This window comes from Rhamphochromis longiceps, linkage group LG20 (assembly GCF_057381845.1).
Source record: "Rhamphochromis longiceps isolate RC_006_pf linkage group LG20, R_longiceps_female_GT1.1, whole genome shotgun sequence".
NCBI classification, from domain to species: Eukaryota; Metazoa; Chordata; class Actinopteri; order Cichliformes; family Cichlidae; genus Rhamphochromis; species Rhamphochromis longiceps.
The window spans coordinates 2501-57500 of NC_140576.1; the positions used below are offsets into that span (position 1 = coordinate 2501).

The 55000-nt window shown below is 41.9% G+C and overlaps 2 protein-coding genes and 1 long non-coding RNA gene across 3 annotated transcripts; 1 reads left to right on the forward strand and 2 right to left on the reverse strand.

Annotated features, from left to right (window-relative positions):
• Nucleotides 1-19335: 19335 nt before the first annotated feature.
• Nucleotides 19336-20034, forward strand: LOC146644499 (general transcription factor II-I repeat domain-containing protein 2A-like). Its single transcript, XM_085394205.1, has one exon. The coding sequence runs from the start codon at nt 19336-19338 to the stop codon at nt 20032-20034; it is 699 nt and encodes a 232-aa protein (XP_085250331.1).
• Nucleotides 20035-22643: 2609 nt separating this feature from the next.
• On the reverse strand, nt 22644-23900 carry LOC146644500 (uncharacterized). The gene is made up of 6 exons (XM_085394207.1): nt 23777-23900; nt 23515-23592; nt 23133-23296; nt 22922-23041; nt 22795-22847; nt 22644-22719 (listed from the first exon to the last, which is right to left on the reverse strand). The coding sequence occupies exons 1-6, from the start codon at nt 23898-23900 to the stop codon at nt 22644-22646; spliced, it is 615 nt and encodes a 204-aa protein (XP_085250333.1).
• Nucleotides 23901-29388: 5488 nt separating this feature from the next.
• On the reverse strand, nt 29389-29956 carry LOC146644501 (uncharacterized). Its single transcript, XR_014909166.1, has 3 exons — nt 29870-29956; nt 29644-29754; nt 29389-29514 (listed from the first exon to the last, which is right to left on the reverse strand). It is a non-coding gene; the product is annotated as an uncharacterized LOC146644501 (long non-coding RNA).
• Between the last annotated feature and the right edge of the window lie 25044 nt (nt 29957-55000).

A 55000-nucleotide genomic window follows, 5' to 3' on the forward strand; every position in this document is an offset into this window, starting at 1 on the left:
AAGGACGGTACTTACCTCAATTCGGACCTGGGGACTGCCGGATACGGTAGATGGGGTGGCGACAACGTAACGGGTCTCGGGAAGGGTCATGGTGCGGAGCGTGCACATACTCCTGCCCTCTTAAACGAGGGAGGAGTTTCAATTTCCCCTAACCTTACCCGCCAGGTCCTGCCATGGACCCGCTGGGTTTCCCAGATTGACTGGGGCCCGTTGCCGAAGCCATTTCCATTCCTTATCCGGTTACCCCTTACCTCTATTCTGCATCTCGCTCAGGATGCCTAATTGAATTCCTCTGACCCCCAATTTGGACCCCAAATTTGATCCCCAATGCCGAGTTGGCCTAGTCTATCCCCATCCCACATCCTTACCCTAACCTTAACCAAGCCCCATGACTAATGCCCTATCTTTAGTCCCATCCCCAGCCTAAGCCCTGACCTTAACCCCAACCCCAATGCTGACCCCTTTGTGCAGGTACCCCAATTCCATCCCCAGTTGCGGATGATGATACCCCAAGAGAGGGAAAATAGAAACCCAAGAGAGGGAAAATTAGAAAACATCCCCAGTTGCGGATGATAATACCCCAAGGGAGGGAAAATTATAGATGGGCCACAGAGTCACAGAAATAAAGCCAAAGCAAAGACAAATATAGGCCAGAAAACAGGGACTGTCAAGGGAAAGTCAATGGAGGGGAGAAGAGTAAGGAGGGACTTTAAGGCAAAAGGAAGGGATTCAGGGATTAGGAGACAAAGGGAAGAAGGCAAAGAAAAGGTAGGAAAGGAGAGAAGGAAAGAATTAAGTAAAAGCAAGCAGCAAGAAAAAAGAAAAAGGAAAAATCAGAAAAAGAAAAAGAGAAAAACACAAAAACAGAAAAAAGCAAAGTGACGTACATCCGGTACTTTCAGCGGCTGCTGGAGGGAGGAGCCACAGCACATATAAAAGGAGGGGCAGAGAAGAGTCTCTTCATTTTAGAAAAAAAGAAAAACACAGCCTGAAGAAGGCACAATCCAGCCGAAACGTAGCTACAGCCATGCGTCAGCACTAAAAAGTGTTTTTGTTTGTTGTTTTAGTTTGTTATTTTAGTTTGTTATTTTCGGGGGGGATTTCTTTTGATGTTTTTTCATTTAAATATTGATTTACTGGCCTACAAATTGAATCCTAAAAATTGGAACATCCTAAATTTATAACCTAAACATTGGATAATTTATGGATAAAAGAAGTTTAAAAACCTAAAAATTGGAAATAAAAACGACACAGAGACTAAATTCATTGAGCAAAGACAAATTTTATTAAAAAACAGTTAAAAACCTAAATAACAGGACAAATAAAACACAAATTTGGCAAAATTAAATATAATTTGGTACTTACCTGAACCTAAAAAAGAAAAGGACGGTACTTACCTCAATTCGGACCTGGGGACTGCCGGATACGGTAGATGGGGTGGCGACAACGTAACGGGTCTCGGGAAGGGTCATGGTGCGGAGCGTGCACATACTCCTGCCCTCTTAAACGAGGGAGGAGTTTCAATTTCCCCTAACCTAACCCTACCCCCATTAAAACAATAAAAACAAAGAAAGCTAAAGTGCTAAGCTAATGCTAACAAGAAAGCCATGGTGCTAAGCTAATGCTAACAATTGTATGACAGTGACACATGATAAAGTACAATTTGTACATGGGACTAGTCAACTTTATATTGAGTTTCATGGATGCTAATATGGAAGCTAACATTATGCTATGGCTAAAGCTAATGATGGCAGTTCAAGGACACAACAGTGGTTGCCCTGGAGATCGATCAAGTGCATGATGGGAACCAGGAAGTCAGACCAGGCAGAGCACATGGAGCACAGGGAGCAGGTGGCAGACAGACCAGGGAGGAGGCCTCATTCGAAGGACAAGGTGCAGGTATGTGAGAATACATAATAACAAATATAGGAAACGACTGAAGGAGAAGCATTTATGAGATGATATTAATACTCTAAACTAAAGCTAATAATTGTGAGTTAGGCAGGACATATGGATCATGCAATCAATCGGAGACCTCCGCGTCTCCGTGGCTGGGGTAGTCGCAGGCGGCCTTCGGGCACTGCCTTCGTCCCCCCAAGTGCAGACATGCAATCAATCGGAGACCTCCACGTCTCCGCGGCTGGGGCATTCGCAGGCGACCTTTGGACACTGCCTTCGTCCCCCCAAGCGCAGACCGCCCGGGGTGGCTCTTGAGTGAAATTCTCAAAGTCACGGACATACGTTAGATTGCCATGAACCCAAATAGGGCCTAATTAACTCTCTAAAAGGCGATTGAACCTGACAGGGCCCGATTGGCCTCTTGGAAACTTTAAAAATTAAAGCCCAGAAAGGCATTATTTAATTACTATTAGGAAACTTTAAAAATTAAAGCCCAGAAAGGCATTAATTAATTACTATTATCTTATTTAATTGATGACACACTCCAAGGCGTGATCAACCTTGGGAGGGCCTTCCTTGGAAGAGGATGTCTAGTGTTAATGGCCGAAACATCCGATGATTCCAGGGTCCACTACTGATGATGTGTCCTTAAATATTACCTTAAAAATAATTAAAATATACAATAATGTCAATTTAATGAGACAATAATAGGATAATACAATAAAATAAGGATTATAATAAAGAGGAAAAACCCTGGGGGACCTTGCCGCCCGGGATGGGGGCAGGTATGGACAGTGCATTGGAGCCCGGCCCCCTTCGGGGACCGGTCTCCCAACTTTATCTTCCCCTAACCAGCCAGTGCCGCCTGACCACCCGCCTGGGTAGTGTGGGGTTCCCTGGGGGCTTCCTTCACTGGGCTGGGGGTGTCCCGACCCCCTCCCAATCCTAAACCTAACCACTTGAGAAAGACAAATGCTGGAAAGGAAATATGATGAGGGGGTGCCATTAAAACAATAAAAACAAAGAAAACCAAAAAAGGAATGTGAGATGGGGGTGCCATTAAAACAACAAAAACAATAAAAACAAAGAAAGCTAGAGTGCTAAGCCATTGCTAACAAGAAAGCCAAGGTGCTTAGCTGATGCTGGAAAGGAAATATGATGAGGGGGTGCCATTAAAACAATAAAAACAAAGAAAACCAAAAAAGGAATGTGAGATGGGGGTGCCATTAAAACAACAAAAACAATAAAAACAAAGAAAGCTAGAGTGCTAAGCCAGTGCTAACAAGAAAGCCAAGGTGCTTAGCTGATGCTGGAAAGGAAATATGATGAGGGGGTGCCATTAAAACAATAAAAACAAAGAAAACCAAAAAAGGAATGTGAGATGGGGGTGCCATTAAAACAATAAAAACAAAGAAAGCTAGAGTGCTAAGCCATTGCTAACAAGAAAGCCAAGGTGCTTAGCTGATGCTGGAAAGGAAATATGATGAGGGGGTGCCATCAAAACAATAAAAACAAAGAAAACCAAAAAAGGAATGTGAGAAGGGGGTGCCATTAAAACAATAAAAACAAAGAAAGCTAAAGTGCTAAGCTAATGCTAACAAGAAAGCCATGGTGCTAAGCTAATGCTAACAATTGTATGACAGTGACACATGATAAAGTACAATTTGTACATGGGACTAGTCAACTTTATATTGAGTTTCATGGATGCTAATATGGAAGCTAACATTATGCTATGGCTAAAGCTAATGATGGCAGTTCAAGGACACAACAGTGGTTGCCCTGGAGATCGATCAAGTGCATGATGGGAACCAGGAAGTCAGACCAGGCAGAGCACATGGAGCACAGGGAGCAGGTGGCAGACAGACCAGGGAGGAGGCCTCATTCGAAGGACAAGGTGCAGGTATGTGAGAATACATAATAACAAATATAGGAAACGACTGAAGGAGAAGCATTTATGAGATGATATTAATACTCTAAACTAAAGCTAATAATTGTGAGTTAGGCAGGACATATGGATCATGCAATCAATCGGAGACCTCCGCGTCTCCGTGGCTGGGGTAGTCGCAGGCGGCCTTCGGGCACTGCCTTCGTCCCCCCAAGTGCAGACATGCAATCAATCGGAGACCTCCACGTCTCCGCGGCTGGGGCATTCGCAGGCGACCTTTGGACACTGCCTTCGTCCCCCCAAGCGCAGACCGCCCGGGGTGGCTCTTGAGTGAAATTCTCAAAGTCACGGACATACGTTAGATTGCCATGAACCCAAATAGGGCCTAATTAACTCTCTAAAAGGCGATTGAACCTGACAGGGCCCGATTGGCCTCTTGGAAACTTTAAAAATTAAAGCCCAGAAAGGCATTATTTAATTACTATTAGGAAACTTTAAAAATTAAAGCCCAGAAAGGCATTAATTAATTACTATTATCTTATTTAATTGATGACACACTCCAAGGCGTGATCAACCTTGGGAGGGCCTTCCTTGGAAGAGGATGTCTAGTGTTAATGGCCGAAACATCCGATGATTCCAGGGTCCACTACTGATGATGTGTCCTTAAATATTACCTTAAAAATAATTAAAATATACAATAATGTCAATTTAATGAGACAATAATAGGATAATACAATAAAATAAGGATTATAATAAAGAGGAAAAACCCTGGGGGACCTTGCCGCCCGGGATGGGGGCAGGTATGGACAGTGCATTGGAGCCCGGCCCCCTTCGGGGACCGGTCTCCCAACTTTATCTTCCCCTAACCAGCCAGTGCCGCCTGACCACCCGCCTGGGTAGTGTGGGGTTCCCTGGGGGCTTCCTTCACTGGGCTGGGGGTGTCCCGACCCCCTCCCAATCCTAAACCTAACCACTTGAGAAAGACAAATGCTGGAAAGGAAATATGATGAGGGGGTGCCATTAAAACAATAAAAACAAAGAAAACCAAAAAAGGAATGTGAGATGGGGGTGCCATTAAAACAACAAAAACAATAAAAACAAAGAAAGCTAGAGTGCTAAGCCATTGCTAACAAGAAAGCCAAGGTGCTTAGCTGATGCTGGAAAGGAAATATGATGAGGGGGTGCCATTAAAACAATAAAAACAAAGAAAACCAAAAAAGGAATGTGAGATGGGGGTGCCATTAAAACAACAAAAACAATAAAAACAAAGAAAGCTAGAGTGCTAAGCCAGTGCTAACAAGAAAGCCAAGGTGCTTAGCTGATGCTGGAAAGGAAATATGATGAGGGGGTGCCATTAAAACAATAAAAACAAAGAAAACCAAAAAAGGAATGTGAGATGGGGGTGCCATTAAAACAATAAAAACAAAGAAAGCTAGAGTGCTAAGCCATTGCTAACAAGAAAGCCAAGGTGCTTAGCTGATGCTGGAAAGGAAATATGATGAGGGGGTGCCATCAAAACAATAAAAACAAAGAAAACCAAAAAAGGAATGTGAGAAGGGGGTGCCATTAAAACAATAAAAACAAAGAAAGCTAAAGTGCTAAGCTAATGCTAACAAGAAAGCCATGGTGCTAAGCTAATGCTAACAATTGTATGACAGTGACACATGATAAAGTACAATTTGTACATGGGACTAGTCAACTTTATATTGAGTTTCATGGATGCTAATATGGAAGCTAACATTATGCTATGGCTAAAGCTAATGATGGCAGTTCAAGGACACAACAGTGGTTGCCCTGGAGATCGATCAAGTGCATGATGGGAACCAGGAAGTCAGACCAGGCAGAGCACATGGAGCACAGGGAGCAGGTGGCAGACAGACCAGGGAGGAGGCCTCATTCGAAGGACAAGGTGCAGGTATGTGAGAATACATAATAACAAATATAGGAAACGACTGAAGGAGAAGCATTTATGAGATGATATTAATACTCTAAACTAAAGCTAATAATTGTGAGTTAGGCAGGACATATGGATCATGCAATCAATCGGAGACCTCCGCGTCTCCGTGGCTGGGGTAGTCGCAGGCGGCCTTCGGGCACTGCCTTCGTCCCCCCAAGTGCAGACATGCAATCAATCGGAGACCTCCACGTCTCCGCGGCTGGGGCATTCGCAGGCGACCTTTGGACACTGCCTTCGTCCCCCCAAGCGCAGACCGCCCGGGGTGGCTCTTGAGTGAAATTCTCAAAGTCACGGACATACGTTAGATTGCCATGAACCCAAATAGGGCCTAATTAACTCTCTAAAAGGCGATTGAACCTGACAGGGCCCGATTGGCCTCTTGGAAACTTTAAAAATTAAAGCCCAGAAAGGCATTATTTAATTACTATTAGGAAACTTTAAAAATTAAAGCCCAGAAAGGCATTAATTAATTACTATTATCTTATTTAATTGATGACACACTCCAAGGCGTGATCAACCTTGGGAGGGCCTTCCTTGGAAGAGGATGTCTAGTGTTAATGGCCGAAACATCCGATGATTCCAGGGTCCACTACTGATGATGTGTCCTTAAATATTACCTTAAAAATAATTAAAATATACAATAATGTCAATTTAATGAGACAATAATAGGATAATACAATAAAATAAGGATTATAATAAAGAGGAAAAACCCTGGGGGACCTTGCCGCCCGGGATGGGGGCAGGTATGGACAGTGCATTGGAGCCCGGCCCCCTTCGGGGACCGGTCTCCCAACTTTATCTTCCCCTAACCAGCCAGTGCCGCCTGACCACCCGCCTGGGTAGTGTGGGGTTCCCTGGGGGCTTCCTTCACTGGGCTGGGGGTGTCCCGACCCCCTCCCAATCCTAAACCTAACCACTTGAGAAAGACAAATGCTGGAAAGGAAATATGATGAGGGGGTGCCATTAAAACAATAAAAACAAAGAAAACCAAAAAAGGAATGTGAGATGGGGGTGCCATTAAAACAACAAAAACAATAAAAACAAAGAAAGCTAGAGTGCTAAGCCATTGCTAACAAGAAAGCCAAGGTGCTTAGCTGATGCTGGAAAGGAAATATGATGAGGGGGTGCCATTAAAACAATAAAAACAAAGAAAACCAAAAAAGGAATGTGAGATGGGGGTGCCATTAAAACAACAAAAACAATAAAAACAAAGAAAGCTAGAGTGCTAAGCCAGTGCTAACAAGAAAGCCAAGGTGCTTAGCTGATGCTGGAAAGGAAATATGATGAGGGGGTGCCATTAAAACAATAAAAACAAAGAAAACCAAAAAAGGAATGTGAGATGGGGGTGCCATTAAAACAATAAAAACAAAGAAAGCTAGAGTGCTAAGCCATTGCTAACAAGAAAGCCAAGGTGCTTAGCTGATGCTGGAAAGGAAATATGATGAGGGGGTGCCATCAAAACAATAAAAACAAAGAAAACCAAAAAAGGAATGTGAGAAGGGGGTGCCATTAAAACAATAAAAACAAAGAAAGCTAAAGTGCTAAGCTAATGCTAACAAGAAAGCCATGGTGCTAAGCTAATGCTAACAATTGTATGACAGTGACACATGATAAAGTACAATTTGTACATGGGACTAGTCAACTTTATATTGAGTTTCATGGATGCTAATATGGAAGCTAACATTATGCTATGGCTAAAGCTAATGATGGCAGTTCAAGGACACAACAGTGGTTGCCCTGGAGATCGATCAAGTGCATGATGGGAACCAGGAAGTCAGACCAGGCAGAGCACATGGAGCACAGGGAGCAGGTGGCAGACAGACCAGGGAGGAGGCCTCATTCGAAGGACAAGGTGCAGGTATGTGAGAATACATAATAACAAATATAGGAAACGACTGAAGGAGAAGCATTTATGAGATGATATTAATACTCTAAACTAAAGCTAATAATTGTGAGTTAGGCAGGACATATGGATCATGCAATCAATCGGAGACCTCCGCGTCTCCGTGGCTGGGGTAGTCGCAGGCGGCCTTCGGGCACTGCCTTCGTCCCCCCAAGTGCAGACATGCAATCAATCGGAGACCTCCACGTCTCCGCGGCTGGGGCATTCGCAGGCGACCTTTGGACACTGCCTTCGTCCCCCCAAGCGCAGACCGCCCGGGGTGGCTCTTGAGTGAAATTCTCAAAGTCACGGACATACGTTAGATTGCCATGAACCCAAATAGGGCCTAATTAACTCTCTAAAAGGCGATTGAACCTGACAGGGCCCGATTGGCCTCTTGGAAACTTTAAAAATTAAAGCCCAGAAAGGCATTATTTAATTACTATTAGGAAACTTTAAAAATTAAAGCCCAGAAAGGCATTAATTAATTACTATTATCTTATTTAATTGATGACACACTCCAAGGCGTGATCAACCTTGGGAGGGCCTTCCTTGGAAGAGGATGTCTAGTGTTAATGGCCGAAACATCCGATGATTCCAGGGTCCACTACTGATGATGTGTCCTTAAATATTACCTTAAAAATAATTAAAATATACAATAATGTCAATTTAATGAGACAATAATAGGATAATACAATAAAATAAGGATTATAATAAAGAGGAAAAACCCTGGGGGACCTTGCCGCCCGGGATGGGGGCAGGTATGGACAGTGCATTGGAGCCCGGCCCCCTTCGGGGACCGGTCTCCCAACTTTATCTTCCCCTAACCAGCCAGTGCCGCCTGACCACCCGCCTGGGTAGTGTGGGGTTCCCTGGGGGCTTCCTTCACTGGGCTGGGGGTGTCCCGACCCCCTCCCAATCCTAAACCTAACCACTTGAGAAAGACAAATGCTGGAAAGGAAATATGATGAGGGGGTGCCATTAAAACAATAAAAACAAAGAAAACCAAAAAAGGAATGTGAGATGGGGGTGCCATTAAAACAACAAAAACAATAAAAACAAAGAAAGCTAGAGTGCTAAGCCATTGCTAACAAGAAAGCCAAGGTGCTTAGCTGATGCTGGAAAGGAAATATGATGAGGGGGTGCCATTAAAACAATAAAAACAAAGAAAACCAAAAAAGGAATGTGAGATGGGGGTGCCATTAAAACAACAAAAACAATAAAAACAAAGAAAGCTAGAGTGCTAAGCCAGTGCTAACAAGAAAGCCAAGGTGCTTAGCTGATGCTGGAAAGGAAATATGATGAGGGGGTGCCATTAAAACAATAAAAACAAAGAAAACCAAAAAAGGAATGTGAGATGGGGGTGCCATTAAAACAATAAAAACAAAGAAAGCTAGAGTGCTAAGCCATTGCTAACAAGAAAGCCAAGGTGCTTAGCTGATGCTGGAAAGGAAATATGATGAGGGGGTGCCATCAAAACAATAAAAACAAAGAAAACCAAAAAAGGAATGTGAGAAGGGGGTGCCATTAAAACAATAAAAACAAAGAAAGCTAAAGTGCTAAGCTAATGCTAACAAGAAAGCCATGGTGCTAAGCTAATGCTAACAATTGTATGACAGTGACACATGATAAAGTACAATTTGTACATGGGACTAGTCAACTTTATATTGAGTTTCATGGATGCTAATATGGAAGCTAACATTATGCTATGGCTAAAGCTAATGATGGCAGTTCAAGGACACAACAGTGGTTGCCCTGGAGATCGATCAAGTGCATGATGGGAACCAGGAAGTCAGACCAGGCAGAGCACATGGAGCACAGGGAGCAGGTGGCAGACAGACCAGGGAGGAGGCCTCATTCGAAGGACAAGGTGCAGGTATGTGAGAATACATAATAACAAATATAGGAAACGACTGAAGGAGAAGCATTTATGAGATGATATTAATACTCTAAACTAAAGCTAATAATTGTGAGTTAGGCAGGACATATGGATCATGCAATCAATCGGAGACCTCCGCGTCTCCGTGGCTGGGGTAGTCGCAGGCGGCCTTCGGGCACTGCCTTCGTCCCCCCAAGTGCAGACATGCAATCAATCGGAGACCTCCACGTCTCCGCGGCTGGGGCATTCGCAGGCGACCTTTGGACACTGCCTTCGTCCCCCCAAGCGCAGACCGCCCGGGGTGGCTCTTGAGTGAAATTCTCAAAGTCACGGACATACGTTAGATTGCCATGAACCCAAATAGGGCCTAATTAACTCTCTAAAAGGCGATTGAACCTGACAGGGCCCGATTGGCCTCTTGGAAACTTTAAAAATTAAAGCCCAGAAAGGCATTATTTAATTACTATTAGGAAACTTTAAAAATTAAAGCCCAGAAAGGCATTAATTAATTACTATTATCTTATTTAATTGATGACACACTCCAAGGCGTGATCAACCTTGGGAGGGCCTTCCTTGGAAGAGGATGTCTAGTGTTAATGGCCGAAACATCCGATGATTCCAGGGTCCACTACTGATGATGTGTCCTTAAATATTACCTTAAAAATAATTAAAATATACAATAATGTCAATTTAATGAGACAATAATAGGATAATACAATAAAATAAGGATTATAATAAAGAGGAAAAACCCTGGGGGACCTTGCCGCCCGGGATGGGGGCAGGTATGGACAGTGCATTGGAGCCCGGCCCCCTTCGGGGACCGGTCTCCCAACTTTATCTTCCCCTAACCAGCCAGTGCCGCCTGACCACCCGCCTGGGTAGTGTGGGGTTCCCTGGGGGCTTCCTTCACTGGGCTGGGGGTGTCCCGACCCCCTCCCAATCCTAAACCTAACCACTTGAGAAAGACAAATGCTGGAAAGGAAATATGATGAGGGGGTGCCATTAAAACAATAAAAACAAAGAAAACCAAAAAAGGAATGTGAGATGGGGGTGCCATTAAAACAACAAAAACAATAAAAACAAAGAAAGCTAGAGTGCTAAGCCATTGCTAACAAGAAAGCCAAGGTGCTTAGCTGATGCTGGAAAGGAAATATGATGAGGGGGTGCCATTAAAACAATAAAAACAAAGAAAACCAAAAAAGGAATGTGAGATGGGGGTGCCATTAAAACAACAAAAACAATAAAAACAAAGAAAGCTAGAGTGCTAAGCCAGTGCTAACAAGAAAGCCAAGGTGCTTAGCTGATGCTGGAAAGGAAATATGATGAGGGGGTGCCATTAAAACAATAAAAACAAAGAAAACCAAAAAAGGAATGTGAGATGGGGGTGCCATTAAAACAATAAAAACAAAGAAAGCTAGAGTGCTAAGCCATTGCTAACAAGAAAGCCAAGGTGCTTAGCTGATGCTGGAAAGGAAATATGATGAGGGGGTGCCATCAAAACAATAAAAACAAAGAAAACCAAAAAAGGAATGTGAGAAGGGGGTGCCATTAAAACAATAAAAACAAAGAAAGCTAAAGTGCTAAGCTAATGCTAACAAGAAAGCCATGGTGCTAAGCTAATGCTAACAATTGTATGACAGTGACACATGATAAAGTACAATTTGTACATGGGACTAGTCAACTTTATATTGAGTTTCATGGATGCTAATATGGAAGCTAACATTATGCTATGGCTAAAGCTAATGATGGCAGTTCAAGGACACAACAGTGGTTGCCCTGGAGATCGATCAAGTGCATGATGGGAACCAGGAAGTCAGACCAGGCAGAGCACATGGAGCACAGGGAGCAGGTGGCAGACAGACCAGGGAGGAGGCCTCATTCGAAGGACAAGGTGCAGGTATGTGAGAATACATAATAACAAATATAGGAAACGACTGAAGGAGAAGCATTTATGAGATGATATTAATACTCTAAACTAAAGCTAATAATTGTGAGTTAGGCAGGACATATGGATCATGCAATCAATCGGAGACCTCCGCGTCTCCGTGGCTGGGGTAGTCGCAGGCGGCCTTCGGGCACTGCCTTCGTCCCCCCAAGTGCAGACATGCAATCAATCGGAGACCTCCACGTCTCCGCGGCTGGGGCATTCGCAGGCGACCTTTGGACACTGCCTTCGTCCCCCCAAGCGCAGACCGCCCGGGGTGGCTCTTGAGTGAAATTCTCAAAGTCACGGACATACGTTAGATTGCCATGAACCCAAATAGGGCCTAATTAACTCTCTAAAAGGCGATTGAACCTGACAGGGCCCGATTGGCCTCTTGGAAACTTTAAAAATTAAAGCCCAGAAAGGCATTATTTAATTACTATTAGGAAACTTTAAAAATTAAAGCCCAGAAAGGCATTAATTAATTACTATTATCTTATTTAATTGATGACACACTCCAAGGCGTGATCAACCTTGGGAGGGCCTTCCTTGGAAGAGGATGTCTAGTGTTAATGGCCGAAACATCCGATGATTCCAGGGTCCACTACTGATGATGTGTCCTTAAATATTACCTTAAAAATAATTAAAATATACAATAATGTCAATTTAATGAGACAATAATAGGATAATACAATAAAATAAGGATTATAATAAAGAGGAAAAACCCTGGGGGACCTTGCCGCCCGGGATGGGGGCAGGTATGGACAGTGCATTGGAGCCCGGCCCCCTTCGGGGACCGGTCTCCCAACTTTATCTTCCCCTAACCAGCCAGTGCCGCCTGACCACCCGCCTGGGTAGTGTGGGGTTCCCTGGGGGCTTCCTTCACTGGGCTGGGGGTGTCCCGACCCCCTCCCAATCCTAAACCTAACCACTTGAGAAAGACAAATGCTGGAAAGGAAATATGATGAGGGGGTGCCATTAAAACAATAAAAACAAAGAAAACCAAAAAAGGAATGTGAGATGGGGGTGCCATTAAAACAACAAAAACAATAAAAACAAAGAAAGCTAGAGTGCTAAGCCATTGCTAACAAGAAAGCCAAGGTGCTTAGCTGATGCTGGAAAGGAAATATGATGAGGGGGTGCCATTAAAACAATAAAAACAAAGAAAACCAAAAAAGGAATGTGAGATGGGGGTGCCATTAAAACAACAAAAACAATAAAAACAAAGAAAGCTAGAGTGCTAAGCCAGTGCTAACAAGAAAGCCAAGGTGCTTAGCTGATGCTGGAAAGGAAATATGATGAGGGGGTGCCATTAAAACAATAAAAACAAAGAAAACCAAAAAAGGAATGTGAGATGGGGGTGCCATTAAAACAATAAAAACAAAGAAAGCTAGAGTGCTAAGCCATTGCTAACAAGAAAGCCAAGGTGCTTAGCTGATGCTGGAAAGGAAATATGATGAGGGGGTGCCATCAAAACAATAAAAACAAAGAAAACCAAAAAAGGAATGTGAGAAGGGGGTGCCATTAAAACAATAAAAACAAAGAAAGCTAAAGTGCTAAGCTAATGCTAACAAGAAAGCCATGGTGCTAAGCTAATGCTAACAATTGTATGACAGTGACACATGATAAAGTACAATTTGTACATGGGACTAGTCAACTTTATATTGAGTTTCATGGATGCTAATATGGAAGCTAACATTATGCTATGGCTAAAGCTAATGATGGCAGTTCAAGGACACAACAGTGGTTGCCCTGGAGATCGATCAAGTGCATGATGGGAACCAGGAAGTCAGACCAGGCAGAGCACATGGAGCACAGGGAGCAGGTGGCAGACAGACCAGGGAGGAGGCCTCATTCGAAGGACAAGGTGCAGGTATGTGAGAATACATAATAACAAATATAGGAAACGACTGAAGGAGAAGCATTTATGAGATGATATTAATACTCTAAACTAAAGCTAATAATTGTGAGTTAGGCAGGACATATGGATCATGCAATCAATCGGAGACCTCCGCGTCTCCGTGGCTGGGGTAGTCGCAGGCGGCCTTCGGGCACTGCCTTCGTCCCCCCAAGTGCAGACATGCAATCAATCGGAGACCTCCACGTCTCCGCGGCTGGGGCATTCGCAGGCGACCTTTGGACACTGCCTTCGTCCCCCCAAGCGCAGACCGCCCGGGGTGGCTCTTGAGTGAAATTCTCAAAGTCACGGACATACGTTAGATTGCCATGAACCCAAATAGGGCCTAATTAACTCTCTAAAAGGCGATTGAACCTGACAGGGCCCGATTGGCCTCTTGGAAACTTTAAAAATTAAAGCCCAGAAAGGCATTATTTAATTACTATTAGGAAACTTTAAAAATTAAAGCCCAGAAAGGCATTAATTAATTACTATTATCTTATTTAATTGATGACACACTCCAAGGCGTGATCAACCTTGGGAGGGCCTTCCTTGGAAGAGGATGTCTAGTGTTAATGGCCGAAACATCCGATGATTCCAGGGTCCACTACTGATGATGTGTCCTTAAATATTACCTTAAAAATAATTAAAATATACAATAATGTCAATTTAATGAGACAATAATAGGATAATACAATAAAATAAGGATTATAATAAAGAGGAAAAACCCTGGGGGACCTTGCCGCCCGGGATGGGGGCAGGTATGGACAGTGCATTGGAGCCCGGCCCCCTTCGGGGACCGGTCTCCCAACTTTATCTTCCCCTAACCCCCCTAACCCCTAACCCTAACCCCTAACCCCCCTAACCCTAACCCCCTAACCCCTAACCCTAACCCTAACCCCTAACCCCTAACCCTAACCCTAACCCCTAACCCTAACCCTAACCCTAACCCCCCCTAACCCTAAACAAATAAGAAGAAAAACAAGTAAGAGAAACAGAAAAACAAATAAGAAGAAAAACAAATAAGAGAAGCAGAAAAACAAATAACAGAAACAGAAAAACAAGTAAGAGAAAGAGAGAAACAGAAAAACAAGTGAGAAACTAAGAAAGAAAGTTTGAAAGAAACACAAACAGAAAACCTAAAAGTGGGAGGAGACAACACAAGTATAAAAGCCAAGAGAGGCACACAGAGAACAAACAGACAGAAACATATTGGGCCAGCCTGAGGAAGGCGAAAATACGCCGAAACGTCGCGAAGGCCCAATAAAGTGCACTAAACCCAAGATATGGGTAATTTTTTGAACCAGGGCAGGGACACCACCACCCAGCCCCATCGATGGCCCGTGCACGCCAGGCTACCAGCTTGCTGGTGGCCTGTTCTTTACTCAACACCTAACCCTAACCCCAACGATATTCGTATCGATATCGAACCGTTCGATACAGTGCTTTCGGTTCGGTACGCATATGTATCGAACAATACAATTTTTAAAAAAAAAAAAAAATTTTTTTTTTTTTTTTTTTTGTCCCGTTTGGATCTATAGCCATCAGAATTGTTGTCTTGAGGCCAAGAAAGATGCCAAGCAGATTTATTTTACCAAGTGGATCATCATATTGGTCCATTTGATTGACCTTTATTATAATTATGAATTTATTTTATTTTCAGTTGCAAACGGGACAGACATGACTGTGGGATAGGACAGGGGGAAAGAATGAAAGAAAGAGGGGAGAGAAAGAAAGAAAACCAAAGGGGAGAAAAAAAAAGAACAATACAAAATTTGTAATTTTTTTTATCAACTTTCCTTCTGACGATGCTGTCTGTGTTGAGCGCTCAGTGAATCTGCGTTCAACTACTCCGCCTAGGCTGCACTGTCCAGCGCAGATCCACTGAGCGCTCAACACAGACAGCATCATCAGAAGGAAGAGCGCAGGGCAAGCTAGCGAGACAGAAAGTTAAGCTGTGTTAAATAACCAGGGATGCACATAAGTGGAGCACATTCGCTGTCAAAATAAAAAACACGTACAAGGGTTAGGGTTAAATTTAAAAACTGTACTTTTGAGTTAAAATATATATTTATAATTTTAATAAATGACAAATTAAAAAGGCATGAACATTTTTTTTGTATCGAAAAAATATCGAACCGTGACACCAAAGTATCGAACCGAACCGAACCGTGAATTTTGTGTATCGTTGCACCCCTAATATATATACACATACATATACATATATATAGATCATGATAATCTGACAATACATATGTTATTGGCCATTACCACATTTACATTACCACAGTGAGATGATTTTAGTCTCATGAACAACATTAGCTAATTGTTATTTACTAACTAATCTTAAAATGACTGTTCAGTACAGAAATGAAGCCCAACTATCATGTTTTACAGTCCTCTGGTCTCAGCCTCAGATACTCAACTAATCAAAGTGATGTCATGACAAAAATAAATGACCAACAAAACATTTTTTCTCCTTCATTTCTGTCAAACAAAGCTGTATGAAACGTTTCTCGCGGTTAGTATCATGGTTGCTAGGCAACCTGAACAGCACGACGAAAGCTAGACCGTCCCATTTCACAAGCCTCTCACTTCCGCACTTCTCATACTACGTACACACCGTACGTAGTACTCGTAGTGCGTGTACTTCAAGCGTGCAGACCCTAAATTGGGCAGTGTTGGGCAAGTTACTTTGAAAAAGTAATTAATTATAGTTACTAGTTACTTCTTCAAAAAAGTAACTGAGTTAGTAACTGAGTTACAATATTCTAAAAGTAATTAATTACTTGGAAAAGTAACTATTGCATTACTTTAAAACAAAACTAAAAACTAAAAAAAACCTAAACGTTTAACCCTCTGGGGTCCAGGGTATATTCGGCCATTTTTAACTACTTTTGATTTTCCTTCCACATTTTACCTTTAAAAACTATTTACTTTGCCTTGTTTGGTGTCATTGTTTTCAGCACAACCTCACGTGTCAGAATTTACAGTCATGTTTTCATTTTGACATACTGTATTAACACAATTGATCTAAAACCAGACAAAAAACATAAAATCAGAGTAGAAAAAGTTATATTTTTTTACTGTAACAACCACAAACATTTTTAATGAATCATATGATTCATTTGCATTTAAAGTTATGAAATAAATATTTCATAACTTTAAATGGAAATATAAATTGACAATTTTAAAATCCTATGCGCAAGTTTTGCAAACAACAAAGTTATTTGCATCCATTTACCTTTTACCTTGATTTTTAAAATAACCATTTCAAACTATTTACAGAACAATCAGCTGTTCTTCAATAAGATGCCACACAAATTATTTGTGCCACTCCAAAAAAAAATACTTTCTGTCCACTATAAAGGAGAACATCACAGCCTGATACCTGCAGGTCTGACAGCAGTAAGTGTATCACTCCGTTTTCTAACAGGAGACAGCAGTCACCTCATTGTTCTGACACACAACACAAAACTATCCACAACACTACACACTAACTACACAAGACAACACATTAACTACACACTCCAAACACGCTAAACTTCACAAATCTCTCACATCTCAAAACTCGCTCTCTCTCTTTTTCTACTGTCTCTCTCTCTCTCCGTCACTCCTGAAACTTGCCCTGTTTTTATTTTTTGCTCGTCTCGCTGAGCTGTCCTTAGACATTAAACGTGATGAAACTATTGAGGAAAAAACGCCGCGTATATCTTGTTTATCGTGACTCTGGTTTTACGTGGCCTATCAACACAATTTAAAAACTGGTATATATCACCTTGTTGCTTTGTCTTTAAGTGGTCATGTGATTTCCTTACCACGACTACTTTATTCTTCCTCAGTCAAACAGCAGCACTCATGTGATTGTTTTGCCCCCTTAGCTCCAGGTGTTGTGCTAGACAGTGACTGTGATTACCGTCCGCGGGAGCGCGCAGCTGCTTAAAGCTCAGAATCAGCGCAAAACAGACGTAAACACAGAACGGACCCGACAGCTCCGACAGTGTGTCCGTGTTCGGGCTGTCGGGTGAGAAAGCCGAGAAAGACAAAGCTGATTCTGATGCGTGGGGTCCGCTCTGTGATACGTCTTTGTGTGGAATCCGTTAATGAATTGATATCGCTTTATTCAAGCTACTCACCTCTCTCTTCCACCAGCATTTTCAACCGGACCACGGCCAATCAGAGAGGTCCCGCCCCTGACTATCTCTGATTGGTTTAGTCCACGATAGGGGCATAATGTGTGTCTGTTGTTGACCACATGGAGAATTGCAGAGATTTTTTTTTGTTACCAGAATAGTTGGTTGCACGACCAAATATTTATTTTTAGTCTCACCACTGAAAAATTTGGTCACATTTGCGACCAAATTGGTTGCACTCTAGAGCCCTGCATTCAGATCACAAGTCTGATTGCAATATACCTGCCAGACAGGACAGGGTTAAAAAAACAAACAAACAAAAACAAAGAAACCCCTGACAAGGTACCTGTTTATATTCATGTAACTTTTGAAAGTTAGCTTCATACCTGAGAGCTGGTACCTTCAAATTCGTCATCCATGGTGCTTCGAAACTTTCAGTAGAAAAATCCGCTGCCTTACTCATGATCACATGACATAGATGATTATGATTGGCTGCTCAAATGCTCATTAGGGGCGGAGCATTTTCATAACATTAGTTACCATAGGGCTTTGGAGCGTGATGTCACGGGGGTGGGCGTGGAAAGGATTTTGGCCTGATGCGCCATTTTCGTGGTCAAAATAAAGCGCAAGCGAAAAGGAGCGAAGGCATTAGTGTATGGAATGCCAGGACTGCCATAATGAATTAATTAAATACACCATTAAATAATTAATTAAATGTGGCAATAATTAATGAAAATTGGAATTAATTAATTAAATAAATAGTTATGACACATGTAATTAATTAATTATTGACACATTTAATTAATTATTTATGTATTTCACATTTTAATTAATTATTGACACATTTAATTAATTATTTAATGATATATTTATTTATTTCATTTTGGCAGTCCTGGCGCCTGGCTCTCATCTTGAAATAATTTTATCTGTCAGCCTCACCCATCAAACTCAGGGGGCGGGGTTAACGTTGCCCATGCAGCTTCTCTAACATTTGATTGGTTGCCGTGCAAAGTAAGTCAAAACAGGTCGATCCTAGATAATCGATTGCTTGTGTAGACTTGGGGCAGCCAGGTATCCCAGAATGCAGATCAAATCACAGGCAGCAATGGTGGTGGTGTAGTTTTAAACTGAGGGTAAACAAAAAGAAGAGCTTTGTGACAAAATAAAGCAAATACCTATGTCAGCATCAACAGCCACAAAGAGAAGTGAAATATTAGCTCAGGATGTGCTATCCCAGCTGGAAGAAGCTATTCATAAGACACCATGTGTAGGCTTGGCTGTAGATGAGTCCACTGATGTGTCTGACAATGCTCAGCTGTTAGTTTATGTAAGGTTCTTCAACAATGATAAAGAGTTCTGTGAAGACCTGCTAGGTGTAACTTCCCTTCACAGCACTACAAGAGGAGAGGATATTTACCTGGCCATTAAGGAAATGTTAACAAAGCGAGGAATAGAGCCAAACCAAGTGGTTTCAATAACCACAGATGGAGCCCCTGCTATGATGGGGAGAGAGAAAGGAGCTGTAGCAAGAATGAAAGAAGACAATCCAGAGCTAATCTCTTACCATTGCATTATTCATCAGTCTGTCTTATGCTCCACCCTCTCAGATGAGTATGCTGAGGTGATGAAAATAATGATGAAAATGATAAATTTTCTCAGGGCATCTTCTTCTTGTCAGCATCGCATGCTCAGGGAATTTCTCAGAGAAGTTGATGCACACGCTGATGACCTTCTGCTTCACAACAATGTGAGATGGCTTAGCAAAGGCAGGGCATTGGAGCGATTTTGGTCCATCAGAAGTGAAGTAGCAGCTTTCTTGGAAGAGCTGGAAAGTCAAAAAGCAACAAACTTTTCTCTCTTTTTAAATGATGGGAAAAACATGGATATTGTGGCCTTTTTGGTTGATATCACTTCACACCTGAATGAACTGAATTTGAAGCTGCAGGGGAAGGACAATTCAATTTGTGAACTGATGACAGCTGTCCGCTGCTTTCAGAGGAAACTTGAAGTGTTCAAAGAAGACCTGCAAGGAGACTATGCACACTTAGTGAAGGAACAGGTTCAGGGACAGAGAGATGTGTCCTCTTTTGTTGACTTTGTTGATAAGCTGATTGAAAACTTCAGCAAACGTTTTGATAGCTTCAGCTTTGGACAGCAGCTCACCATGTTCATAAAGAACCCATTTGCCATCACTGATGTCAGAGGGTTCTCAAAGGAAGTCACACAGCACTTCAAGTGGGCAAATGCTGGGCCTCTTCAAATGCTACTGATTGATCTCCAAGCAGATGTGGCCCTGAAAGAGCAGTTTGGAAGAACTGAACCTGCCACTTTCTGGCCCCAAATGGTCTCTGAGACAGCTTTCCCAAATCTGAGGAAAGTAGCCCTGTACATCTTGACCATGTTTGGCTCCACATACAGCTGTCAGGCAGCTTTCTCCACAATGAACATAATAAAAACTAAATATCGTTCCAGGCTCACCAATGAGCACCTACACATGTGTATGAGAATGGCCCTGACACCATTCCAGTCCAGATTTAAAATCCTAGTAGAGCAAACTAAAGCTCAATTCTCTCACTGAACAACAGAAAGTGGGGAAGTGGAATATAAGGGGGTGAAAGAAAGAGAAACTGTAAAATTGTTAAAATGTTTTGATGTTATCTGTTGAAAATGTATTGAGACTGTTAAGTCGAGATGTAAAATGTAAAGAAAAAGGGAAACTTTTTTCTCTGAAATTAAACACTTTGTTTTAAGATGCACAATTTGGCCATTTTATTTATTTTCTCTAATTCATTTTAAACAGCAGCCCTATATCTAATGTAGGCCTACTGTGTGTTTCAGTGTTAACAATAAATTTTGTTGAAATGTTTTTAACTTGTATTTTCATTGATTTGACAGTCTATTGTTCATACGTTCAGATATAAATAAAAAAAAAAAAAAGGTTGCTTCTCTATCACAATCATAACGTAAGTTAGACATTATGATGTCCCGGACCTCTTCCAGCTGGGTTAGCACATCCTGAGCTAATATTTCACTTCTCTTTGTGGCTGTTGATGCTGACATAGGTATTTGCTTTATTTTGTCACAAAGCTCTTCTTTTTGTTTACCCTCAAGTAATGTTTCTGCTACTGCACTCATGCACTCTTTGACAACACCTGCATCTGCAAAGGGCTTTTTCTGTTGACCTAAAATCCAAGCAACTCTGAGGGAACATTCATGAGCACGTTGTTGGGCGGTGAAAGAACTGGTTAAGATCCTTGTGGATTGATCATATTGGGCTCTGAGACTGCTAATTTTCTGGGACCTGAGTTCAGACTTGGGTGGGTATGATTGTTCAAAAGCTTTGTGCTTTGTCTCATAGTGGCGTTTGACATTGCCACTTTTAATCAGTGCCACGGTTTCTGAACATATGAGACACACTGGTTTGCTGCTTGCGGCCGGAAGAATGAACATATATGTGTCGGTCCATTCAGTCTTGAAAGTTCTATTTTCGGTGTCTACTTTTCTCTTTTTTGAAAGCGCCATAGTTGTTTTACCTCTTGTGACTCCCACTCACGTCTTGTCTCACTGTATCGTTAATCGTCTCGCTTGTCATTCGCCTCTCACCATCTCTTTCCTCTGTCTGTCTGTGTCTGCACTCAGCGTTGCGATCGCCTTGAATGCGCAGATGTGATTGGCTAAGTAGTGTCACGTGGGTGGCTTAACTCGCACACAATTGGTTTGTATGTTCCCTGGTCTAATACAATGTAACGTTACCGCTTAAAATTGAATCGCCCGTCAAAATTAAATATAAGAGACACGTATGTGAGAATGCTGTTTGTAGATTACAACTCAGCATTCAATACCATCGTTCCCTCGAAGCTGGACAGGAAACTGCAGGATCTAGGACTGAGCAGCTCCCTCTGCAGCTGGATCCTTAGCTTCCTGTCTGACAGACGCCAAGTGGTCAGACTGGGCAGCATCACCTCATCCCCCATCACACTGAACACTGGTGCTCCACAGGGGTGTGTACTGAGCCCTCTCCTGTACTCACTCTACACCTACGACTGCACAGCCACTAACAACTCCAACATCATTGTGAAGTTTGCGGACGACACTACAGTGGTGGGTCTTATCACCAATGGTGATGAGACGGCTTACAGGGAGGAGGTCAGCGCCCTGACCCACTGGTGTCAAGACAACCATCTCACCCTCAACGTCGCAAAGACAAAGGAGTTGATAGTGGACTTCCGGAGGTGCAGAGAAGTACACACCCCCATCACCATCAACGGCGCTGCTGTGGAGAGAGTGAGCAGCTTCCGGTTCCTTGGTGTACATCTGGCTGAGGATCTTACGTGGTCAGTACACACAAACAAAACAGTGAAGAAGGCGCAGCAGCGCCTCTTCTTTCTCAGGAGACTGAAAAGATTCGGCATGAGCCCCCGCATCCTCAGGACCTTCTATCACTGTGCCATTGAGAGCATCCTCACTGGATGCATCACCACCTGGTATGGCAACAGCACCGCCTACAACTGCAAAGCTCTCCAGCGAGTAGTGCGGTGCTCTGAACGGATAATTGGAGGTGAGCTTCCCTCCCTCCAAGACATCTACAGGAAGCGCTGCCTGAGGAAAGCGGGGAGGATCATCAAGGACTCCAGTCACCCCAGCCATAAACTGTTCAGACTGCTTCCATCAGGAAGGAGGTTCTGCAGCATCCGGTCCCGTACCAGCAGACTGAGAGACAGCTTCTTCCATCAGGCCATCAGACTGCTGAACACTTCATAGACACCTCAGCTTCACTACTGGAACTTCAACATTATGCACTACATACTGTACAGTAATGCCACTGTTTTGCACATATTCAACTCTGTATATTTTTATATTTTATTTTATTATTTTTTACTATTTAATTTGTAAAAATGTGTATACACACACACACACACACACACACACACACACACACACACACGTAGGAAAACATTTAGTATACACATCCAGAAATGCATACACTATTATATATTGTACATATATTTATTAGTTTCAGGTTGGCCATTCTTGTATTTTGCTCGTTTGTGTCGTTGTGTTTTGCACATCTCTGTTGCTTGTGGGGCTCGCACACAAGAATTTCACTCGCATGTGCTGTGCCAGTGTGCCTGCACATGTGATGTGACAATAAAAGTGATTTGATTTGATAATTTAATATTTTGTTAACTATAGGTCCGGGTCCATGTAGGATGGCGACTGGGTCCGGACTCGGATCCCGGTCCGCCTGTTAGTGACCCCTGCCCTAGAATGTAAAAACAACACATTTAAAACAACAACTCTTTAAATTAAAGCTTGACAATCATCATCTACAACATACAGTACCTTTGACTGAACAATTTTAGTGATAAGCTCAAAACAGCCATTTCCAATCTGAAACAGAAAAAATCATGATAACAATGAATGTACACTTTATTATTTCATATTCGTAGAAACAAAATACTTACAGTCGATTCCATTTGTTTGTTTAAACCCAGTGTCCAAAAATCTGCCCGCGTGAGGCATCCAGAAGACGTTTCAACAATCAGCTCATCTTTGGGTCTGCTGATGTCCAGAACATAGTTGAGCTAAAAAAACAGAGTTGTCATAGACTATGGATGACAAAATCAGAAAAGCACTAAAAGTTGCACTTTGCGACATCTGAAAACTTTAACATACAAGCTGTTGTTGGCCAGGGTGCGGTACAAAACACCACGATGAACGGCTGGCCAAAATGTTCTCAGGCTTTGTCAGAGCTTCGCACGGTGGTCCACCCAGGTCAGGAAAAGTTGCATCTGTTGACCTTCTATTGGCTTTCTTATTGTCAACTCTTTCCTGAGGTCCTATAGGGCTTTTAACAGGTTTCAGACAAAACATTACATAGAATGCATATTAAATGCATACAAATGCAAGAAAAATGAGCACTATTTATAGAAGGAAATTCATTTGAAACAGCATGTAACAAATTCGTTTATGAGCCCTCAACTACAACAAGATAATGAATGCAAGATTATTATTTCACCTATATATGACAATCACTATTCAAAATAAGAAATTTTACCAGTGTCACCAGACATTGAAGGTGCTGGGTTCAACAGTGTTTCTGTGGTTTCTCTGGGTTTATTGCACACCTTTGGGGCTAGGTACACAAAGAAAAGAATATACACACACAGATAGGAACAAATCTATGGGCTCAAAATGTGGTCATAAATATTTTGTACTTGTAAATCAGTTTTGTATGTGTAAAAAGAATTTGTGTGTGTGTAAAAAAGATTTGTATTTGTGTGGTAGCGTTCTGGTCATAAGACAATGCATATACTTACCTACAACAGCTTGACCCAGTGCTGACAATGAGATATTGATCTTTCCAAGTCGACCATGTCGTAGCTGCCTCTCCAGAAGTTTCTTGTTGGTGACAGTGTTATAATGATGAGTTATATTTCTCATCAAAAACACATGTGTGGATGGACTCATATTACTTAAAAAGTAATTGCTTTTCCTCATGTTTGCAAAGAACTGTTCAACAACTTGACTGTTCAGCCAGCCTTTCAGCTCTGGGACAAGTTGAATTCTGCGGCATTGTCCTCAAAGGAAGAACTCTCCTGAGTCATCTGTGATGGGGTGCCTGATGATAGTGGTACAGTTGATTTGAAGATGTCTCTCTGTGTCTGGAAAAGATGCCATTTAGCTATGTTTTTATGAGGACATGATATTCATGGCTTTGCACAAGCACAATGCCAGGTGTTCCTCAGAGCACTGTAAGTCACAAATATTCTGCCAAGACGGCAGAAACTGTGTATTTCCGGCTCAAATACAGACAAACAGATCTGTGTTGAGGATCCACCAAAATCCACCCTCACACAAAGTGGAGCATATGCCATCTGGGCAGCTTTCTGTCTCTTTATGCATGTAGCAGCTTTGGCCTCTCCAAAAAATTTAAGGTCCACCATTTCCATCACGATGTGCTCTTGAAGAAAAACCTCCTTTACAGTTTCTCGACAGTAATCTAGTGAGCGAAGGCGCTCGCATGAAGCCTAGTCCGCTCCGCTGGGCCAGCAACTGGTATTGCTGACATTCCTCCAGCTCACATCTGATATTGTGAGACATCCCCCATGTTTTCCTCTGAACGTGAACTGGCACAGAGAACCCATGGCCAGTTCTCTGCACAGCAAATAACCCTGTAGTTTCATCTACACAAACACACTGCTCCGGCTCACTGAGCTGCAGCGGCGCTGGCTCCTCAGCTGGTGGCTCGCTGAGCTGCTCCGGCTTGCTGAGCCGCTCCTGCTCCGGCTCGCTGAGCTGCGCAGCTGGCGGCGCGGGCTTCTCCCGCTCTCCGAGCTCCTGCCCACTGAGCTCCAGCTCCGGCTCCTGCTCGATGAGGTGCTCCTGCTCCTCGGCTGCCTCGTGGGCTCCTCCGGCTCCCCGAGCTCCTGCTCGCGCAGGGCAGGTCCGGGTGGCGACATAGCAGCCGGTGAAGAAGATGGCAGAAGGGTGACTGCAGGCGGATGAGGTGACGGTGGCGCTACAGCTACAGATGGTGAAGCAGCGAGTGATGTGGAGAAAAACCCATGTGAAATAAATAAATAATTAATTAAATGTGTCAATAATTAATTAATTACATGTGTCGTAAATATTTATGTAATTAATTATTTCTGATTTTAATTAATTATTGCCATATTTAATTAATTATTTAATGGTGTATTTAATTAATTCATTATGGCAGTCCTGGCGTTCCATAGACGCATCTTTGTTCCCTACAAGTGAGGAAACACTACACAATGTGTTACTCTTCTATCACTCCCAGTTTCAACATTTTGCCCATTTTCTTCTGAACAATTTGCCTGTTGTGCTCGAGTCAGGCTATGAGTGCATTATCACCCCAGGCTGTGTTTCAAAATAGCGCTCTATAAGCAAAGTAAGTTTCTGGGGTGGCTGTAGCTCAGGTGGCAGAGCAGGTCAACCACTAATCAGAAGGTCGGTGGTTCGATCCCAGGCTGCCTCCTGGCTGCATGCCAAATATCCTTGGGCAAGATACTAACCCCATGTTTGCCTACTGGTGGTGGTCAGAGGGCCCGGTGGCGCCTGTGGCCGGCAGCCTCGCTTCTGTCAGTGCGCCCCAGGGCAGCTGTGGCTACAATGTAGCTTGCTATCGCCAGTGTGTGAATGGGTGAATGACTGAATGTAGTGTAAAGCACTTTGGGGTCCTTAAGGACTAGAAAAGCGCTATACAAATGCAGGCCATTTACCATTTAAAGTCGGGCAGGGGGGAGAACAAATCTGCAAACCGCTGCAAAATTGAGGTCACTTTTTCTTTTATTAGATTAACAAGTTCAATGCGGCTCCCTATGTGGATGAGAGCAAGTGGTTCCAAAAATGTGGTAGATTGTGGTGCTTGGTCTTTCCCCCAGTGGTAGGACCTCTATGTACATTCTGATTAAGTTATGAAGTTTATGTGAACTTATTAGCCTTATGATTTTACAACTGAAACTTGTGTAGATATAGGACCAAATGGCATCAAATGGTTTGACTGTATAGTACAACATACCCCAAAACTTCAACATTTACATACTGACATTATATCTTAAGCTTTGACTTTTACTTCTTCAAGAAGCATGTCTCCTTTCTTAATTTGACTGATCTCACATATGGTGGAATTATATAATGTCAAGTCTGAGAGCACTAGGGCTGCCACAAACGATTATTTTGATAGTCGACTAGTCACCGATTATTTTTGCGATTAGTCGACTAATCAGATCATCATCCATTGGACGTAAAACGTACAGCTTATTGCACCAGCAGCATCTGCTCTTATATAACTATCATTAGCTTACAGCTTTAAGTGTGTAAGGTCTGTGCTAACTAAAAATAAAGACAAGATGATAGTTTGTTAAATTTTAATGAAATTTGCAGATTGTTTCGGTGGAGTTTAATAAACTCCTTGCTATCTAAAATATAACAGGACACCGGAGTATATTCTCGAGCATCTCACACTTCTGATAATCAGCTGTCTGCTTGACGTTTTTTCAGCTGTGTAAAAACTTTAACTTTAATCTCAGCCAAACCGATTTACTCAGGAACAACTAAAATACTGAAAAAAGCCAAACAATAACATTTTTAAGTTATCTAAGTGACTTATATATCACGTTTAACCTGAGGAGCGAAAGACGGCGGTGGTTTGAAAACGATTTGCCGGGAGTCCGGTGTTCTCACGGCTCTAGTGAGCCTAGCCCCCGGCTAGCTAACGAGCTAGTGGGTAACAGACGTCTCTGAAAATGTCGGAGCGCTTTTGAAAATATGTGGTGTCTTGATAAACTGAGCAGATATTTGAGGTTTACACAGCTACATTCTCGCCTGAAAATATGTTAAACGTTTGTTTTGTGACCCAGAAAGAATAATAAGAGTAACATTAAAACTAACTAGCTGCCGCCATTGTTGGAAACTGAGCTGGGCTGCACTATGAATTCTGGGACACAGCTTCTTCTTCTTCGGGGTTTAACGGCAGCTGGCCTCCTTGTACATGCAGTGCTGCCATCTTCTGTTTCAGTCCGTTATTACACTCTTAAATCCTACTACTTATTCCTGCGTCTTTTGGGATCTTACAAAGCTTCAAACGATGCGTCGACTATTAAATCAGTCGTCGACGATTTTGATAGTCGACGTAATCGTGACTAGTCGACTAATCGTGGCAGCCCTAGAGAGCACCAGTGATTCCAGAAAATAAACGTGACAGTAACTCATTGGACACAGTATTAGATGATCACTTTTTATTAACAACTCTTTTATGTAATAAAAAAGTGGGATCTTCAAAAACAAATACAATGCAAAAGCCCTCAAATAAGGCATTTCTTGGGCTTACTGGGAGCAATGGAATAAATTGCACCTTATTTTCAGAGTCCTTTTTCCCCCTTCACTCTTCATCATCTCCAGAGGCTCCTGCTGTACTTTTTCTTTTCTCTCTCTTACTTTGGCTTCACTCTTCATCTTCTCCAGAGGCTCCTGCTGTACTTTTTCTTTTCTCTCTCTTACTTTGGCTTCACTCTTCATCTTCTCCAGAGGTTCCTGCTGCACTTTTTCTTTTCTCTTTCCTACTTTGGCTTCACTCTTCATCTTCTCCAGAAGCTCTGCCTGTATCTTTTCTTCCTTCCTTTGCCTTTTGCTCCTCATCTTCTCCAGAGGCTCCTGTTGTACTTTTTCTTTTCTCTTTCCTACTTTGTCTTCACTCTTCATCTTCTCCAGAGGCTCTGCCTGTATCTTTTCTTCCTTCCTTTTCCTTTTGCCGCTCATCTTCTCCAGAGGCTCTGCCTGTATCTTTTCTTCCTTCCTTTTCCTTTTGCTGCTCATCTTCTCCAGAGGCTCTGCCTGTATCTTTTCTTCCTTCCTTTTCTTTTTGCCGCTCATCTTCTCCAGAGGCTCCTGCTGTACTTTTTCTTTTCTCTCTCCTACTTTGTCTTCACTCTTCATCTTCTCCAGAGACTCTTCTTGTCTCTCTTTCTCCTCCAGTTGTTCTTTATTTTAAGAAAATAATCATTTACTTACTGATTAACTTAACATTGTTCATATTGTGCAATATAATGTTAATATTTACCTGAGGTTATTATTGCTGCAGATGACATTTCACTTTGGTCTTTCTTGTTGTTATCTAAGACCATATGAGAAATAAATAAATACCACTTCACCTTAAAGTTCTTTGAACTTGTGTATTTTTACTACAGCTGCTGGTTTCCAGTTACCAGATCTTGGTATCGTGTCTTCAAAGAGAGTTGACTGATGAAAAGTGAGCCTCTTCAAGCATCTGGTTTGGTGAATCACCCTTTTTTCTGAACTCTTATTCACAGTCATTGCTTTGTCTTGGCTTACATAGGCCTGCTGCATCTGAAAAATGATGATTGACAAAGAAAAACAAGGTTACTTTAGCTCATCTAGATGTAATGTTCAGATTTGTTATGTAACAACTGGAATTTGGTGTTGTAATCGTAATGAGCTCATCGCCGTTTCCCTGTCCTGTACATATAACACACAGAAATGCAAGAAGAAGAAAAAAAATTATAAACCAGTTTCATGTTGGTATTTATGGTTTTAGAAACAAATCAAACTGCAAGGAATGAACTTTAGCCCCCTATTTGTGAGTAAAAGCATTTTGTAATAGTGCACCACTATAAATGCCTGTGCTGATTTGTTAGCAAATAGTTTTTGGACCGTCCAAGTCCTCAGAACTCACTGCTGGTATTATACATACACCAGCACGATCATTAGATTTACTGCAGCTTTCTACTCCTCCTCATGACCTCACTAAAAATGGACTGGAGCTAACTCACCTCTTCCTCAAACACATCTTTTCTGAATTGTCTTTGAATTTATCTGGTGGAGGTTTCCCATCATGTTCCATCCTCTTCGAATAAGCTGAGTTCTTTTTCTTCTTCTGGCTCCTCCCTTTAGAGGTCACTACAGTGGATCATCTGCCTCCATCTTATTCTATCCATAGCCGCCTCCTCGTTCATACCAACCCTATCTATATCCTCCATCACTATATCCTTGAACTTCTTCTAAGGGCTTGCTCTTTCTCTCCTGCCTGGCAGCTCCATATGGAACAATATATTCACTATGCCTCTTCTACATATGTCCAAATCATGTCAGCTTTGCCTCTCTAACTTTGTCTCCAAACCGCTCAACATGAGCTGTCTCTCTGATGCACTCATTTCTAATCTTCTCCATTCTGGTCACTCCCAAACAAAATCTTAGCATCTTGAGCCCTGCCATCCCCTGCCTGGCCTTTTGCACTGCTTGTTGCTTTGGATGCTTGACTCCAGGTATTTAAACTCATGTACCTTCAATACCTTTACTCCTTGCATATTTCATATGAGCTGACCATCTGACGTCAAAGAATACAAAGACATATTTTGTTGAATGCATTGAAACAGAGGACAATTTTGACCTTTTCCGTGGCCACTTTGTGAATCATTTGTCCCAAATGTTCTGCTTCATCCTTTGAATCATCTTTAGATTCATCCTGTGTGGGTCTGCTATCATGTGTCCCATCCTCTTCAGATGCTGCCACCATCTGTTTTAAGAGAAGACAACAATATGTTTGGCTCATTTTTGATAGATAGATTGTGGAAGCAGTGAAACTGAGGATGAATTTCACATCTCTTTGTGGCACAGGACACCCAGTTTTGTTTTTCATGGCTACCTTAGGAATCCTTTTACGTTCTTGTTCTTCCTCCTCTTCTGAATAGCCTTCAGATTCATCCTGTGTGGGTTTCCAGTCATCTGTCCCATCATCTTCAGATGAGCTCACAGACTGTTATTAGAGCAGAAACATATTTATTTCGCTCAACTTCCATGGATGTGTGAAAACAACATATTTACATCGTTAACTACAGGAGAAGAAACTTAGCTGGATTTTTCTTGCCCACCTTAGGAACCCATTCTCTTGCTTCACTCTCCTCCACACCTGTCCTATCGCTTTTAGAAAAGATCACCATCTGTTTTTAGAAAAGTAACAAAACAAAACATAGAAAATAAAATAATTTCCAACAGTGCATTTTGAGGTCTAAGCATCCCAGAAACTGCACAGACATATGTCAGACATAACTGAAAACCACCAGTATAGGTTTATAAAGGCCCCGAGGGGAAAAACTACGTTTCCCACGAAATATTATGTTACTTCCGGTTTTGGCAGGTAATGGCAGACATGCATCCTTTTTTTTTTTTTTCAATTTTGTTTTTAAAATTTTGGTCGCCAACGGAGAGTGTTTGGTAGCGCTGTCCTCAGAAAACACCGTTTGTACTGTTTCGAATCATAACTCTGGTTTTACGTGGCCTATTAACACAATTAAGAAAATATCATTTGAAGTCCGTACTTTCAACACAAGTTGAAATGGAGACTGGGGATGTGTCCCAATTCAGAGACCGCATGCTTGAAGTACGCATTTTGAGTGCGATTACGTCACCGCCACGTGACGACTGTCCCAACTCGAAGTGTACTTCAAATGCGCCGTCGATTTCCCCAAATATCAAGCGTGGTCCGGTGCACGCTTCGTGGTCCCATATATCCCACAATTCATAGCGCGGCGGTGGGTGTGGATAATTTTGCCGCAAAATACGGCAGAAGGCAGCAGCCGAAGAGTAAACTGTCAAAAGTAAGTACTGAATATTATGTCACTTATTTATGTGCGAATGTTTAATAATGAAGAACATTAAAACATTACTGTTGGCCACATGTCGGCAAAGTTGTGTGACATTAGTGATGTTTGTACTTTCAGTGTTAACTTGGTTTTAAAGCCTCTACTTCTAAATATATATAGTTGACCTTAATCTTACAGGGAATGTGATGATTTGATAGATAATTAAAATCAGTCGTATATCCACAAACACAACAAGCTGAAAGTCAGTGATGCTGCTCGGTTTGCAGTCCTGAATATCACGGCACAAGCAGGATTCACTGCACTGTTAATGTTAGCTATGTTATATTGCTGCCTCTGTTCGGTGGTGTCGAGCCAAACGGACTTTAACGTGTGTTTGAACGAGCTGACGGTTCACTCGTTAAGCTGAAAGAAAGATGCTTTAATCACAGGAGTCACACATGTGTCCACTGTACCATCTGGGAACTCTTCTTGTTCAGCACTCGTAATAACACAAACACTAAATCCTCCTTCTCTGGTGCTGTTTTGTAGCAGTGTATACACCTGAGACTGTCACCTGTCTGTCTGTCCTGCACTCTCTCTCTCTGATTGTGTAATAAAAGTCTGAACATGTATTTTTAAGTTACACTTGTAGAGGAGGAGGAGGAAGAGCCAGCAGCAGCTGACAGATGGAGAGAATAGACAGCCTGTTCCCTGTTTGTGGTTGACTGCTAGAAAAGTTTACAATAACTAACCGTCTGTCCTGAATCAGTCTTATTAGTAATGTTTAAATAATTTTATAATAATTTGTGGGAGAAAGTACTCAGGGCCTTCAAGTTAAACACTATGAAAGGCAGCAACACGTTTAATATTCAGAAACCTAAAGTATGTATCAGCAGCAGAATGGACCTAAAAATAGATGTTTGTTTCAGTTCTATGAAGCTTTGAGTATTTTGGATTAGTAGTGTTTGTTGCATCATTTTGCTGTAATTGTTTATATGCTTTATATATTCTGAGGTAAGTTGATCTATAGTGTTACATCATATCCTTTAAGGATGTTCTGTGTTTGTATACTTTCTGCCCAGTTTGACCCATTTAGCAGAAGTCAGCCTGTTTAAGGCTCTGATATCTATTCTGTATGACTTAAAGCAGTTATGACATGGTCTGAGTTTCTCACCCAATAAAGGAATATTTCATATATCAGTCTACTCTTCATTCTATCAGAAACAGTTATCACAGCTCGTACATTTTCTTTTTACACATAAAAGTAAGCATTGAGCCAAATGTAATAATGCCAACATATTAAACGAACAATATTTGTCTCTTATGTATAATACTGTCAAAGATACTTGTCTTTGAGTGAAGATTTAAGGTGATAGGAAATATAAATAACTGCAACTTGAATCTTTGACCCAGAGTTCAAGCTCACTGCTGTAATATGTATATAAATATATATATCATAATAATCTGACAATACATATATTATTGGCCATATTATATTTACATTACCACAGTGAGATGATTTTAGTCTCGTGAACAACATTAGCTAATTGTTATTTACTAACTAATCTTAAAATGACTGTTCAGTACAGAAATGAAGCCCAACAATCATGTTTTACAGTCCTCTGGTCTCAGCCTCAGATACTCAACTAATCAAAGTGATGTCATGACAAAAATAAATGACCAACAAAACATTTTTTCTCCTTCATTTCTGTCAAACAAAGCTGTATGAAACGTTTCTCGCGGTTAGTATCATGGTTGTTAGGCAACCTGAACAGCACGACGAAGGCTAGACCGTCCCATTTCACAAGCCTCTCACTTCCGCACTTCTCGTACTTATAGTACGCACCGTACTCAAGCGTGCAGACCCTGAATTGGGACACAGCCTGGTATGGCGTTATTTTTGTGCCACTATTCTGAGCGCACGTAAAAATTGAGAGCACATAAAAAAAAGTTTGCAGGTACAAGTGTTGCATTTTGAGGAGAAATTTATTTTGAGCGAAGAAAAGCTGAATTTTAGTGAACAAAATTCATTCATGCGTGCAAAACATGTATTTCAGTGTTTGCTATTTTCCATACAAACACACACACAACAGCAGCTCCTCTCGCTCGGTTTTTGCATTTGCCCTCGCTAACAACGTGTTGCTGGCGCTCTCAATATTTCTGCCCGTGCGCGCTCAACTCTTTCTCTACACCGTTACATTTGTGCCACAAAAACAGCCAGACAGGACAGGGTTAAAAAAAAAACCATACCAAAAACACAAAAACAAACAAACGAAAAAAAAACCCGACAAGATACCTGTTTGTATTCATCTAACTTTTGAAAGTTTGATTTGATATATTTGATTTGATTTGATATACCTTTATTAGTCCCACAAGGGGAAATTTCATAAGGCTGCCGACCTATTGCACGCAATGGCGGCGCCATCTTACCCTCCGACCATACATACATTACACAAAACATCACATGGGGAAGACAGGTCAGAGAGGTATAACAATGGAAAATGCACCACATGAGGAAAGATAAGGAGAAAAAAAATAACTCCCCCCAGGCTGAGCTCCAACAGGGAGATCAGTTTGAGAACAGAAAAAAAACACCTCTGCACATAGCAAATGCACATTAATGTCCACATCACAACATCAGAGCACGTGACAAGCCACAGGGGATGGATAGGGTGGTGGTGGGGCAATCCGAAGGAACACAGCAGTCGTCCTGCACCATGCTATCATTTCAGCGCGGCACACAGACCTGCTGTCTTCCCCCGCAGGAACAAAGCATCGAAGGCGTTTGGAAGGGAGGGGGATGAGTGCGTGCTTATCAGTGTAAATGTATGTGTGTGCGTGTCCAGAGTTCAGCTGAGACAGTGTCCTTCGGCCTATCAGGCTAAGTAAACAGTCCTCCAGCCGATCCAGGTGTCCTTCATGGGATGGGGAGAACAGTCATCACACAGTCGTTATCAGGGAGTTGTTTTGGTAGGCTCCAGCCTTGGGCCTGAGCAGCTGGCGCCATGGTGTCCAAATGTAGAATATTGTTGATTTCTCCTTTAGCGAGCAGCGAATTTAGCACTCTGACACTGGGGCCTCGATTTCCCGTTGGATCGTTGCGAGCCTCCCCATGATGGTATCAAACTTCTGTTCCGTGGTGTTGTCATTCTTTTGATTCTGAGACCTCACAGCTGCAGTGAGCCGTTCTGCGATGTTATCCAACTTTCGCTCAAGGGTGTTATTGTGAGCAGGCCCCTCTCTGATGTATCCCATCATACGCTCAATGGTGTTAGTTTGAGTCTTCACGGCAGCTGTAAGCGTCTCCAAGGTGTTGACCATGCTGCGTTCGGTGTGGGAGGCCGCGCCTCGTCCCATCGCTTCAATTCCAGCGGTCAGCTTAGGGGGGGTTTGAACAGCTGGTTCCGCTCTCTTATTTCTCCGATAAGTCAGGGCCAAGCCAGCTCCGATCAGCAAGAACCCTGTTATCATGGTTCTGAATAGGTAAAAGTTAGCTTCATACCTGAGAGATGGTACCTTCAAATTCGTCCTCCATGGTGCTTCTATCACTAAAACAATCCGCTGCTGTACTCATGATCACATGACTTAGATGATTCTGATTGGCTGCTCAAATGCTCATTAGGGGTGGAGCATTTTTATAACATTAGTTACCATAGGGCTTTGGAGCGTGATGTCACGGGGTGGGCGTGGAAAGGATTTTGGCCTGATGCGCCATTTTCGGGGTCAAAATATATGGCGTTATTTTTGTGCCACTATTCTGAGCGCACGTAAAAAAAATTTTGAACCGTCTGAGCTAGTGATGGCCAAATGAAGCTTTCTGAAGCACTGAAGCTTCTATTGAAAAACGGTTCACTACTCGAAGCTTTTCAACACAGTCCTCTCTGGTGACATCTGGTGGCCAAAAATATGAAGAGCAGCTTGAATCCACAAAATAAAACCAACCGCTTCATTATGATTGCCCACACTACAGAGTGGAATCCTGTCTGATATTGGGCCTCCGTTGTGTTGCTTTGAACGTGTATTTTTTGGTGGTTAAAATGTGTTTTATTCGTTTAATAAATAGTTTTGACCAGTAAACTCTCCTTGTTTAAACATGCACCATGGTGTGGTCTTTCTTTGCTTGTGACTTCTTGATGTTGGTAAATACAATAATTGAAAAATACCGCGTTACATATATATACATATAATAATGTAAAACACATTATGGAGTATGCTTCTGCTGTGAGGTCTTGCCTCCATGCAGGTATGCAATTAATCGCCGGAGGGGTGTATTTATAAATAATATTATATTAAGGAAATTTTCCCAGACATATTTTTGACCTGGGGGTAGAATTGATTGTGAAATGGAAAAGGAAAATGCTTATGAACTTGCAAATTAAAAACATGATGCATTGACGGTAACCCTTTTTCATTTTTATTTAAAAAGAGAATTTGTTCTAGTGTGCGATGGCCGAACCTGTTCCTTTTCGTGGAGATAATTTCTCCTGCCTTAAGGAACATCCCTTCACATGGAACAGAAGACGCTGGAGTGCAGAGAAACTGGTAGAGATGCAGTTATACAGTCTACCTGGGCCTCACAAACTATCAGCTAAAGAGAATAAAGAAATTCAATTGCTGCACATTTGGCAGACTAACATTTTCAGATTAATTAAACAATAAAATATATATTTTTACAACATTACATGTAAAGAGTCAAGTGGAAGTTTTTCTAAAGTTATTTAATGATATTTATATTATGGAAGCAGATTTTTGACATTTTACCTTTTTCCCGTTTTCAGATATAATAAACACGCACAAAACAAAAGCAAACGGCCAGAACACAAAGCTGGAAAACCCACCCGATTGACAAAAATCAACTCAAAATACTCCCACACAACAGAACCTCCTCTATTCCTCGCTGGCTCCAAATCTCTCAGTAGAAATATCAGTGGTTCGCTATCTGTCACCATCAAAACACTCCACAAATCCCGCGAATGATTCGCTTCCTTATAAACCATTGAATCAGACACCGAAGCAGTTCGGTTCTAAATGAAGCTTCGGACATCGCTGATCACGTGACTCTGGCCAAACGAATCAAGCTTCGACACAGTGCTTCCGAAGCAGTGTGTTGATTTTTTTGACACATGCACCGGAGCTTCAGCTTCAAGCGGACCATCACTAGTCTGAGCGCAGGTACGAGTCCTGGGCCCTGTTTCAGGAAGCCGGTTTAGAAAACTCAGAGTGAAAAACGATACGCAGGGTTGAGTAACCCCGAACTGTCCAACTCGGAATATTCGGTTTCAGAAAGGCTGATAACAAGTAGTTCAATCAACGCGGAGTTGCTTTAACCCCAAGTGAAGCGCGCGGACGAGGATACATAAAGCCCTGATAAGCGGAGCACAGATTAAGCGAGTCACCATGGAGACGGAGGGAAAGAAGGCGCGGTCAATGTATTTTACAGCGCTTGAGGCCGAAATCCTGATGGCAGCATATGCTGAAAACATGCAAATTCCGTGGAAAAAAGTAACACAGCCTCAGCTGCAAAAGACAGGGAGCATGCATGGCAAAACATAGCCGACAGAGTCAATGCGTGAGTGTTAATATAAACATTGATCTAGGGATTTCCACCCATTTAACACGTTATTTTATCATATGTTATTTTATCATATGTTATTTTATTTGTTATTTTATACATTTTATTTTGTGATGTGATGTGAGCGCAGGTGCAACCCAACAGGCCCCAAACGTTCCTGGCAGCAAGTAAAAATGAAATATAAAAATATAGTCCAAACAGGTAAGGTGTAATTGTATTATGAGCCATAGTGCTTGGTCTGTTTGTCCCATGTAAATCAATTGCAGTTAGAGGCTACATTAATTTTCTTTCTGTAAGCACTTATTGAAATTATCTGAGCACATTACAAGTACATATTTGCTTACTCTGTATGCTCAAATGTGACCCGTTATAGCCAACAGAAAAAAAGCAGAGGTCCGAAAAACAGGTGGGGGTCCTCCACCACCACCACTCACAGAGGCTGAGCAGTTGGCCCTCAGCCAAAACAGTGGGCGCCCTGTGGCCGAAGGCATCTCTGCGGGGACATCCTCTGAGCCAATAACCCCGCAAGACACAAGTGCCTACATAGGGGGTAAATTCAAAATAATACATGATGCGCATACATCCTTTCTTCACAGTCACCTTTGCAGTGCTGCTCATTCATTTGATAAACTCTTTACCATAATGGATTATTTTGTAGTGAAGTTATTTTCCTACTGATTTTGCCTTCCCTCAGTCTTGGTTGTCTTTGAGAGCATAATGACAATGAAGTGTAAGGTGATTGGTATGTTTGTTAATTGCCATTTGGTCCCTTGTAAGTTATGAGTGACCTGTATAAACCTCATATTCTATCAGTTGATGGTGGTGGTGTACTGCATCTGGTGCAGCCTCCTGTTGAGCCAGACCAACATGCAGTTGTGAGTAATACTCCACAGATTATATGAGTTTACAGTAGAACAGCAATGTTGTTTATTTCTTTACTACAGGAAAATAATGAAGAAACATTGACAGCTGTTACAGAGGAGGAAGCAACAGAGACACTTTATGAGGTTTACATCTTTTAATACTTTGTGTACAGGAAATACAGGCGACCAATAAAGCCAGTTGAACAAAAAATCTGTTTATTCTTCTTTCAACATGTTGAGGTGATGGGTCAAAAGAAATGATTGTGACATATGGTGTCTCTGACTGCGCTTCCATCTTGTATGTCTGTGGGAGGGTCAGGATGTTCATGGTTTGGATCACTGCTGATGTTTGGTTCAGAAGGACAGTGTTCTCCTCTAATTGTGGCAATGTTGTGTAGAATCACACATGCCACAATAATGTCACATGCCCTTTCTGGGGTGACCCTGAGTCTTTGCAGGCACTGGAACCGGGCCTTAAGCATTCCGATAGTCATTTCAATTCTGGCTCTTGTCCTGCAATTAGCCAGATTATATCGCTGCTGTGGGCCCGGGTCAGGGTCAGAGTAAGGGGTAAGCAAATAGGGTAAACATGGATACTCCCTATCACCAAGCAAGTAGCCAGTGAACTCTCCTAAGACAGAAGGATACACTTCAGTTCAAATGTCCCTGAAGCAATTGGTCTTTATATATTTTAAAGTATTCTCAACTCACCATGTCCAAATTTTGTGCTCAGTGTACATTCACGGAATATTTGTGAGTCATGGACAGAGCCTGGCCACTTGGCTTCCACATTTGTGATAATGTTGGCAGCATCACATATGATCTTCACAGTGCAGAGAACACAAATTAGCATCCATTACTATAATGAAATGATTTGTTAGTTTGAAATGCTACAGGGAACTATGTACCTGTACATTAATGCTGTGGAAAGACTTCCTGTTCACATAGTCTCCTTCATTTACTGAAGGAGCAATGATTGGAATGTGAGTGCCATCTGTACAGCCAATCACGCCTGGGAACCCTGAAAATAAATGTAAAATTTAAGTAGTAGTCCAAGTATCACCACATCATAAATTAAGTTTTGGTCATCCTGATACCTGCAATTTTGTGGCATCCCTCTTTGATGAATCTTGTGGGTCTGTGACCGGGGAACACCACAGACGAGTACAGGAGACGTTTCAGTGCAACTGTAACATTCCTGACTGCCCGACAGACGGTAGCCTTGGAAACGTGCTCAGCGTCACCAATATTATACAGAAAGCTCCCGTTTGCAAAAAACCGAAGTGCAATACAAATAATATGTACAGAACTGAGAGGATGTCCGCGATGTGTCACATGCGTAATATATGGCCTGAGGATGTTATCCAAATAACTTATAGATTGTGCTGAGAAACGGTAACGTTCGCACAGGAAATCATCAGGAAATGATAAAATGTCCAAACGCGCTCTGATCACTCTCTCCCGGCGGAGAGCTCTGCGGAGAATTTGGGCTTCACGATCTACTGGCTCTTCAAGGAAGAGGCACGCCATGTCTGACACTTCCTACTGTCAGGTTTCCGACAAAGGGGCGGAGACAGTCAGGGTTAGTTGTAGTAAACCTGCTAGGGGGCAGGTTAGCTTCACGGAGTGTGTCGTCATAGTGACTCACTCAGGCTTCATCTGAACTCGCTTTGTGAAACCGAAAACCCAGAGTTTTCGTTAACTCAGGGTATACTTACTCAGTTTTTCCACTAAACCGGCTTCCTGAAACAGGGCCCTGGTTGGGACAAAGGCTGTGTTACATTATCAAAAGATAAACACCACTTTTAATTTAGTTAATGTAGATAACATTAATTTTTGTCAGGGCTCTGTGTGCAGGCACACGGAGAGGAGGATCCAAGCGCAGGACTGGAACACAGAATTGTAAATCAAAACCTCAGCTGTATTGCTCACATGAAAACCAAACGTGAAGTGAATACAGAAACCAAAAACACACAAGCATAATCTGAGGGTACGGCGCAACACTGAGCACGGAAAACACAGGGCTTATATACACAGGGTGGTAATCAGGGAATGGGCAACAGGAGGGAGATACAGCTGGGAGAGATCAGGGCTAACGAGACGGGGGAGCTAAGCTGCACACACCAACACAAGGCAAAGACTTTCAAAATAAGACAGGAAACAAGAAACCACTAAACAAAGATGCAGACACGACACAGATACAGACTAGACACTGAACAGAAACTGCAATACACATGAGAACCCAAAACCTAAGAACTGATACCTCACCAAGAATAACTGAAACAGATCTGTAATGATAATAATAATAATAATAATAATATTAAACAAAGCACCAGAACATCAGAAAATAATCCCTAATGCAAAAATAAACCAAAATATAAGAAACTCAAAATGCTGGGTCAACACTGACCCAAACCGTGACAATTTTTCACTTTGCTTTTTCTTATTATTTGATTATCATTCTATTTATATCATAGTGTTTTGGCCTGTGGAGTATTATGTACCTATACTGTGTTAAGGAATATCTTTTATTTATATTTATGTATTATTCACATTATTTTATTGTACAATGCTTTGGTGCCACGGGCTTTTTAGCATGCCTCAATGTCTCACACATTCATGTTGCTAACGGAAGGTATCTCAGGAAGCTGGAAGCAGGCATTCACACGGGAAAAGTTCATCTTTTGTCTTCTCCACTGTAAGAGGAAGCAAGGGAGTGTGAACTTTTCTCTGGGGGAAGACCAAAGGTGTGAAAACAGCTGTGTACTGCCTTTTGGTTCTGTAGGAGGTGTAGGAGGTGTTTATATATATATATGTATGTATGTATATATATACATATATATATATATACACAAAATTCACGGTTCGGTTCGGTTCGATACTTTGGTGTCACGGTTCGATATTTTTTCGATACAAAAAAAATGTTCATGCCTTTTTAATTTGTCATTTATTAAAATTATAAATATATATTTGGCAAAAAAGTACAGTTTTTAAATTTAACCCTAACCCTTGTACGTGTTTTTTATTTTGACAGCGAATGTGCTCCACTTATGTGCACCCCTGGTTATTTAACACAGCTTAACTTTCTGTCTCGCTAGCTTGCCCTGCGCTCTTCCTTCTGATGATGCTGTCTGTGTTGAGCGCTCAGTGGATCTGCGCTGGACAGTGCAGCCTAGGCGGAGTAGTTGAACGCAGATTCACTGAGCGCTCAACACAGACAGCATCGTCAGAAGGAAAGTTGATAAAAAAAATTACAAATTTTGTATTGTTCTTTTTTTTTCTCCCCTTTGGTTTTCTTTCTTTCTCTCCCCTCTTTCTTTCATTCTTTCCCCCTGTCCTATCCCACAGTCATGTCTGTCCCGTTTGCAACTGAAAATAAAATAAATTCATAATTATAATAAAGGTCAATCAAATGGACCAATATGATGATCCACTTGGTAAAATAAATCCGCTTGGCATCTTTCTTGGCCTCAAGACAACAATTCTGATGGCTATAGATCCAAACGGGACAACAAAAGAAATAAATAAATAAATAAATTTTTTAAATTGTATTGTTCGATACATATGCGTACCGAACCGAAAGCACTGTATCGAACGGTTCGATATCGATACGAATATCGTTGCACCCCTAATATATATATAACACACACATATCTAGCAGTGGGGTTAAAGAACATTTTGTGAGAAATTTAGAGGCTATTGTTCTGCAATCTTTACCCCTTTGGAATAGAATAGTCTTTATGCATTTTAGACAAATCTGTCATTGTAATATTATTTATTACTTTGTCTATGAGTTTAATCATGCCATACCATCCCCAATTCAAGAAAGTCTCAAAACTACATGTCACTTACAAATAAACATATTAAATTTTTAATCTGGGAAAATTTGATAATTTTTAAGAAAAATATTAGCTCATCTTGAATTTGATGAACTGGCCTGCCAGCTCTCCAGACCTCTGACCACCCCCATAACATTTGAATGACATTACATTCTTCTCCCAAACGTCGAGCAACAGAGGCCTATACTATGAAGCGAGTTCAACATACCCAGGGTATCTTTCCCTTATCTGGATTAACACTGGTGATCAGGATATGCACTCACACAAAGTTGGTTATGAACTCGTTAACTTAACCTAGGATTTCCCCGGCTTGTTTCCATAAAAAGGGTGGTGTTAGCTAGGGCTGGGCGATATATCGAGTTCTTTAAAAATATCGATATATTTTCATACGAGATATAAGATGTGACAATATCGTTTATATCGATAAAGTCTATGTTACGTTATAATTATACTTGTGGAGCCGCAGGTTTGCCTCTCTTTCGTCCACTTTTGTCTCTACGCAACGTTACTCGGCCTCGCCTCTCCTTCACTGAACCCAACTCCCCCTCCCCCATAGCTTCACCTGCAGGCAATGACAAGATGAAAGCGGAAAATCTCCGTTAGCGAGTTACCGCGGATTGCCCCGTGCGTGGGGCTGGACGGCGTCAACGTGTTAGCGAGCTAACCGCGCTAACGACATGCATGGCCTAAAATCCTTTCATTTTCTCAAAAATCGACAGTGCGCCGCCTTATGTATGAATTCTGGTTGTGCTTACTGACCGCGAACCGATTTTATGTGGTACACAGCGCTCAGCAATCTGTCAAAAATGTTTTAATATGACTTTGCTAAGCTACGGAGCTGCACCGCTTGATGGATTGTCGGAGGATTACGGCTACCGGGGAGGAGCCTCGTGGAGTGATATGTACTGTGCTTCAACGTAATATTACCGTACTGTGTGTGTATAAGGACCACAAATGGCACCTGTTCAGAGACGTGGTGCAGCTGTGAAATCTGTCTCTTTGTTATTACGCTCAGCGTCTATTAGTTTACATTTTGACTGCACAATTGTGAGCTTTTTGTTATGCACAAAAACAACATTGTTTTCTTTTATTTATGGACCATGATTATTTAATAAATGCTGATAATTTATTTTAGAGTAATTTCTTCATGTACATCTACGCTGTATGTAAATAAAAGTGCCCGTGTGACATCTGGGACACAGTGTGACTAAGAACTCTCTTTTTGTTCTTAACTTATGGCTTTAAAAAAATATCGAGATATATATCCTTTATCGCCATCCAGCTAAAAAATATCGAGATATGAATTTTGGGTCATATCGCCCAGCTCTAGTGTTAGCAATATCTAACCAATCTAAAGGAGCGTTTCACGGGTCATATGACTCTTCTTCCATGAAATAATCCCTACAAGTGTACTCTAGGGACATTATCAGATAGGGATTAACAATCTATAAAGAAGACTAAAATATAACAGTAAAAAACACCCATGCTGTTTAGGGACTAGTGATGAATGGTGCAGCAAATGTTGAATCTGATGTTTTAATAAACAGAGCAGTAAAATAAACATTGTAGTTCCAGTAAATTATTTGCTTAAAGTGCTGTTGTTTATTTGTAAGGTGATATCAGAACATTAGGGTCTGACAATTTAATCTGGGCTCACTTGAACACTAAAGGTTACCATCACGCAGCCTGATAAAGGAAACATGGAAATCACATTAGCTTGTCTCCATATCAAAGTGAAATCAATGTCACTGAACAGATATTTAAGGTGAATTACAAATTTAACTGGTTAGTTCAGCTGCAGTTTAAGGAGAATAAAAATGACTCAGCAGCAGATTAGAATCAAGTACAAAAACATTTACAAATGTTTCTAACTCACCAAATTTCTATGTTTATTTGTAAGTAAAAGATGGTTTTGAAATGCAAATCACTGCATTTTGGTTTTAGTTACACTTTACACAATATCCAAACTTTCTTCAATTGGGCTTGTATAAATATATCTTGTCATACCTGGGTTGCAGGTGCCATGATGGTCTTAATGTTTCTCCCTTGCACTCCACCCTTCTTGGCATATATCTTCATAAAATTTGCCGAATAACTATCCAGCTGGGAGAAGAACTTAGACTGCAAATGGATTGTTGTAATCCTCTTGAATTCTGCACTCACCTGCAAAAGGCAGAATAATAATCCAACAGACAAAACTAATAATAAGAATACATTTATAACTGAGATTTACACAGCACCTTTAAAAAAAACCCCAGGATACTTAACAAAGGCAAATACAACCACAAATAATTAACAGAGGATTGTGTTGTCATTATTCAGTCCACTTAAAAGTGAGTCAAGTCTGTTCAATACATGTGAATGCATAATCCATTAATTTCTTGTATATTAGGTTCCTGCATTCATATTTGTAGCTGAGCTAACACAGGCTGCTTTAGCTGATCTTCAGTAAATCCCATGTGGTCACAAGTTACTTTTATATAATAATCCAATGGAAGCAAAATATTGCTGTTGTTTTAAACCCATTCAATTACCTCATACACATGGAAGAGAGCTGGCCACCTCATTTTGAAATCAGCAATCATCGGTGCTTCACGTACTACCTCTTGCCTTCTGAGAGCAAAGGTCTTCTCCATCATTGCAGCCACCCTGTGGTCATTGTTTTTTTTCTTAACTTCTGACAGGAGGTCCACTCTGATTTCTTCCAGTGTCTCTGCAGTTTCACCAGCTGGATAAGTGGGGCAGTAATTCACTTCAGCTTTTTTTGGCTTCTTCACGCCATACGCAGGAGTACATTTGCCATCAGGTTTATGTTTTAAGGAATTCACAGTAACTTCAGGGCAACCAAGCCGTCTAAGCTTAGTTCGGTAGTTAGCAAGTTTATACTTCAAGCTTGTTTTCCATCCGCCATATCCAGTGACTGAACCAGGCTCTTTCAAACATGGATGGGTTGTTACAAGAGCTTCTGCGACCTCATCAAACTCCCTGTCAGAGAGGTAGACCTTGTACTGAACAATTGTTTCAGCTAAACCATCAAGAATGGCAGACTTAATTTTATGATCAGGATTCAACAAAGCTCCAGTTTCTTTGAAAGTAGCATTGGCCCTGTCCAGCTGTAGTTGAGTATCATAAGAGAACCGGGGAATGGGGAAGACATCGGGCCATGCAGTGGCTCTTGAGGAAGTAGATTCAGGAGAAGACAATATATCTGTATCAAATGAGTTCCCAGGAGATGAAATGGATGAGGAGTCATCTAGAGTGCGGGAAGTGGCAGCAGGTGAGTAAAGAGGGATCAGTGGCTCACCAGGCTCGACAGGTGCAACTGAGCTAAAGATGATCTTGATGGTACTTTTGTCCTGGATGTCCGACATTGACTCCAAGTTGGTGAATTCATTCCCAAATTCTGCATCCATGAACTGAAGTCTGAAGTCCCCATTAACTCCACACTGTCCCTTTATCTGCTGAACTAGCTCACTGACAGACTCTGGCATCCCATTTGGAAGGATCAATCTCCGGGAATCATTTTCGGAGAAAATGATTCTGAGTTTCACCATTGCAGCCATTTCACAACAGCCTAAAAGAGGAAATTAAGACAACGTTAACCGTTTCAACAAGGGTAAATCTGATTTCAACAAAGCAAAATCAGTGACTTCAACTTGGTGGGGAAAATGTGTCACGGTCCCTGTGTCTCTCTGGTTCGCTCACGCTGGCTACAGGTTTTGTTGTTCTTGTTGTTCGTTTTTGTTTTCTTTGTCTCTCCTCCTCCTCTCTGCCTGGGTGGAGATCCTTACGGGCTCTCGCTCTTGGCCCACGCACCTGTGTGATTGTGTCCACCTGCTGCTGATCTGGCTGATTTCCCCAGCTAATATTCAAGGCAGTGGCACAGAGCAGCTCACCGCTGGAACGTTGAACCTCCTGAGTTCGTTCATTATGAGAAGTGTTTGTAAAATTTGCCACAGACGTCCATGTGATCAACAACAGACACACGTGATTCCCCTTCGTGGTCTAAACCAATCAGAGATAGTCAGGGGCGGGACCTCTGTAAATGTCCGTGGTCCAGCTGGAAGTGGAGGTGGATATAGACAGGTGAGTAGCTTGAATGAAGCGATATCGATTCATTAAATCCTGAATTGAATGAATATAAATGTGTTTTACCAGAAACGCCAGAATCTCAGGTTAAAGCTCACAAAACTATTTCAACAACAACCAGCAAATGAGAGCAGGAAACGCATTCCACACAAAGACGTAAACAGAGCGGACCGACGCATCAGAATTAGCTTAGTCGGCGTGGGGGCTAATATCATCCTTAATTCCTTCTTACTTTTGCTGTTTTGCTTCCAACACGATAAAACCCACAGTTCACGCACAGCGAGACTGTGAGAGAAACTTCAAGAAAAGTTTCCCATCTCAAACATGTGTTTTCTGCATTACTCATTCGCTTATTACCCATCAGTCTACCGTTGTTTACAGCGCTGGCGGCCGCTGTCTTTTCTTTCCTTTGTACTTAAATGACGTCGGATAAGAAAGCTTAATTTCTGCTGTTTAATACTGAAGAAATGTAAACTTTTTCAAATTAGGTATAATTGCAGAATATTTTTAAGGTTATCTGCTATAAAATCCATGCCAGGAAAATCTCCTTTATGTTTTTTATTTTATTTTATTTTATTCTCAGTTACTTTGACACAACGGCATGTGCTGTGATGGTCACATCTCTGATAAAGTTTAGTGTCAGTACTGATAAATGATCAGAATTATAAGATCTCTCACTTTCTGAGTAAAAATTGCACCAAATCGAATCTGGACCTTGTGAATCGGAATCAAGTGGATTATAGAAATCAGTGATGATACACAGGCCTTGTGAATATCCTAGGACCGACAGAAGTGGATATAACTGACCGTGGGCAATGAGAAAAGATGAAAAGAACGATTGATAACTTTTTTGTCAAGTTAAGGCCTGATCGATCTGAAATTCATAGCCAGTGCTCTGACAGGGAGCCATCAATCTTTGAACGCTGATTTGGGTGCGCCCAACTTTTTTTAATAGTGTGCATAAGAAAAAGCCAGAAGAGGGAGCACCTCTGGTTCAATCCCAGTTGCAAAGCAGCTGACCAGCTTCTGTGTGTGTGTGTGTCTCTCTCTCTCTCTCTTTTACACAAAAAACACATGTCAATGCGCTTGCAAAAACTTTAATATGCAAAGCACAGGACGTCCCAGCTGGTCGCCCTCCGGTGGACCACAGATGCAATTGCAGCAGAGGGAGCCCCTCTTGTTAAGTCCCAGTTGCACTGCAGACCTCACAGTGTGTGTGTGTGTGTGTGTGTGAGAGAGAGAGAGAGAGAGAGAGAGAGAGAGAGAGAGAAATTAAAAAGCAATGAAATTCAAATTTTGCACTGCAGACCTCACAGTGTGTGTGTGTGTGTGTGTGTGTGTGTGTGTGTGTGTGTGTGTGTGAGAGAGAGAGAGAGAGAGAGAGAGAGAGAAATTAAAAAGCAATGAAATTCAAATTTTGCACTACAGACCTCACAGTGTGTGTGTGTGTGTGTGTGTGTGTGTGTGTGTGTGACAGAGAGACAGACAGAGAGAGAGAGAGAGAGACACTTGCTGTGGATTTAAAAATTTAAAAAAACACACAGAAAACCCAAAGAGAAAAAGAGGCACACAAGTCGATTTGTACCGCATTGAGTTGCAAAGCAGCTGAGCAGCTTGTGTGTGTGTGTGTGTGTGTGTGTGTGTGTGTGTGTGTGTGTGTGTGTGTGTGACAGAGAGACAGACAGAGAGAGAGAGAGAGTGACACTTGCTGTGGATTTAAAAATTTAAAAAAACACACAGAAAACCCAAAGAGAAAAAGAGGCTGTTAAGTCTAATTGTTGAATGTTGCCATTGTGTTTCTTAAATTTGTACAGTCTTAGTTTAAGCAGTAGGATCAAAGCCATTCCTTTGATTCTGACCACCTCTCCAGCCACTCTGTGCTGGGGGAGGTTTTATTGTAGATACATCCTATCTGAAAGATCTGTTTCTTTTGATATAAGCTTCCTGGGTTTATGACCCTTTGGTCAGCAGGAGGTCTCACACACACACACACACACACACACACACACACACACACACACACACACACTCAGTGTATACATTTACATACAGTGCCTTGTCTTTGTAACCAAAGGGGGGTTGCAAGGGGAGGTGCTTTGTAAACTATTGTTTGAAGTTTGTCAATAAAAGGCAGCGAGAGGAGGCCACCATTTTGGGGTTCTTTGTCGTGCTGGACACAGACGAGGCCTCCCTTGTGCAAGTAATGGATCGATCGACTGTCTTGTTTTCTTCATGATGAATAAGTCTCTAGAATTAGCGGGGTTTGTGGAAACACAGACCCAACATTTATTTGGTCCTTCGAGCCGGATCCTAACACACTGCATCCACCGAGGAGAGGGAGAGGACGCCACCGCAACGTCTGGGATGATTGACGTAAAGCCCTGGTGTTTTTGGCTTGCCACCAGGCCGGGAAGTTTGCGCCTGACCTCCCCTCGGGATGGATGACGATTGACGGGATCCAGAGACTCTTCCCATGAACGTAAACAAACAGTGAGTACAGAAGGCCTTAGAGAGCGTCTCTATAACCGTGTGAATGAATGTGGGATCCTAGAAACGCGTCACCGTGATTCTGCGTGAAACGTTTGAGTCCCGGGGAGCGCTGGTCACGAGAGCGCACGTGGACCCAAAACAATAGAGAGCGGCTACGGGCTGTGCGTTAAACGTGAGTCCGGGAGCGCGCTAGCCGCGTGAGAGAGACGCAGGCTTCTCCGCCGTTTGGGGCGTAGAGAGTTCTCCGCCATTTGGGGCGTGGAGAGAACCTAGGTTCAGAGTCCGGAATCTCCGCCATTTGGGGCGTTGGAGAGTGTCCGAAGGTTGAATTCTCCGCCATATGGGGCGTTTGAGAGTTTTCAACAGAGAGCGCTAGCTGTGCGTGCAGACGCAAGCGATAGGCCTATGTTGTGTGTGTGTGCGGGCCAGACGTGGTCTGCGTGAGTGTGGCTGATTGTTGTCTTGTAATGGAGAATAAAATGTGTAAGTCTGCCTTAGAAGGAGATGTAAAATTTATGCAGAAAGTTTTACCAGGCAGCACGCAGTATGTAGGTTGTTGGTATAAGAAATGTGGATTTGAAGGGACATTAGTGGAAGTTAAGTGTAAAATGCTGGTAGAAAGAATATCTGTAAGTGTAGCAGGTAAAACAGGTAAAGCGAAGCAGAGGAAGGAATTGCAGTTAGCAGTTGCTAAGTTGTGGCTGGAGCAGGCTCAGAAGAGGAGAGAAGCGCAGAATGTTAAAAGAGCAATATTGCAAGAAGTAGTTGTGAAACCTGAGGATGAAACTACAGCTCAATCCACTGCAACTACTCTAGAACAACACCGTAGAAAAGCATTAGAAAAAGCAAGAATGTTAGCAGAAAGTAGAGTCAGAGAAGAGCGTGAGAGAGCAGAGGTAGAAGTGGAGGAGAGATTAGAGGCATATTAGGAGCAGCATTGAGTCCAAGACAGACTAGGCAAGAGAGGAGACAGAAAGGAAAGAAAGTGAACACAAACGTTACAACTACATATCCATCCCTGACACAACACAAAAAAAAAAAAAAAAAAAAACATATGGTGTTTCTGTAACAGAGTGTGAAGATGAAGAAAGTTTTTCTCCTGATCAATTCCGCGAGTGTGAGAGTGTCTGACGTCATGGTGTGTGTGAAAGGTATCCAGCTGGGGCAGACGTGATTCTGCAGGTCACCTGCCCAGTGGACAAAAAGAAATAAAATAGTTGTGTGGATGAATGATGGCACGAAGAGTGTTTGGTGTTTCTCAGTCTGAAACAGCTGTAATGCTATTTTCTGTTTTGGAGAAAAGTACAGTTGAAGAAAAAAAACAGAGAGAGATGTGTGTTGTTTTAAGCAGTGATGAGAATAATGAAAGTGTGATGAGAGACTAACACAAAAACATACTGAAAATGCATTAACTATACTAACCCCACATGCATATACACATACAATGATACTCATGAGACCAGACAGCATCTTAAGCATGAGATTCTGTTTGTCATCTTGTCCAAGTCACTAGTAAGATGAAAGTGATACATAGACTAGTGGACTGAATATTATAGGAGGACAGATGGTTGCATCATAGAGGAGGAAACAGAATGCTGATGAGAGGTCTTAAATGAGTGAGTTGAGTGAGCTGATTGTGAGTTTCTGGTGTGTGAAGAAGTTTTACCATGGCACACATTTAGTTACATGAGAACTAAAACTTATTATGTGCTAAGACAACAGGGTTATGCTGTATGTTGTGTGTATGGCTGATTGGATGAATGTTTGAGATTAAACTGGCTGTTTGATTTGTCTTTTATTACTAAAGTTGAACCTGCCAATTGGGTTGTTACGATTTATCCCCCTGGCATGAAGAACACGTGTCATGATTTAAACAAGGCCTATCTTTCCTTTATTTTCTTTGATTTCTTTTATTTTCTTTCTTTTATTTTGTTACTTTCATGGTGCACTGAAAGTTTTGTTTGATGATCTCTGTTTGAGCAGATCTGCACGATTAGAATCGAAGCGTCGTCAAGAAAACTGTTGCAAAGTGAGCGTCTCCAAAATTAAAATGGGCTCTTATTTGGGACAATCAGGAAACAAATTCCTGTCCAAAAGGATTCAACGAGGAAATCCAGTCTAAATTATTTTTCTTTTTGAAATGACGTTGTTTTGCTGAGCGTGGAAACGAATGCGACGATAATTTCCACAATTAGCAAAAGAAGGAATCACTGAGTGAATGAGTAAGAATTTTAAAATAAATGGGGAACTGACTGACTGACAAAAGCTGACAAGACTGACTTAACACCATTGTGTGAAGTTAACCCCCACCTGACAAAGGTGTGGATGTATCTCTGTGTGTGTCTCTGTTGCAGGAGCAGAAGGAGACCACAGGAGGAAACTTGGGTCACATGACTATGTGAACTCTGAAAATTTAACCTTTTAGTTTATATTTTTCTGTGTCTGTGAATTTACCATGTGTGTGTTATTCATAGGCTTGTGTTGCTCACAGAGATAACTGTGACAAAGTATGCACACACCTGCGCAGCGCTAATATTTGCATTTTCTTTTCTTACAGCATGCCAGTTCTTCATGTGAATTGATGATGCGATTTATACCAGGACAACTGGTTGATGTTCTTTCCCACTACAGGATTTCTGGGTTTATATGTGAATGACATTCTTTCCACGGCTAGGGTTAGCTAACTTTATGGTGTTTTTATGGCACCTCTGGAACCTGTTGACCTGTGTCTGACCTCCGTCTGACCACAGTCAATGGGTATTGCTAATGTTTGTTTCTCTGAGAATGCTGTGGAAGATTCAGCTGAAACGGACAAGTGACATGAGTAAAACAAATAAGAGATTACGGTGTTTATGGAATAGTTTATTATGGGCTCATTTGCTGGCCACTTTTGGACCCATAATAAATATATGAGTGGAGTGACTTTGCTTAAGAGAAGTCACCGATTACATTAATGTTAACTGAGCACATGGGATGATCCATGTTTGAGGCGAATTATGGTAATGATAGTGATTTAATGATTTGAGAAAACCTGCACATGACACTTGTCTCGCCCGTGCTGAATGCGTGTTACTTTTTTGATATAATTGTTTATACGTGTGAAGTTTGATTTTATTCCAGATTTTGTGTATGCAGGCTCCTGGTGGAGCCAGTTTTTAAGACAGGGATCCAGGTTTGGTGAGTTGACGCATGAGAAGTGTCCATGCGTCAAGAGGTGGGGTCCAGAATTAATATTAAACAATGTTTACTATTATTGTTGCAGTGATTTGTGTGATTAGCTGTTTATTTACAAGTATTAAACCTATGCAAGTGGTGCATCCATGTTCAGATGAGGCTTTGATGGCCTATAAGTGAAGTTCACTGATTATAATGTGGAATGACGTTGAGATGTTAAATAATTTGGAACAAATTATGGGAAAAAGTAGAAGTTTAATGAGTTTAGAATAAACCCGCAATGATACTTGTCTCTGTGATGCTGAATACTTTATTACTCTTATGATCTACAGTTGGTTGCAAATGTGAAGTTGTTTAAATTTAAGACTTTGTCTTCTGTGATACAGGAGCTGGGAGTTAAACAAGCTGAACATTTAAGTGCTGATTAATGTTCTTACACAGGGTTACAGCTTGGAGTGAAGCTGCTCCAAGGGACAAACCCTGGAGATTGTTTTAGGGAGACTGTGCAACACTCTTGTACATGTCTCATTGGGGAGTTGACACATGGCGAAAGCCGTGTGGCGAGAGGAGTGTCATTTTTTCAATTTGTAGATGTCATGAGGTGCCATGATGAGAAGGAGTGACTGAGAGGATCGCCCACAAAATGGAACCTGAGGGAGCGTGCCAAGCTCCAAAAAGTGACAGCGCAGAGGAGGTCCAGCGATGGACTTGTGGTTCTGTGAACAGCACAAATGCCAGGTGACTGTAAAATAACTAACAGCACTTTTTCCACAAGTGAAGCCAGTAACTTACTATCCTAAAAGATTAGCTCTAGTTGCTCGTGCTTTACCTCCATGCGTGAGACCAGTATGTGCAGCAGCTTAAGCTGTACAATGTTTCAATAGTTTATTTCACCCTTTGACACTGTTAGTTCCACACGAGGTAGATGTTTACTATTGCAGACTAAACTTACATTTCTGTCACCTACAAGACACTTGTCTTTAATGTTACTGTTACTCTCACAACCACACATATTACCATAAAGTGGTGCAGAATTCTGAATCTGCCAAACCCTTTTTGCCAACGGAGGAGGGCACTTCTCATGAGAGTAGAGAGCGCGAGGAGAAGAAGTGTAAGCTGAGGGATGACTTAATAGATGTGCCACTCGTTGAGGGAAAGGTTTGGTTTGTTGATGATTTGAGTTTTACAACAGCAGAGGGACAGACTAGAACACGTTTTACTGTAGCTGACAGTGAGAGAGAGTTATCTATGTAGGACAACTAGCATGTTTCATGTTTGCTTGAGCAGCAGAGATGCTAGCTTTAACGGAAGCGTGTAAAGCTGTAGAGAGACAATATACACTGATAGGCAGTATACATTTGCTACTGTACATTTCTTTGTAGTGCAGTGAGTGAGACGAGGGGTGACAACCTCTACAGGGAAACCTGCAGAACACACCAAACTCTTGCAAAATCTGCTGGAGGCAGCGTTATTAACCAGTGGAATTGCCGTTTGTAAATGTGCAGCACACATGTGAGGGAAAGATCCGGTTGCATTAGGGAAAGTTTTTGCAGATAAGATCGCAAAAGAGGCAGCTTTAGTTAAACATGGTGTTAACCTTTTATCAGTACAGCATTAGCAGACATGCAGGCCCACTCACCTACTGCAGGACAATAGTTGTGACTTACAGAGGGAGCAAGCTTGCAGGATGATTTTTTATCTGTGTGATAACCCAGTACTGCCTAATAATTTGTATAAGACTGCTGCTATTTTGAGCCATTGGCTATACCATGTCTCAAACAGGAGGGAGATGAGCAGTCGTTATACTCACTCTAGGATTATTAAATACTTTAAAAAAAAAACTTTTTTGCAGAGAGAACTAATGGAACAGTAAAGTTAAGATTTAGGAAGACAGGCAGGACATGGTTAGACTGTATAGAATAAGTACACCAGGATTACTCCAACAGAGAATGGTCTGACTCTTTGAGATTACACATGTTAGAGGATTTAGAGTTAGAGTTCCAGTCTTCTGTAGTGATGATAGAAAAGCAGAAGAGAGAGCATATTAGCAGATTAGATGCTTGAAAATGTTTAAAAGTAAAGTAGTCATGAGAACAAATGATCTGCCAGATGATTCTGTTTCTTCGCAGGAGCAGAGCCTGAAGTCTGGAGATTGGATGATGATAAGGCCATGGAGAGGAAGTGCTGGTCCAGTCCATGGTGGGAAGGTCCATATCGGATGCTGCTGACGACGACCACAGCAGTGAAGATTGCTGGAAGGAACACTTGGATATATCAAGCGCACTGCAAGAAGGTGACACACATCCAGGCCAGCTCGGAGTAAGTGGCAGGAAGACCGGGAACAAAGGGGGGGGGAAAGCCTCCAGGGCCCCTCGTCTCAATCCGGTGAAGAAACCAACTGAGCCACAGGTACTCATCAGAATGGCTGGGAATGTGCTGTGCATCTTCTTGTGCCTGTGGACCCTGAGTGGGATGACAGGGAGCGCACTGGGACAGAGCGAACCACACCAGGTACCCGTATGGGTTTTCAACAACTACTGGTGGCAGTTTAAGAACACAACCGCTCACATAAACAACGAGACCAATGGTTATGCTTGTGATGCCACTGGCTACACATTCTTCTGGACTGTGGCCCTGTAGCATCACTGAGAGCGAGACAGTTTGTTTGGTTGCTTTAGCAACACATCCAGGAACACTGCCAACTTTTCAACTGCTCTGAACCTGAATGGAAGGTTGATTCACCAGTAGCTGGGAAGGTGAACTGCTCTGGTAGGACAGACCTGCTCGTCTGACTCAAAGAATATGACTTGTTGCAGGACATTATACAGTTAAACGAACTGGAAACAGGCCAAATGCCTATGTGTATGAAGGACAATGGATTAGCCCAAGTTGGAGATTAACCATGGAACATGGCAACATCACCTATTCTTTTGTCTTCTGCAAGAAGGATGTAAACAGAGAAGCCTTTTGTCTACATTTACATCATGAACACTTGAGGTTTTGAGCCAAGAAGATCAAAACAGCTTGATCCAATTTCCTTTACAAAGCTTTTTCTGCGGTGACAACAGGACAGGAGAAGAGTTGTAAATGCAGATAATTCACAAGTTGACTCTAACCCCCACAGGATGCCTACAGTGAGAAGATTTGGGGGGTTGATAGGAGTCATAAAGAAGGGTGTTGACTTGCTGCAGCTTTGAAGTTAGCTGAGAGCCACATGGACAAACAATAAAGTCAACTGATGCATTTAAATACCTATGTCTATATACAGTTGGATTGTAGTGACACATGATTTTTGAGAATGATGATTCTTCTTGTTTGACCTTTGACATTCAGTTGTTTACTTGAAGAAATACATAATGAATTGCACGACAGGAGTAGATCCGCCACAAGGCTGGATAGCTTGGTTACCGTCTGGTCCTTGGTGGCATCTTCTTTTGAAAATATTAATTCCTGTTTTTGAACTGTTGACATTGATTTGCTTATGTACAGGATGTAGTTTACTGTGCATGAATGAAATCTACACTGACACTGTCTGAACAAAGGGTGCATAAGTTGAAATTTAAGAACAATGACAAAAAGGAGGGAAATGTTAAGTCTAATTGTTGAATGTTGCCATTGTGTTTCTTAAATTTGTACAGTCTTAGTTTAAGCAGTAGGATCAAAGCCATTCCTTTGATTCTGACCACCTCTCCAGCCACTCTGTGCTGGGGGAGGTTTTATTGTAGATACATCCTATCTGAAAGATCTGTTTCTTTTGATATAAGCTTCCTGGGTTTATGACCCTTTGGTCAGCAGGAGGTCTCACACACACACACACACACACACACACACACACACACACACACACTCAGTGTATACATTTACATACAGTGCCTTGTCTTTGTAACCAAAGGGGGGTTGCAAGGGGAGGTGCTTTGTAAACTATTGTTTGAAGTTTGTCAATAAAAGGCAGCGAGAGGAGGCCACCATTTTGGGGTTCTTTGTCGTGCTGGACACAGACGAGGCCTCCCTTGTGCAAGTAATGGATCGATCGACTGTCTTGTTTTCTTCATGATGAATAAGTCTCTAGAATTAGCGGGGTTTGTGGAAACACAGACCCAACAGAGGCACAGAAGTCGATTTGTACCGCGTTGAGTTGCAAAGCAGCTGACCAGCTTGTGTGTGTGTGTGTGTGTGTGTGTGTGTGTGTGTGTGTGTGTGTGTGTGTGTGTGTGTCTTTTACACAAAAAATACATGTGAGTGCACTTGCAACAACTTTTAATATGCAATGTACAGGACTTGCCAGCTAGGCGCCATCCTGTGGACCAAACATGCAATTGAAAGATGTTATTTTCGCCGGTATAACTCCTTCAGACACTTTGTACCGCATTGAGCCAGCAGAGGGAGCACCTCT

Coding starts and splice junctions, on each gene's coding strand:
- LOC146644499 (XM_085394205.1), top strand. CDS start 19,336: ATGGATATTGTGGCCTTTTTGGTTGATATCACTTCACACCTGAATGAA.
- LOC146644500 (XM_085394207.1), bottom strand. CDS start 23,900: ATGAGAAATATAACTCATCATTATAACACTGTCACCAACAAGAAACTT. Junction 23,297..23,514: donor TTCAATGTCTGGTGACACTG/GTAAAATTTCTT, acceptor AAAGCCCTATAG/GACCTCAGGAAAGAGTTGAC. Junction 22,720..22,794: donor ATTGTTCAGTCAAAGGTACT/GTATGTTGTAGA, acceptor TTTACATTCTAG/GGCAGGGGTCACTAACAGGC.